The sequence below is a fragment of the Saccostrea echinata genome, unplaced genomic scaffold, assembly GCF_033153115.1.
Source record: "Saccostrea echinata isolate AGI-Se365-2 ecotype Australia unplaced genomic scaffold, CSIRO_AGI_Sech_v1 ptg000033l, whole genome shotgun sequence".
Classification (NCBI taxonomy): domain Eukaryota; kingdom Metazoa; phylum Mollusca; class Bivalvia; order Ostreida; family Ostreidae; genus Saccostrea; species Saccostrea echinata.
The window spans coordinates 26,205,072-26,263,456 of NW_026889782.1; the positions used below are offsets into that span (position 1 = coordinate 26,205,072).

Sequence of the window (58,385 nt, forward strand, 5' to 3'; positions counted from 1 at the left end):
TTGTATAGACGAAATTTTGTATAGGACTTTGTCCGTTCCATTTCTTTAGAACAGCTTAACATATGAAAGTTAACTCTGTCAGATATCATAGATAATGACTTGTAGATGTCACCATGAACATTTTTTCCGTCGTCATTACTTCCGGTCGTCACAGAAAGTGGATTAAAAAATCGATTTTTTCAATTTCTTCGTCTTTCTAACTTCTTTTTTCAGTAATATTCATAGGGTACGTAAAGTCCCCTCTTTGAAGCTTTTACGTATTACCAGTTTCTTGATAGGATTAAGAAGGAATTTAATATCTTTAAATACTTTAGAAATTCCGTAAACGTAGGACCAACGTTTCTTAAACACTTCGAAATATTGACTTTTTCCCGGTATATATTGTTTGCGGGGACTGCTCAGAGCTCATTCACGTAGGAGAAGGTGTAGAGGTAACACCTACCTGGTGATTGGGATAGGCCAGAAAAACCTTCCTGTTGCCATGGAAACGAGTTTATATTAAATAAAACTGGTTGTATATGATATATATCATGTGTGTGCATTTTATCTGCCCCATTGTCATCTTTACAGACCCCCCCCCCCTTCTCTTTTATTGTAATGAATGCAAATTTCGCTTTTATGTTTTGGATTCTAAATAAAATGACCTTGACCTTCATATCACAAGCAACTCTTCTTGAAGTTTTCAAAATGATAAGGCTTCATTCTTTGTACAAAATAAAGGGCATTTACATGTTTATGTTCAAGACCCCCCCCCCCCCTCGAAGTAGCCAGGTGGAATAGGCAGATATAAAATATACAACTTATAAGGAACTTCTTAAGAGGTTCATTAATAAAATTCAGTTCCCCTGATGTGATTTGATATTTTGCTACCATTCATTCTTCTTCTGTTTTGTCTATAGAATTTATAATTATTTTATTTAGAATTAATTTATCTTTGGAAAGTAGTGATTGTCAGCTGCATTCATTAGCCGTCTTCTTGTATATCTATTACTTGCATATTAATAATTTCATTAAATAATATTTAAAAGTATTAAAACTTCATTTCTATTAAATTTTATTCATTTGTAAATCCTTGGATCCGCTCCTACAGGTGCGCGAAAGCCTCATCACTACTGTAAACAAATTATTCATCACGCCGAAAATGTTCATGATTCCGCTAAACTAAGAAAGTTTACACATAGTTTATCATCTCATAAACAACCATCAGCCCTGTCCAACGCAGAAATGCTCGAATTGAAGGGGAAAATTCAGGAATTGTTTTGCGTCAGCCATGTTTTGACGTGAACCTTATACGGCTTTCTGTTATTAAGTTCTTCCGTTTCAGACGGAAGACCTTATAGTGATTCTACTGTTTCTTCTTTTTCTTTTTAAGGTCTTCCGTTTCAGACGGAAGACCTTATAGTGATTCTACTGTTTCTTCTTTTTAAGGTCTTCCGTTTCAGTCCGAAGACCTTATAGTGATTCTACTGTTTTTTTCTTTTTATTATTAAGGTCTTCCGTTTCAGACGGAAGACCTTATAGTGATTCTACTGTTTCTTTTTATTATTATTTTTTTTTTCCCCTTTTCTTGTCGGAGCGATTTCTCAGAGATGGCTGGACGGATTTTCTTGAAATTTTCAGGAATGATAGAGAATGAAAATACCCCCAGGCGTTTTTTTCATTTTTTCAAAATTCACTTCCGGTCGTCAGATATCTCCGATTTCCGTCTTTTTAAAAAATATTTTGTCCCAGTCATATCTCAAAAACGGTAAGAGATTAAGACACCAAACTCTAATGGTTAATAGATCTTGAGGAGTAGGCAAAACCATTTGGGATAAGAGCGTCAGCCGTCACTTCCGGTTGTCACAGGAAGTGATAATAGAAATCGAAAATTTCAACTTTTCTTTTTTGAATCTTTTTTTGCATCACGTTATTGCATTTCATTTGTAGTTTTGAAATATGTCAGTCCCACCGGAAACAAAAACGACAACTTCCGGTTATAAGAGAAAAACTACATAATTTGGGTATTTTTCTTTCCCATAAATATTTTTTATAGATGACGTATTTGAACTGATTTTTACTTATGTTATTAGGACTGCAAATGTCTAGAGTAACGTCAAAAATCTTTGTAAAATTCACTTCCGGTCGCGCGTTTAGGTGTCCGTAAAATGAGAAATTTTCGGAGTGAGACCTCAGAAACGGTAAGAGATTTTGACACCAAACTTTTATGAGTAATAGACCTTGAGGAGTAGACAAAATCATTTGGGTTAAGAGCGTCAATCGTCACTTCCGGTCGTCACAGGAAGTGATCAAAGAAATCGAAAATTTCAACTATTCTCTTTTGGAATAAGACTTGCATCATATAATTGTATCTTTTTCACAGTTTTGATATGTGTTGGTTCCACCCGAAACAAAAAAACAACAACTTCCGGTTATAAGAGAAAAACTACATTATAGGGTTTTTGGATTTTCCCATACATATCGCTTATATATAGAGTTCTTTAAATGATTTTTATATATGTTATTGAGACTGCAGATGTCTAAATTGACGTCAAACATCTTAGTATAATTCACTTCCGGTTGCGTATTTTCCTGCCCTCAAATTGAGATTTTATTCACCTAATTGCTCAGCACCAGTAAACGACTGAAGTCTAAAACTTTCAGGACTGATAGTCAGTCACCAGTTTTTCTACATCATGTGAAAATCGTACGTTGCCGTCAGTTTCCGTCGTGACCGGAAGCGATGCAAAAAAAGTGAATTTTCCAAGTTTTGTTTTCTTTTTACAGAAATGTTTGGCTAATGCAGATGTTAGATAGACTAAAACCATGCAAATCATTTTCACTGGGAGTGCCGGCCTAAAAACCGGACGTTGTTTCAAACATGAGTAGTTTTTCATGGAAACTTTTAGGGATGATCAGTTGTGAATAATTTAGGTGTAGAATGAACATTTTATTTGTTTGGAGTAATTTCAGTCTTGATGAAGTAAAAAAAAAAACATAGAAAGTAAATTTATTTCCGGGATTTTCTCATGACCTTGACCTTTGATCTTAACCTTTGATCTTGACCTTGAACTTCGATGACCTTGACTTTTGACCAAAAGGTCAGAATCAATAATAAATTTACTCCTCTTTCTCCCCTCCCCTTCCCCAAAAAAATCAAAAAAAAAAAAATCAGATTAATATCAGCCTAGAATATTTCTCTAGAACTCATACAACACCTCGAATCGACATAAAATTTCGGGGTTTTGCAGAAGATACCTGAAAGAAAGTTTCCTGAAAATTTGACAGTGAATCTCTGAAGTATATAGAAATTATGAATGTTAACGGCAAACACTACATCTTTTTTTCGTATCTGAAATTTAGGTGCTGATGAACATAAAAATTAATTAAAGCTTTTCTCGCTTATTTCTTCAGTTGTTATGAATAGCACTCGATTCTCTTGATATGATATGATATTTTAACACCAAGCATTCTTGCTTTCTCTAGTATGTGGAATTTATTTCAATTTTATTTAGAATTAATATTAATCGAATGAATGTCGAAAACAGCGATTTTTTCCCAGCAAATAAATTTTCACTCTCTCATTGGCACATTTTTCTTTCTAAAATGCATATCTGAAATTTTGATTCATGCTACTTACATTTAATTCAATCCACACAGAGATGCTTACCTATTATTTCAGGATATTCAGTCACATCCGAACCCGATCCGACATTTTCATATATTTGTAAACAAAGTCTCGACACTGCAGTTCTAATGCATCATAGGCTCTGAATGATTAATTCAATGCATTCCAAATATAGACCAACTCAAATAATTTTTTAAGCCGACAATCTGCATTTGCATTATACACCAATCGTGTTTCTCAATCTATTCAATACTGATCACTACATTCCATAACAAACAAAAGAACACGTGCTTTTATTCCTATTTATTCTTAAACAATTAATTTACTACCTCCATCTTCATCGGAATACGTGGTCTAGTGGTTAGCGCACAGGTCTTATAACCCGAAGGTTTTGAGTTCGATCCATGCTGGGAGAACTTTTTTTTTTTTTTTTTTTTTTTTGCATTTTCTGCTTTTTTTTCAGAACAGTTGACAAAAGAATCAAGAAAACGGAAGACCTGTTATTGCCTAGGCAATAAGTATCTAGTTATTATTATTATTATTATTTTTTTCCTTTTCTATTTTTCACGATTTCTCAGAGATGGCTGGACGGATTTTCTTGAAATTTTCAGGGATAATAGAGAATAAAAATACCTACAAACGTATCTTTGATTTTTTTCAAAATTCACTTCCGGTCGTCAGATATGTCCGATTTCCGTTTTTTTCAGAAATATTTTGTCCGAGTCATATCTCAGAAACGGTAAGATATTAAGACACCAAACTTACAGGAGTAATAGATCTTGAGGAGTAGGCAAATCCATTTGGGTTAAGAGCGTCAGTCGTCACTTCCGGTCGTCACAGGAAGTGATCAAAGAAATCGAAAATTTCAACTTTTCTTTTTTGAATTTTTTTTTGCATCACATTATTGCATCTTATTTGTAGTTTCGAAATATGTTGGTCCCACCGGAAACAAAAACGTCAACTTCCGGCTATAAGCGAAAACTGCATAATTTGAGTATTTTACTTTCCCATAAATATTTTTTATAGACAATGTATTTGAACTGATTTTTGAATATGTTATCAAGACTGCAAATGTCTAGAGTAACGTCAAATATCTTTGTAAAATTCACTTCCGGTCGCGCGTTTAAATGTCCACAAAATGAGAACTTGTCTCAGTGATATCTCAGAAACAGTAAGAGATTTAGACACCAAACTTATAGGAGTATTAGACCTTGAGGAGTAGACAAAACCATTTGGGTTAAGAGCGTCAGTCGTCACTTCCGGTCGTCACAGGAAGTGATCAAAGAAATCAAAAATTTCAACTTTTCTCTTTTGGAATAAGACTTGCATCATATAATTGTATCTTTTTCACAGTTACGATATGTGTTGGTCCCACTGGAAACAAAAAACGACAACTTCCGGTTATAAGAGAAAAACTACATAATAGGGTATTTAATTTTCCCCAACATATCGCCTATAGATAGAGTTCTTTAAATGATTTTTATGTATGTTATTGAGACTACAGATGTCTAGAGTGATGTGAAATATCTTAGTAAAACTCACTTCCGGTCGCGTGTTTTCTTGTCCTCAAAATGAAAAGTTATTTCAGCGAGATCTCGGAAACGGCATGAAAGTAAGACACCAAACTTATAGGAGTAATACAACTTGGTGAGAAGGCAAACCACATAGGGTTAAAAGCGTCAGTCGTCACTTCCGGTGATCACAGGAAGTGATCGAAGAAATCAAAAATTTCAACTTTTCTTTTTTAAAATTAAAACTTTCATCACTTTATTGCTTCCCTTTCGCTGTTTTGAAATATGTTAGTTTCCACCGGGAAAAAAACTTTAAACTTCCGGTTTTAAGAGATAAACTACTTTATTTCGTGGTTTAACTTTCTCATAAATATCACTTATAGATAAGTATTTGAAATGTTTTTTACATATGCTGTAGATACTGCAAAAGTCAAGAGAAAATTCAGAGATTTTTATTCAGTTCACTTCCGGTCGTGTGTTTTCCTGTCTTCACAATTAGAATTTGTTCTCACAATTGTTCGGCAACAGTAAAAGACTGAAGTCTAAAATTTTGAGTCAGTCATCAGTTCATTTGCTTCGTGTAAAAATCGTGTGTCGTCATAACTTCCGGTCGTGACAGGAAACGAAGCAAAAAAGTATTTTTTAACTTATTTTGTTTCTACATAAGTTATAGGCTAATACCGACGTTGGAAAAGACATGTTCATGCAAACAGGAAGTCGTATAACGGAAGACCTTCTCATTACTAGTAATGAGTTTCTAGTTATTATTATTATTATTATTATTATTATTATTATTTTTTAGACAAATTTTGTGCACGCAATATCTTGAGAACTATTCAGTAGTTTTTCAGCAAACTTTCAGGGATAATGCAATATAAAATGCCATTGTTACATTTGAAAGAGTTTTGGAGAAATTCGCTTCCGGTTCCAAGTTATGGGCATTTTTCTGATTTTAAAATGAAATTTTATCCACGCGAGATCTAAAGAATGGCTAAAGATATGAACTGGAGACTTGTTGGAGAACATAGAACATGACTTTTAGATATGCGGGTTTGCCTTTTCGTGCGTCGTGAGTACTTCCGGTCGCTACCGGAAGCGAATTAAAAAAATCAATTTTTTCAACTTTTACGTTTTTCAATATTTTTCTTTGATTTTAAGAGGGGTAATAGGGACTTTTATCCTAATGTTTAAAATATAATTTGTTTTTAAAACTATCCACCAGAAGATATTTTAAAAATAGATTTTTTAGACAAATCTTGTGCACGCAATATCTCGAGAATTATTCAGTGGTTTTTCATCAAACTTTCAGGGATAATGCGCTATAAAATGCCATTGTTACATTTGTAAGAATTTTGGAGAAATTCGCTTCCGGTTCCAAGTTATGGACATTTTTCTGATTTTGAAATGAAATTTTATCCTCGCGAGATCTACAGAACGGCTAAAGATATGAACTGGAGAATTGTTAGAGAGCATAGAACATGACTTCTAGATGTGCGGGTTTGCCTTTTTGTGCGTCGTGAGTACTTCCGGTCGCTACCGGAAGCGAATTAAAAAAGTCAATTTTTTTCAACTTTTACGTTTTTCAATATTTTTCTTTGATTTTAGTAGGGTAATATTTCTTTATAGATGCAATTTACTGAACATAATAGGAATCAGATTCCTTGATCGTCATATGGCGAGACTTGTATTGTTGCGAAACCTTCCAGTCTTTTCATTAATGTGTTACTAATTGGAATAGTCCACTTTGGGGGTAAAGAGGAATATAAAATGTGTAAGAAAACAGCGCTGTCTTTATATTACTTGCGCGTATACGATTTGTTGTATGTACAGTGTGATAAATAAACATTCTTAGGCTCGAAAATCAGGCTATAGCAACATATTTTTTTTAAAATTTCATTGAAGCTATCACGTTCACTTATTCAATTGAAGACACATTTCAAAGAAAAGGTGCGAAGATTTACTCGTGACGTCTGGCGCGAAATAATGTATCTTGACCCGTCTTTCACAAATGGTCTGATGTAGTAGTGTAGAAGGACAGAAAAAGATTACACGGACATGTCTGTATTTGGAATTGCATAGAATAGAAAGTTGAATGCATTAAGAATAAAGGAAGTAAACACAATAGTTTTTTAGCTTTTATCTCTAACAGATTATTTTCTCTGCCATCAGCTATTGTTAAAGTAACAAATTCGATGTAAATCTACTAGCACTTGCACAAAATTTAGCTGGCTAGTTTTCATCCTATAATTCCGCACTATAAGAAAAAAAAATAACCTGCCTGACACTCGTTACTTCAGGGAATGAGTGCAAGGTAAACATCGATGATGGCTGGTACATTGCGCTAGTGTAGTGGTTTCAATATTAAAGAACAAGGTTCACTTAGGGTCTTTTTTGGCCCTGTGAATTTCAGAAAAACTGAAACTGCTTGGTTTTAGTTGACAATGCATTAAATATCATTTAGACCTTTGATGACTGCGTATCTATAAAAAATAACGTAATTTTCTGGCTAGCCTATGCATTAAGACGTCATGAAATGCGTCATTTTCATCGTATCCTGAAAATTTCTACAAAACAGCCAATTTTCAAAGCTATTTTTCGATATTTAATATAGGACGTAACCTCTGATCTTAAATATGCAACTTTTAAATGATAGAACTATTTCTGAGGATTACAAAAACTGTTTTATTTTTTAGATCAGAGGATGCGCTCATATTATTTCTCTTCTTTCTTTTTTGAACTAAAACTTGCATCACTTTATTGCATCTCTTTCGCTGTTTTGAAATATGTTAGATTCCACCGGAAATAAAACGTCAACTTCCGGTCTATTTCTCGGCAACAGTAAACGACTGAAGTCTAAAACTTTCAGGACTGATAGTCAGTCATCAGTTTATTGAATCGTGACAAAATCTTGTATCGCCGTTACTTCCGGTCGTGACAGGAAGTGATGCAAAAAAGGGAATGGTTAATGGTTAGCACGTTGGATTTTCAGGCTGACGACCAGGGTTAAATCTCCAGAGTGTCTGAATTTCTTTTATCACTTTTTCAGCTTGAGTTTTCCTTTTTTCAGAATCGGACGGAAGACCTCCCATTGCTCGCAATGAGTTTCTAGTTATTATTATTATTCTTCTTTTTTTTCTACTTTCTTCTCCGGTACTTTTTTGTCCGGGAGTGTTCTCATAGAACCACTCGTCCGATTGACATGAAACCTTTTTAGGGTTAATAGGCATGTTGTGTAGGTGTTCGAAACGAAGGTCATTTTGCGCGCACATGCATGCACGTGCGCGCGCGTGCAATGGGTGAAATGACTGATATACTTGATGAAGCCGTAACTTTTATATTTTTTTATGAATTGCTTTGAAACTCAAAATATAAAGATATATTAGTAGTCTAGACAAGATAACATGGTCAAATTAGCGTGAACTCACGCGCATGCACGTGCGCTCTTCTCTGATTGGCTGATACAAAAATCTCAGTAATTTCCTTGTTTTTTGACAAAATACTTTGAAATTTAGAATATTAGTATATATTATAAGGTGCTACAACATGTTATATAGGAAATTTCTTGAAAACACGCGCATGCAGGTGTGCTGCAATCTGATTGGTTGAAACTTTAAATGTCTATAACTCCCTTGGTTTTCAACAAAACAGGATGAAATTTACGACATGGATAGGCACATAGAGCTCCTACATTATAATACTATCAACATTGAATGCTAGGCCATGCATGCGCGTATGCTGAATTCTGATTGGCTAATACTTAAAGGGTTACATCTCTCTTATTTTTCAATTAGATTCTTTAATATTTAACACAAATGTATGTATTGTGAGACACTATTAAGAAAATAAATGTGAAAAATGTAGAAAACATATGCAAGCACATGCGCTGAAATTTGATTGGCTAATACCCATATGGCTCTATCGGAGTAGTTTTCCAATGAAATACCCTTAAAAATAAAGCGTCCATCTATATTACAAAAGTATTGTCTAATTTATTGAAGCTTGTAGGGAATGGGGCATCATAAGGGATTGGGAAGCCGTTTGGGGAACATCTGTAACGGTTCCCGTTACAATTAGCACTAGTTTCTTTTCTTATAAGAAAAAAAGGCATCTAGGATAGATGAGATAAAAATGGATGTGGTTATTTTTGGTATATAAGAAGATGGGTGAACATGACGAGCGAAAAGCCTACAGTGTTACAAACATGAAAGTGAAAAATTAAATCTTAATTATATCATAATTTTCCTTGATATTTCATCTAACTTTAAAATATACTTTATGTAAAATCTCTAAAATTTGCAAAACTTCCTCAAATATTAGAATCATTTGCCTATGAAATATTACAAACACACTAAAGCGGGCAAAAAGAGTCATTTTCTCATACTATAACACGAATTTTCGACGTGAGTGGGTCTTCGCTCCACTTTTTTGAAAGTTAATCCTCACAGTTTGCATAAAAATATACATATTTTGGTTACCAAAAATATTGAGCAGAGACCCACTATGCCTTAAAAATATACTTTTATGACATAACAATAACATCTTTCCGAGAAATACTTAAGTCCGTTAAGTCAAGGGTCATATCACAAACATGATTTAAATGCCACTCTTTGTCAAGACTTGTGTTGTCGAGTGGTTAGCGTAGTAGTCTCCAAAGAAAATGATACTCAGGATTTTATTGCTGGGTTTGAACCCCACGAATACCACATTATATTTTTAATAAAAGAATAAATTTTGCCGAGAAAATTTTCCTCAGAAAAATTTTGTTTATCATAATTTCATAGATTTTAGAATGGGAACTTTACTCTTAATACTAAATTTACAAATTGAACATGATTTTTATATATCCGAAGCTATAGGCTTTCTGTACACTATGTTCGCCCATCTCCTTTAGGTCTTAATTTAGTTGTAAATGATTTAAAAACAAAATTAATAATACAGAAGAAATTTTGCACTTTCTTTGGTGTAAAAAAATCTTTTTTTTTTTCAAATACGTTATAAATCTTTATAAATTTTTATCACTGTATAGAACATTGTAAAACATTGAATGGAAAATATATATTTTTTAATAAAACCAACCCTAGCTTTTAGTCTAGATTCATCCTGCAAAAAAAAAAACCTTTTCTTAATATCTACCGATTTATGCGCTTGTTTTTAACTTACCTTTATCCAAAAATTCTTCTATATACTGTATTTATTTCTTTCTATCATGTTTCAGCTGTTCCTACAGACTGTAAGGACTTTCTAGAAATCGGCTATAGTAATTCAGGTATCTATGAAATCTTTCCTTATGGGAACAGCTCCCGCCCTGTCAAGGTTTACTGTGATATGGACACATTGGATGGAGGATGGACGGTAATTAGTTCATTTATTAAGCTTCAAACTTGGTTAATTTCATGTAAAGTTTAATTTCTCGGGGAGATCTGTAGGAGACTATAAATATTCACTTTCTGAGTCAGTCTTCATTTCATGTTTTTCTTACAAATGATCTTTATAATAACAATTCAATAAAAATGTTTCTTTCTTAGGCCATTCAAAAACGAGTCGATGGATCCGTCAGCTTTGACAGGAATTGGGCAGAATATAAGAATGGTTTTGGTGAACCGGAACAGGAAGTATGGATAGGTAAAAATAAATAAGATTGAAATCGGATCTTTGATAGGTAATTCGTTGCTTTACGTCCCTTCGACGATTTTTCACTATAATGGGAAGTTAATCGGTTTACTGATTTTAATTTTAAAATCCGGCAGGAGGAGGAATAAAAAAGTTTCAAAAGCTTAAGTAATAAAAATTAAGAAGTTGATTTGAGTTCAATTTTTAATTATCAATTTATTTGACATTTAAATACCCCCCCCCTTTTTCAATGCATTCCTGTATGCTGCCTGCTTCCAAGCAGTGATGTATGAATCGCAAATTGGCCGGATAATTAAAAACTTTGATGCCAGCACAGTGAGGTGATCGTCGGTGGGTTTAGAAAGAACGCAAAAAAAGCAAATGGTGTATTTTTCTGAATTACACCTACAAAAGTCGTTTTAAATGTATTAGTAATATTATATCTTAAAAAAATTAAATATTCTTTTGGTCTGACTTCTATCGTCAAATATTGTATAAACTGCTATAAATTTCTTTTGCATACGAGTAGTAAGTGATTTCAATTGGAGTTCACAGTAACGGCATGGCTTTTTTATGTTCCTGGACAATATCGCCTATAGTCTGTCCATGATTCGATTAAACGATTGCAGTGAATGAATTTGATGGTTCGAGATTTTAGAGTAGAATATTAAAATTAATGTCACAATCTCATCCCTCTATCATTCCATGTGCTTCTAGTAATCAACGACTAAAAAGGTGCGCTTAAACTGTTATGCTTACGATGCAGAAATAAACGTCTCTGTGACGTCGGTGTTTAAGAATTAGGTACGTCGATCCCTACTTCCTTTTTGGGTGGACCCTGAGGTCCACGTAGAAAATATATAAACGGTCTTAAACCGGATGCCATGGGCTTACGTCAGGCTACGCATGCGCGAGATTGCTAGAGAGTTCGCCTCTAAGACAACTTGCCCTTAGAGCAATTCGCCCCTTTCGAATTAGAATATGTCAATCATTGTCGAACCTCGCTCTAAAATTTGTACATCGTATTTATGTATTCTTTGGCGTTACCAACATCCGAATTTTTCATTTATACATACATCCGTATACACAAACTAAATTCTCAGGTACAAGCATTTTAAGTAAGTAGGTAGAACAACTTTTATAGATAGCTTAACAGCTTGAACATGTTTAAAAACTTAATTCAACTACTAGGTTTTAAAGATAGTCTTTGCCATGTTTACCGGCATTAGTTTTGTGCATCAAGGTTCGCAAAATAATTTGATAGACAGCAATCCAAATATAGCTTGATAAAGGCCTGTAGCAACGTTTTCCCATGTGCGGGAGAGGGAGAAACATCAAAAAAAAAATTCTGCGTAATACAGATCTGTGCTACACGTGTATCATCTATCTTTCCAGTGATAGAATCTTCCGTGTAAATCTAGTACAGATGTCAAGTCCCAGCCGTTATGCATACATGTATCGAAATAGACCGATTTTTTTTAATGACAAAACTATCATAGGCACTCCCCAGCTTAATTGTTAAAAAAATATTACCACTTATACGAGCCTGGTCTCGGATAAGTGAGTTTATTTCAGTAACCCTAGTAATATTTATCTATTCCGTATAAGTTACGTACATTCGGATAAATATAGATTTTCACCCTTGGTCACTAGCTATCATTCCGGATAATTGAGGTCCATTCGTATATAGTCTAATAGTAAGTTCTCTTCTACCTCCTTTCTCAAAGAATCGATTAAACGGTAAGGTCATGGAAAATTTTTGGGAGTTAAATTGTGGCAATGTTTTAAATTTTTTATATCAAATAAGTTTGATTTTTAGTATAACTATTGAGGTTTGTAGTTTCAAAGCAAATTAGACGTATCGATGGCGAAGTTTGACTTTGGATTTGACCTGATTGGACTTTTTCGTAAATTGAATTGATTTTACGCGACATTGTAATGTGTGAGTTACAGATAAAAGGAATAAATTAAGATCAGTTTGGGGGTCAAAGGATTGTTTAGCTTGAGTTATTATTTTTAGGAGTGAAATGTTAAACTTCGAGTCCATTATAGCTATAACGGGGGGGGGGGGGGGTAATTTCATAAAACACGGAATATTCTAAGAAGCCGGGCTTATTAGACGGATTTTAGTTTGTTTTCTACATAGATTTATCGTGCTTGAAGGAGGTTTATTGATTCGCATTTTACAAAATGTAATCGTCGTTAAATCGGAGAAAGCATTCAAGAGTTTGTGCACTTTCACTTTTTGAAGTAATCAAAGTACTGTATGTACTGAGAGGAGATTTATTAAGTTGTAGTAGTGTTATGCTCTATTTGCAGACTTGTAACGTTTCATTTGTTTATTGGTCTTTTGAAAAAGTATGGAAGAGTACTGTTTGTTATCTTTTCCAATTTTTTATTTTTTTTTTTCATGTTATCCTGGCATTTACATAGAACATGTTACCAAGAAAACAAAAAGGTCTAAGGTTTTACAGGTGATATTGTATGAACTGATTTTCCTATTACATAATGGGAGGGGAGTTAATTTGTATATTATGTTACACAACATATGGGAACTCATGTGGTCCACATGGTCAATTACTGCATAAAAATCCAACTAATGAAAGCAAAATCACAGTTTAATGAAATAGGATGAAAACATTTCTTATTAATTTTGCAAGCATTTGTCTCACAGTGAGCAGTCAAACCGTAGCAAAGCTGTGGAAATGTATTCTTCATATGCTTTAGAATAGGTATGCAAATTTGCAGGGTTCAGGCACAAGCAAGGAGCGAATGATATTGGTACAAAAGGCAGTAAGTACAATAAAAAACCTTAAGTAAGTGATAGTGATTACAGATATATGTTACCATGATTAATTATTTTCACCTACATTACCAAAAACAGGTCAACATTTTTAATTTTTTTTTTAAGACAGCTTTATCAGTGAGTCAACAGCTGCAGTGGGAACAAGATTCCTTTCCATCAAAGCATGACCTTATCACTTCCCCAGTAATTCATTAGAACAGTAATTAAAGATTTGCAAAAAAGAAAAAGTAGGAAATGTTGCAGTTGTACTACAACTAGATATAAAAGTGGAATTGGCAAATGATATATTTATCTTAATCCAGCTACAATTAATTGCAACTATTAGATTACATAATGAGGGAAAGTATAATTTGGTTAAGCGGTCTTTGTGTGTGTGTGGGGGGGGGGGCATATTTCAAGTTAACTGGTAATTTTTTAAGTAGATGGTCAAAATCAAATTGGTTCCTCATCTCCTTCGGATCGATTGAGTTCTGATATTTAGTTAAGCTATTAGAGCACTGTGATAGGCAGATTAACAAAGTGATTGGTCAGGAGTCTCACTCGGATAAGCAGCACACACCACTTGCTCCGTATGTTGTTTATCAGGCTTTATTTGAATGGATAGTCTGCTAACGCGTGCAACGAGACGGGGAAACAAAGCTTGTCGAATAATCATTTAAATATAAATTACCGTATATATGAATCAACAATTATCTAAAGATTTAATAGGTTGATATGAAATTGCAATATTGAATATCAAATAGTATATTGAATTTTCTAGTATATAAGAAAGGTCAAAACCAAGGAGTTAATACTGTGTTGTCAAAACAATATTGATCCATTTATTTAAGGTACACTACGATATTCAATTTTAAGCTAATCTGGTAAGGGATATCCAAGATATGTCCAGAAGTATGCCTTATCAAGTAAACCAGTTTTGTCCAGCGCACATACCCGTGGACAAAGAGTTGCAACATACTCAAGATTATGTTTTCTCGGATATTTTATGGTGCTTGTTTATTTTATTACGCACCTATGTCAGTGTCTAATGGGGATTTAAGCCTTGAGACTAATTTTATCATTCTGTTTAATTATTACCAAATACATGTATAATTGTGTGTAATACACAATGGTCCACGCTTATACCTAAATTTCCCAGAGATAAAACTACTCTCTCGTAGACATTTTTTTGAATACTCAGAACGTTTAGTTTCGCAATTACCTCGAATTATATAACTTAATGCCTTTGTTTTGCGATAAAGTCAAGAAAGTTATAAATCTCCCTTCATTTTCGGGGCATAACATATTGTTTACATATATTGTTTACGCTAGCGACATTGGAATGATACGAACAATAAGTATGCCGAATGTACAATGTAATGCCGATGGTTGCACATCAGAAAGCAAGTCAAAGTATTCGGAGTTTTTAGATTTCCAAAATAACGTTTATCAGAAAGAAATGATTAAACTTATTATTAGAATAGTCTACTTAGAGGGAAATATCCACAAAAATTTTACACAAGAGAGCTAGCATTTTAATTTCAGCAGCGTGGTGCACCGAACATTTAGCAAGATATTTCATCAAGGCTTCTTTCTTATATGTCCCTTAAAAATCTGCAGTGATTAATCTCATAGTGTAGTCAATAGCTATAGCTCATTGTCCTCAGCTATTAATCAACGTATCCTACCTTCAACGCAAAAGAGTTTCATTACGTTAAGTAATAGCGATATAAAGTATTCTTTCTTTTGTTTAAAATAGGTTAAAGTACCCCTATGGCATGAGGTTATATAAAGCTAAAATTAGTCGTACTTTAAAACACTTAATAGGTGATGATTAAATTAATAAGCCTTGGTAGTTATTGGTAATTAAAAAAAAAAAGTTAACGGTTGGAATGCAGGCATATAAGGCGTTTATCATTTTTCAGGGAAACTGAGAGCAGGTTGAGTCAGTATTGGATACTGTTTATCATGCCGATATGTTTTTTTTTTGGAGAATACAAAATTTAAATCCCATTCACTACAATGAGGGAGCAACCGCTTAAGCACATTTGCCATCAAGATGCAACAGGGGAGGTTATTTTAGCTTTGAAAAGCTGGCTATAAAATGCACATGTTTATGCATCCATTAAGTAGTTGTTACAAGGCTCACATATTTTTACTTTCTTTCATTCCAATGATTTATTTTTTTTGAATTTTGCTATGGATTATAATTGTTTGATAAATTGCGAAGAGGGAATTCGATTTATGCAGCTGGGGAAATGAGAAGGGGGGGGGGTTAAGGACACATATAATTTTAAAAGTATTCTAAAAGTTGAGAGGTGACGTAAATTTCTCGATTTTGTTCAATATGGGTCTGATACACTCCAAACTTTTTAGTACACCTATAACCAATACTTGCAAGGATAATTTAATTTTTTTATAAAAACCATAAAAATGCGTAACAGGAGTAACAGACTAGTAGGTAAGTAAGACGATTAAAGAAACCAACGGGACGGGAAATACAGTGCAGGTAAGGATCCACAATTTTAGATTAAACGGGGAGTTGTTTTATACTCGCAAGTCCATAATTGCATTTCAACACATTTGTTAAAATAATTATAACGGAATGGGTGAATGACCGTTGGCGATTTAAATTCATATTTTGTTTTAATGCATTGAATAGTAAATTGACTAATAAGTCACTTGTTTTATAACTTGTATTGGTGAATGAGCAGGCCCTGGTCGACGGTGACCATTTGCGTTGAGGTACTGCCGCTGTCACCATGGTTCTTGGCACCCCCATTGGTGGCGGTTGCAGTTCCATGTTTACTCGTGGTAGACACGAGTGTTCATGGCCCTTGCAAGTGGCGTATTCCGTCGCACCTCAACGCAACTGGAGGAGTGCAACACATATTCTTACGCTCATTCCATTGTTTATCCTATTGCACATGTAAATTGAAATTCAGGATTTGAATTTGTGCATTGGCTTGTAATTGACAAGCAGTTGACTTGATTGATATTGAATTGATTGATTGATTGAATTTGATTGATTGATTGATTGAACTTGATTGATAATTGAATTGGTGACGTTCATGCACTTGTGACCTACCCAGTGCATGATCCGCCCGATTTGGGTCGTCACATTTGTTGTATTGATTGTTGATTGTGGGGCAGCCCTGTGGTAGCCCCAGCAAATTGATCACCGCGGCCAGAAGCGCCAAATTAAACAAGCAAAATAATATCTGTTGTTTGTTTGATTAATAGGGAATCTGCAATAATACCACTTATACGAGCCTGGTCTCGGATAAGTGAGTTTATTTCAGTAACCCTAGTAATATTTATCTATTCCGTATAAGTTACGTACATTCGGATAAATATAGATTTTCACCCTTAGTCACTAGCTATCATTCCGGATAATTGAGGTCCATTCGTATATAGTCTAATAGTAAGTTCTCTTCTACCTCCTTTCTCAAAGAATCGATTAAACGGTAAGGTCATGGAAAATTTTTGGGAGTTAAATTGTGGCAATGTTTTAAATTTTACCCACCCACCCTCCTCTTGTTTTTAGAACAAATACTGCTGCTTTTTGTTATGTCATTGTAGCTGAAGACTGCCTGCTTCGTCCAGCTTCCACAAAAGCCTATGTCGCGGTGGTGGATTATGTGTGTTCGCATATTCCGTAAGGACAGCTTGCTTGGTCCAGCACCTGCATCAGCCTACGTGGCGATGGTGAATTTTGTGTGTTTGCGTATTCCGTAAATACAGCCTGATTGATCCAGCGTCCACATCAGCCTATGTGAAGGTGGTGAAATCTGTGTGTTTGCGTATTCCGTGATGACTGCCTGCTGGGTACAGCGTCCACTTCAACCGATGTCGCGGTGGTAATTCTGTGTGTTTGCGTATTCCGTCGCACCTCAACGCAACTGGAGGAGTGCAACACATATTCTTACGCTCATTCCATTGTTTATCCTATTGCACATGTAAATTGAAATTCAGGATTTGAATTTGTGCATTGGCTTGTAATTGACAAGCAGTTGACTTGATTGATTGATTGAATTTGATTGATTGATTGATTGAACTTGATTGATGATTGAATTGGTGACGTTCATGCACTTGTGACCTACCCAGTGCATGATCCGCCCGATTTGGGTCGTCACATTTGTTGTATTGATTGTTGATTGTGGGGCAGCCCTGTGGTAGCCCCAGCAAATTGATCACCGCGGCCAGAAGCGCCAAATTAAACAAGCAAAATAATATCTGTTGTTTGTTTGATTAATAGGGAATCTGCAATAAATATCTACTATACTATAAACATAACTATAGGCCATACAATCGGGGATAAAATTTAGCAATATTGCTATGAAAGCACAGTCACTCAAAGTAGGTAGATCAATGTATAAACTGTTAACGAAAGGTTTAATAACCTGTGCCAATTTTCAGAGTAACCAATGAACTCGTCCATAGATGCATTGAAGGTCGTTGTAACAAGAATAGATATGGGTTACATTCGACTTTTAATTTACTCCAATTTTCATTAGAAAAAAAACTGCGCATGTTATGAAACTGATGTATAGTTCTTTATGTCCGTAGCAAATACTGTCCCCAGTCTAAGCGTCACTAGCAAACAGTGCACACACCTGTGCTTGCAAGACCAAATAGCCTAGGTCTACACTCGTGCGATGAGATGTCAATCGCATCTTCTCAGACCTTTCTGGTGAGCTCGGAAAAACACTTTGTTTTGTCTAAAAGTTACGATTGCAGGTAATTACACAAAAAATTGATCGAGTTAATCTAGCATCGCTTTAGATAACTCGAGACCCTCTATAGTGCTCCAGTACAGGGTCGGATCCAGCAGTTTTTGAAAGGGGGGTCTAGGTCTCACCGCTGGCACTTAAATCCAAACCCGTAGCAACGGCTTTCAAAGGGGGCAACCTCCAAAAATAGTTGACAGGCCACAAAAAAATTAAATAAATAAATTAAATAAAAATAACAACCTGTACACACACTGTAAAATCCTATTTCGGGGGGGGGGGGGGGGGGGGCTTCGTCTAACTTTTTTGATTTCTTTTAAATGTTTAATTTTTCCGTATTTTGAACCTTCTCGTTACAAAAAGTGCGGGGGAGCTTCCAATGCAGATCAAAACTCATATATTAAAATTATAACAAAAGATTTTTTAAAGAAAAAGTGAGCCCCTCTCCCCCACATTCTGCGGGGACAATTTGAATCTTTCTCTTCTTTGATTAAAATATCCCCATAATATAAGGAGATAAATATTCTCTTATGCATACTCCCTTTCATGACTTTTTATGCATACTTTTTAAAGTTGGTTACTTTAGAAGATGGTTCAAAAATGGCGTAGCCGTACGTTCGCCGGAATCTTCCGATGATATCAAAGTGAAATCTTTCATGTTACGTGTGGGTGGTAGAGGCCCGGGGCCGGGGTTGTGAAGGTACACGGAGGGAAGCCATAAGCAAAACTCTATCTAGAGAGCAGAAAGGGCAGAGATTGAAGTACTTATTTTATTGAAAATACTAGACGTAAAAATATCTATATTACAGGAAAAAAACACACTCTCTCTCTTCCTCTTTCTGCAAAAATAAAGGGGGTTCCAAGACCCGGAACCCCCTCCCTCTCCCCCCGGATCTGCCAATAGAGTTAAAATTCAACCATTACGATAACTGCACGCTTAAGCCTGTTTTAATTCTGTTATTAATTTTAAAGGCTACATTACAATTGTGATGGATACCTAGATCAACATTTCATATTCATATCATTTCAAGGTCATGATTTTTTTTATCGTTACAGCCTAATTAAGCAGACTTAAATAACGACGAAAATTACAAGATACATGTAAAAAAAAAATAGTTACACCTTTGTTAAATCACTAAATCTAGAAATTTTCTTTGAATTTCGTTTAGAAACACATGCATATGGTTCACGTATTGCAGTCCTTTTTTAAAGGACAGCAACTTGTTTATTTATTATCTTAAAAGGGGTTCAGGGAAACAACGTTTTATATCATGCTAATCTTAGAGGAATATCAGTCATTAGCGTTAATTACGCTTTGATTGAATTCACGGGGAAAATGCACTTCATTTGTTGGCATGAACTGTTCAGTGGTTTATTCAATTTCTACACATTTTTTTATTTCTACCGACACCTTAATTTAAGGTGGAATTTTAAGTAAAATGTTCACACAAGTTAAATAATAGCTGAGGAAAAGTGTAATGTTCCACTTTTTATTCTGTGACATTAATAAAACCAGGGATTTGATACTTCAGGTTTCCTTGAAAGCCAAACTTGTATTCATTAACTACATAATTCAGTTAAAAATATAGTATTTATACTATATCATAAAAGAAAGACAAGTGAGATTTGATCATCATTTTAGATGAAAGAACCAAAGCTAAATAAGTCTGCCATAGTGACATTTAACCGCAATAAATATTAATATATAATCGATCGTCATTCGGAATAAAATAACCCATGGATTTCTGATTAGGTCGATGATCGGAAAAACAGTTTTACTTAAGTATAAATTAAATATGAGATAGCCTCAAACTCTTTAGTGATGTTTATTTTTTTTTTTTAATTGAAACAAAATTTTATTTTGCTGTGCACTTATCTTTTCTTTTTTTGGTTACAGGGAATGACGTAATCCATCAGTTGACAAAGGGAAATAGCTCCTCCCTGTATGTTTCCATCACACTAGAGAATGGTACAACACTGTACGAGTTGTACGAACAGTTTTCTGTTTCGGATGAAGCAGAGAAATATAAACTTTTTCTGGCGGGAAATGCTACAGGAACCTTAGGTACCTGATACGTATTTATCAATACAAGGGACACAATGGATGTGAATAAATGAGTTAATAGATAATAGTTGATAAATGTTTACGAACTGTGCAATTAACCTACAAAATCAAGATTACTCTATTTATAGCTACTGTAAATCCCTAATATTTCGCAACAACTTTATTTTCACGAGATAGTTCCTTTTATTTATAGGCGAGACAAAATTTCGGTTATTTTCTATATAGTATTTAATGAAAAAATACATGCGAGCAGATCAATTTCGCGTATTTACGCGAAAATAATATCCCCGCAAATAAATGTTATTTACAGTATTGCGAAACTATTTTTAAAAAACTTCTAAGGAACATATTTTAAAGGAGCACACGGCGGGTTTGACTGGTTCGGCAGGGGATGCTCATTCCTCCATGGCACTTGATCCCACCTCCGATGCTTTGGAGGTCAGTGTTTGCCCTGCTCCCGATTTGTATTGTTTTAGTGGACTTTGAGCTTGAATACTGTTTGTTATCTCCATGTTTCATTTTACCTGTTCAAAAATTGGATTCCTGAGTTATCACACGCACTAAGAGTACTGGTCTTGAATTGCATTCATTAGCTTTCAATAGAGTGAAGGAGTCAATTATTCGACTACTGTCTGTCGTGAAGGTTCTGCATGGCTAAGCATCTGTACACATAATGATTATTGTTTTTTTAAACTCTATTTTTAAGCTTTATCTAAACTCAGGTTCGGCTTTGACTTCCTACATTTAAGTTTAATCTTTCGTTGCCCCACCCTACCCTCGAGGTTCATGATTCGAATTAACTTGTATCTACACTGCCTGAGGATGCTTTTTTGGATGGAAGTCTTTGCTGTTATTGAGGAGATTTTTCCTATGTATTCCTATGTAAAACTGAACATCAATCGTGGTATTATCCACCTAGAGGTCATGTATTGAACAAACGTGAGTCTAGCCTTCCTTTGAATTCTTCCATTTAAATAAGATAAAGCATAGTTCTGTTATTCTTGAGAAAAAATATTGATATGACCAATTATGACTTAAGATTTTTAGAGATTTTTCTCATATATACATGTATTTCTATTTATAACTTTGATCCCCTGTTTTGGCCCAACCCTACCCCGGGGTTATGATATAGAAAAAATGAATCCTCACTACCTGAGGATGCTTCTGTATTTAAATATAACAAATCATGGTTTTGCTGTTCTTGAGAAGATAAAAAAAAATTTCCATATATTTTTATGATAAAATTGATTCCCTACTGTGGATCCACTTTACCCTGGAGGTCATTATAAGAACAAATATGAATCTATACTATATAATAAAGCTTTCACATAAGATTCATCTTTTCTGGTATAGTGGTTCTTGAGAAGATTTTAAAAAGATTCCATTCATTTTGCACTAATTCTTAATTATCTCCATTTGAAAGAGGGCAAGGTCCTCAACTTGAACAAGCTTGAATATCCTTTGAGACAAAAACAGAAATACATGTAATCTGAAATAATTTATGTAAATTCTTTAATTCTACAGGAGATAGGATGTTAAATACTGGGGAAGCTGCCCGTGATCTGTCAGGGATGCCCTTCAGTGCCCCGGACACAGATAACGACAACAGTGGAGGGAGCTGTGCTGCCGACCTGAGCGGGGGCTGGTGGTTTAACAACTGTCACTCCGCGTACCTTAACGGTCCCTGGGCCCCGGCGTACTGGGGGTATCCCTGGTACCCCACGGTTGATTATGGAACGTCTATAAGAGGAACAATGATGCTTATCAAACATCACTAGGTACAGCAATTATTATTGAAAGATCTCCCTTATAACGATATCTCGATTATAAAAAAAAAATAGCACTCTGTACAGGTGCGTGTTACTCATATGAAAAATTTATGGCTTTTTAAATACTTTCTGAGGGATAGACGTTATAGGTATTTTTACCGGTTGTTTTTGGGTTGTTTTTTTTTAGATGATGATTTAAACAATTGCGAAAGCGTGGATTGACGATTCAATAGATATATAAAAGCACATCCCATTGATGAAACATTTCTGTCGTTTCACAGCTCTGTTAAGGCTGCATAAAGGGGGCAGGACCTAAATTATACGGGAAATGTTTACTGTGACATCACACAAAAATAGCAATTCCTCAGAACAACAGAAAATTAAATAATTTGCGATTTTAAACTGCATAAGAGTAATGAACTACATCAAAACTTACCACTATATTCATTTTTTGTCGCTAGTTAAATCCCACACAGCAAGATATAAACAAATCACTGATCGCAAAGCACTTGTCGACATGACGTCAACATGGTAAAATCTGACGCATTCTATGTGTAGTGAGAGGCGGATCAAGTATTTTTTTTTCACAGTGAAGATTGCATGCTATTACTAAACAGAATGTTATTTGTAAATGTTAGGTAGACCATCAATACAAATATGAAACCCTTCTTTAGTGCAATAATTTTAATACTATCGAGAGAATGTATTGAATTAATTCTAACGTGCTTTTTATACAGGAATTGCATGTTTCACGCCAAGTGCTTCATTAAATCGCTTTTTTGCAAGGGCATACACCTAATATATATTGTCCATTTTTTAAATATACATAACAGAAACATTCATTAACTTGAAAAATGCTGCTGCTTTCCTGAAATCGAGAACATTACATAATAAATACATAAAATACTTGGTAAAGGTCACACATATTTTCACTAGAGGTAAATAACTTGAAATTTATACTAATAAAATGCGAATTCTATTTAAAGCAGTAGCAGTTTCCATAAACTACAAGATATGTAGAAACAATTTTTGACTTAAATTTTTAATTTTAACTAGGGTATGCCCTTATGATATTGAAATATGTTCATGACCTACATACAGTACACATTACATACATTCATCACGTGAATCTCCAATAACGTGACCAAACCAAATTCAATACAGAGAAGGGTATAAAATGTTATTTCAATTAATATTAAAATAATTTGATAATATAGAAGCTTTACAAAAATAAATTCCTTGTGAATCCAATGAAAGGAGCGAGGGGAAGACCATCAAAAAGTGATGACAAGTTGGAGAATCGGGTTTTGGACGTTATCCGGGAAAAACGACGTTTAATTGTTCCTGAAGTCGGTGACATGATCGGAGTAAGGAAACCAATGATTCAAATTCTGTTCCAATTCGTTTACTGTTGTTAAATATGCATGCGTTGGCATGTAGGTTTAATTGGTGTTGCATGACATGATTGTCTATTTCAAAGACGATATTATTGTAATGTGTAAGCCTTATAATAAACAAAAGCACAAATACTTTATTTGTCATATTGATTTGTATATGCAAAGTAATTAATTGACATGGTTACCATGTTTGATTTTGACAAGTAGATATGAGTTAAATATTTTTTATTATGTTCTGATTCACCAGTTCAATCGAACATAAATTATTTATAAAATGAAACTCTAAACACTTTTATATAGGATGAGCTCGCATGCGCGAGTGCAACAGACGTCGACGATAAAGAAAGCATTGATGATATAAGAAACATAATTTTATTAAAACGTATATGACCCCACCCCTGGATATCAAGACCCTAGGTTATCCGATTATCAGGTTCTGAAAATCAGCCTTGAATAATTGAAAATTATCACAAAAAATGTCTGAATTCTCAAAGTGATGTGTATTCACCCACGGTTATTCTTTAAACTTCATAATGAGAGTTAGTCATATTATAAAGGAAAATTAATAAATCTAGAATAACTTAGCAGGAAATGCAAATAAAAATACCTAATATCCAAATAAAAATTTATCAACAAATATATCTAGGATAAAAAAAATTAAATTAGAGGTTTCCAAGCATTTGAAGAAAACTGCATGATTTTTGTACTTCTAGGGTACTTAAATTTCTTCTTTTTGCCGCAAGTTTATTATAATGCATAGTTTATAAAGTATTTCGTATCATTGCAAAATTTCATAAATCACTTATATATTTATTTCAAACTTATATGGATTGGTATCTAAGACTAAGATTAAGGAAATTCTACTGTTTCGTTAAATATGTTCAAAGAACTTTCAATTACATTAAGATACAAGAAATGCAAATTGTTGCATAAAAAGATTGCAATTTCAAGCTTCCTTTAGAGACTTTCAGTTTCTGAATTTTAAAAAAAATATATTAAAGAGTTATCCTACCTGGCTGAGAAGGGGAAACAAAATTCCTATTTTCTCTTTAACATAACGTTTTCAGCTGAACACAAGCGCCTTCTACACAGTTTTTGATCAGTTAATCATACACATCAGCATTTGCAGTTTTGATAGCACCCCAATTAGAAGACTATAAAGACTAAAATGACTTAAAATTTTGCAAACATTCAGGAAGAAGTCCGTCTCTAAAGATATCTGAAAAAAAAAAAACTTTCGATCAAAAAGATTTCAATATCAGATTGCGATTTAAAACTACTTTATTATTCCCAAAACACCTTCTAAACACTTAGAATCCCACAGAGCTTGTGCCTATAAAAAGCACTATTACAATTTAGTCTCATATGCAGAATAATCAAGACAATGCTATATTAGTAGTTAATCAATTAAATATAAACACATACGTACAGTAATTTCGCTCTGGAAAAGGCTTTGTCTGCATAAGACAACACCTCACCACCTTCACCAAGATAATTACAGATCTTGCAACTGTAAAGGGGTTTATTTGAATGTATAAGATCCCAGACCATGCCAACGTAATCAAGATATTTGCAGATCTTGAATAGGCCATGTGTCAGATATGTCAGATCCCACCAGCTTCATTAAAGTACTGACAAATCTCGAAAAGGGCATTGTCTGCATAATACTACATCTCGGACCTTTCCAGCTTCATCAAGATACATACAAATCTTGAAAAGGACTTTGTCTAAATATACATTCAAAAATGCACCTGGACAACATTACTAACATCTGAAATACTACAACAGAAAATAAAAGTTCTATTATTAAAAATTTTGATTCATTTTCATCAAGATTTATGCTCAGAAACTGTAGAACTCTAGAACTGTTCGAACCATATCATGAAATACAAATGCATTTAATTGTTTCCAATGAACGCATCTCTCTAAATAAAATACATGTGTCTCGTAACTATTAATAAAGAAAGCATATTTTATTTTCAAGACCACACAAGGGGTAGGTATGTCCTGTAACTCAGAATCATATTCACGCATGAATGAACATAGGATCCGAGGGAGCATTCCCGGGGCAAGGCTCAACTTTGACGCTTGTCCGATTGCCCGTGTCCGACTAAGTGAATCTCCAGACACTCTTGCCCCGATCAAACAAGTAAACGTTTCGTACAATATTGAATATTCTGAAAATAATTTTAAAAATAACAAAATTCATTTTATACTTTGATATTTTTTTTCAAAATTGCAAATCAAATATGCTAGTGTTCAGTTACACCTCAACCAATATTGCCTATGGAAAGGATGTGATCGACACTATGCTTCAGACACTGTTTCTCTATTTAAGATAACTAATACATGTAGTTTTGTTTCCTTGAATAGAAAAATCTTTATAATTATTATTATAATTGATCATAATTATAATTATACGTCCATGTACTTCATTCTTGAGAGTTGTACAATTTCTTTTAATCTCTGTTCAGAGTTCAACAGATAAACAACGAATTCGGACAAGTTACATTTGTTGGCAACTTGTTTGATAGACAAGTGGATATTGTATTTACTGTGTGAGCCCTGTCTACAGGGACTGCTAGGTTTCTTTAAAGATCAGTCCAAAAGCAGTACCTTAGCAATGCCGGAGCAGGTCTATGGTAGTCCGCGGGCAATCTCATTGCAATCCTAACTTTCGGGAAAGCAGTCGAGGATCAGTTCCTGGAACTGCTTCAGTGTCGTATTAGGTCTTTCTTGTATGAAATATATGGAGATAACGAACAGTATTCAAGCTCAAAAGTCCATTAAACAATACAAAATAGGAGCAGAGCAAACACGGACCTCCAAACATCAGAGGTGGGATCAGGTGCCATGGAGGAGTGAGCATCCCCTGCCGACCGGTCACACCCGCCGTGTGCTCCTTGTCATGATCGGGAAATAACGGAAAAAATCCGTCGACAATTCAGTGTGTAAATAATGGCCTAACAATTAGTATGAAAAACGTCAGTCAGCATTTGACTCAATGATAAATTGTATTTGCTGACAAGGTCATTGTATCGACTATAGAACTTACGAAATGATGACTTTAAACGAGACAGCTGATATTCTTGTTTCATCAACTTATTTGTCAATAATTTACCTCGTTTTAGAAATTGTTCATACGTAGAGCATGCTCTTGCGTATCGAATCACTTGAGAGATATATACCCCGTATGCAGGTGATGAAGGTATATTGCTGCATAAGTAAGGGAAGTTGACGATTGAAAAGTTAAAGTCATCACGTTTATCATAAAGCTTGGTTGTTAGATTACCATTAACGTCTTTTTCAAGTAAAATATCCAAATATGAAACAGATGTGTCGGACTCTGTGGTATCTTTTATCTCAAGTTCACCAGGAACTGAACTTTCTCCAAAGCAATAATTTAATTCTTTACTTATGGTTACCTATGTACAATAAATAAAATAATCAGGATTTGTTCTTTACAAATACCTTTCTCATAATCAATATATATTTAAATTAGTTTGATTACCAAAATATTCACATCAAAATATTTTTAGGTATATATACAAATTGATTTACTGAAGGACTACATCAGATTTATCTACATCTGAATATACTGCAGACAGATAATTCAATATGTTAACATTTAAAAGTAAAATATTCTGTTTTCCACTTTATAACACAATATTATGGAAAACATATCTTAAGGCATAAAAAGGTAAAAACTTACATTTTCAGGAACTGTCTTAGGTCTTCAAATAAATTTTAAATCAGCAGCTTAAACTGTATGTCTTACACCATGAAATCTTGAGCTAAATCTGAATAAAACTCAGTACCCCACAAAGACCAAACTTTCAACCAATGAAATCTATCCATTTCAGATATGTGTGTGGTCATGTAAAAGTATATGTACAGGTGTGGATCCAAAGGGGGTGTATAGCTATGTCACTAAATACCCATGTTAGTAAAGAATGAACAGAATGAAACTTTAATAGAAAACTTATCATTTATGCATTTATAACATATGTAATAGTTTATTTAGTTTATTTAATTTATATTTAATATTTATTTCATTTAAAATCATTTCAACTTTTATTATTTTTAATTAAAGTACCTCTACTACACTAACAGACATACATTTTTCAATATTGTGTTTCATTTTCATATAACTTAGTAACCAATACGGAAAAAAGGGCAAAAAGGGACAACAAATTACATGTACTAACAAACCACTGTGATTTGAAAGTAGTTTAATAGTATAGCAAATCACATGCAAATGAGCTAACAAACTACTATAACAAACCATGAACAAACCACATCAACAAACTACTAACAAACCACATCAACAAACTTCTACCAAACCACTTCAACAAACTACTACCAAAACAAAACAAACTACATGTACTAACAAACCACTCAAAGAAACTACTGACAAATCATCTCAACAAACTACTAACAAACCATTCTAACAAACTACTAATAAATCACTGGTAACGAATTATTATTCTTTTGAGACCGATCACTATTCGTTATTATCAACATCCCCCCCCCCCCCCCAGTGAACACCAGACTAATGGTTTTCATTGTAGTCAAACCAGACAGGACTCTAGTGCAATCCGAACCTATGATAAAAATATTTAAAAATATTACAGAATGTGTGGCTGATCTTTTGTGATTTTAATGATTCACTACAAATCGAAGAAGCAATGGTAAATCCAGCTTTTTCGTTATTCTAATGAATATGAATACATGATTTCATTTTAAGTAAAGGAATTATGAATCATAAGCTAATTTTAGTATATATGTATGAAACGAACAAAACAAAACAGTTTAGGAGAATCAGGTGTGACTGTGAATCATATTCTTTTAGAATGTACTGATTTTTCGCCTATTCGAAATAGACTTTTTAAAAATGCACGAACGATGTATGAACTTTTTACAAATGTTACTGTTGGAATAATTTTATAATACTTACATGAAACTGATTTGTACAGTAAAATTTAGAAGTCAACAATTTTAGCATTTTTGTTGAGAAATACTTGGAGAAATATATATTTTGATTGTTTAGATATTTCAGATTTTTAAGTCCGTCGGATGGGACGTAAAATGGTGCCCCGTGTCAAGGATTACAACCCCTTTGGCACGCAAAAGATCGTTTCTCTGGTGTTCGAAAAAGAGTAGGCTCATTGGGGGCCGCCAGAGAAACCCAAACCTTTCAAAAACCGATTTAACTGATTATACCGCCGAAATATGGCTGAAAGATTGCCGACTCGGCGTTAAACAATATTTAATCAATCAATCAATCATTGCACCCGGCATAGGATTGAGTTATCAAATGACCACAGTGTGTCACTGAAAAGGGGATTCGATGGTCTTCATAAAGGCATCTCTTTTCACTATAAAAAGTAAGCAATATTTTTTGTAATATCTTTGATATTGCAAGATTTCCTTTAAAAAGCAGAAGCTTTGTATAGGAGAACACAATATAAAATATATTTAGATGAGATTAAAATCATCGTTTGATCACCCATGGAGAAACTGTCTAGACAGAAAACACATTGTCATTTAAATGATTAAAGCTTTAACATATAGATCTAATTCGTTACTTCACCGAGAGCTACATGTAAGAATCCCTCCAGACACGAAAGAAATGCAAAAGATGAACCTTCATTTTATGATCAAAATAGAGTTACTGAACATGTTCATAAACGACTAAAAACAGAATCTAAAAGCATATACCAACTTCCCCAATAACTTAAGCACCTGCAAAATAACATTAAGTTTCTCAACTGGAACGTGCTTAGAACCAAGTAGTGAAAATTTTCAACTAAGAGGGATAGATTTTACTAATATATATTGTGTTGGATTGAGTTTAGAAGATGAGTTTTCCATTTGATCTGTTCCTACACCTTAATGATATGAATCTTCTTCTTACATTTATTTCTTTAATCTAGTCCACCTTCTAATTTGTGTTATAACATGAAAATAAAAGTGAATTAACTTGATGACATTGTGAAATGTTAAGATTTTGTACTTTGATTTTGAAGACCTTTTGCTTGGAGTTCGCTCGATTTCCTTTTGGATTGACCCCAAGTGCAACCTGGGCTAATGCAGAACGAACACCGTTAGCGAATCCTCATTGCGGAAGCGGATCTTGAAGTAAAAACTGTCAACTTATTTCATAGAATTGAAAAATAACGCCTTTTCAAATGCAAAATCTTGACATTTTACCATACCATCTAAACAAATTCACTTTTACTTTTATGCAAAAAATGTAAAAGTTGGACCAGACAAAAAAAAGAAAAAAAATAGATTCAGATAATATTGATGGAGAATAGAACAGAGATTTAATCCACCAATAAGAATTAGTAAAGTGTATCCCTCTTGATTTTTTTTTTTGTATTAAACAAAAGCTTAGAAATAAAATCCTAGATATACATGCAATTATGCATTATTCCTGAATGGGCACCAATTTTGAAAATTAAATGCTCCATTAATTATTACATGATTTATTTTTTCTTTTCTCTGAAGATAACATATTTTTTAAAATGATGTCATCGTCTTTTTTGGAAATGTTCAGAAACTCTTCTTAGATCATGACATGTCGATTCATAATTTGCTTTTTGTGTCTTGCTGGATTTTCAGCTCTCAGCAAAGTAATGTTTTTGATCTTTGTTGTTATATCTTTAATCATATAAATTAAAAATAATTTCTATCTGATCAGATTCTCCATAGATGATCAAACGACGAATTTAATCTCATCTTCATTTCTTCTAAACTGCATTCCCTTATACAAATTGCTGCTGTTTTCAAGGTGATATTAGTATATCAAAGCTGTTTTTAAAAAAAATATTGCAAACTTTCAACAGTTTGTTTTCACTAAAAATTGTCTCAAGATTATTCCAATTAATCCAAACATAACAAGGAGCAAACGGTAGCCGTGATTGAAGGACAGAGAATGCTTATTCCTCCATGACACCTGATGAAACTCTGTTTACGTATGTCCGTGTTGACTTTGTTCATAATTTGTATTGTTTAATTGGACTTTTGAGCATGATCGCTATAATTTATATTCACATTTCACAATTAGTCTTTAAATGAAACACATTTGTCTGACTCTGGTGTGTCTTTTATTTTGAGTTCAGTGGGCAATATCGAATCAGTGTTATGAATAAGAATAAATATTGTTAGTTTATGAAATTGGTCAATATATCTAAATGACTTTTTTTCATTTTTACCTGAGCTTTTTTTCATGCTTTATGATTTCATCATTCATACAATGGTCCAATAAGCTTCCAAATAAGAATATTGAATCGATATTCGATCGATAGTCTTATACATAATTTCTACAAGTAACCAATCACAGATATGATAAGAAAAATACATTAAACTAACAAGCCTCTTTTATAATACATTAAAGATTTAAATTTGTACCTTTCTGCTGAAAGATCACATTAGCAACTTGTAAAACGAACGCTGTTGTTTCCTATAGAGGCAAACTACAATATGCACAGTCTGTTGGTCGCCATTTTAAATTTTTTCTTCTTTATGGTTTCTAAAGCTACCTTTATTTCCACAATATATACAGCAAAACTAGAATTAGATAATAAGAAGTCAAATAACGAAATTTTAGGAGAATACGAAGCTCGTTCGTTCTGTGTGTGTTCAGAAATATGTCGAAAGAATGGTTGTTTCTTTGGATACAATAGTAAACTGAAGAAGTGTCGTACCCACAAGAAGATGTTCACGTCTAATATGTCCGAGGAGACCGGTTGGAAATACTATTCTGATGACTGTACGTATTACATCCATTTTTATCTTTTTACAAAGATCACTCAAAACATTACACGCGCTTGCAGGTTAATGATTTTTATCAATGTTCACCATGCATGTGTATTTTACAGAAAAGCTTCAGAAGAGCTATTTTGTTATATTTTATTATAATTTACTTTTTTTGTCCTAAATTTTTATGAAAATGGAAAGCTTTTCTTTGTTCTTTATTCTTTTTATAATTATTCAAGGGGTGACATATGAATTTATATTAATTCAAGTTTTAATTGAAAAGGTTTACAAATATATGAAAATATTGACCTTTCAGATTTTTTTCTGAAATAATGACAAATTCTCAATATTCAAAGCTGTATACTTCATATGGTCTGTAAACGTTAGGATGGAGAGAACTTGAAACACTGAAATGTTAGTCAATTCTCAGAATTGACAAAAATACATTGCGTAGTAGAAAAGATAAAGGGTGTCTGACGACACAAAAATTCGTCGGGCCTTCACATAATTTCACATAATTTCACATAATTTCGCTGAAGTCATAATGAACTTGCTTATAGTGTCTCCATTGGCACATACACTGCTGCGTACTTCAATTCATATATCAATTGCGAAAACAAATTCATAACACCACAGTGGCCAGTTTTTGTCCGTTCATTTCAATAATTTTCTAAACTAAGATAATCTACACCTTTCATAATCTGTATTCTTCATAAGAAGCACTTTCTGAATGCTGCATAGGAAATTTTAATAAATATTTCATTGAATAATATTTCTCTTCACGGTGAAACAATTTTACATAATATTTGGAGGCACAATTCCAACAATGTCAAATAGTGGTTCGTGGCTTTTGTGAAAAAAATGTCACAAGAAAATTCAAATACTAGTTCCTGCGGTAAGTGATAAACATTTCTCGTGTTAAATACTGTATTTTTAAATCTAGGTATTCATCTGGCTCATTTTAAAATTCTTTAAGAATTCGGAGAAAATCCATTTGAAGTCAATAATCATACCGAGATTAATATGTCACTAACTTACACACAGATAAATAACGGTCTTCACATAGGACGTTTTGCACCTGACTTTAAAAGTTTACGATAATGTTATCTGATCTTAAACGTGCCCTGTCCCCCACATCACTCGAAATCTTTCATTGATCTTCTAGTAACAAGTATAAATCAGTATCAGAAACATATGCATGTGCTGGTTTATATCGTGAAAATTTCTTTTTTTTTCTTCTGCACAAGACTCACATTTCAGAAAATTTATATCAACATTTTATGAAATAACATTGGCATTTTAAGGTCACATTTCTCAATAATACATAATTTTCCCCAAGATATTGTCATTGAAGTATTGCTACTTAAACACGTTTCCTCACAAAAAAATATAGTTCCTTACCAGCCATTTTTGCAAGATAGCAGAGGATGTTGTTACTAGATAACCCTATCGGTAATCACTAACATTGGCAATATCACAATTTTTGGTGTTTATTTTTACTTCGACATTTTGAAACAGTTTAGAAATCTTCAGATAATGACAATTATGATTAATTTTGTTGTATATTACAAAGAAATACAAAACAGATATTAGAGCAACGTGTCGTCTTACCTTAATACTCTTTATGAAATTAAAAAGAAAATAGCAAAGAAAGTGTATGGGAACACTATAAGTATTACAGATACAAGAATTACTAAATACTAAGTGTATGAGGCGAATCTTTGAAGGGGAATCTCGTTTGCTTTAGCGGACACACGACGCATACAGTGTGGTTAAAACAAAATAGACTATAAACGAAAACAAAGCGAACCCTTTGGAACCTCTTTTGGGAATTACTGTGGTCTTCATTTTTCTCAGGATCAGTTTTGTAATCATGAGCCTCCTTAGATAGGAAATAGAAAATGTTCTATGTATATATTTTTCCATCAAATAAATGTATATAACAATATACCTCAAAGATAAGCTTGTGAAAACAAGCCTTTCATTGTGGATCACAACCTAACGTTATCTTTTTATCCCGATTTTATCTTTCAAATAGAGTGCTTCCTCTACCAAATACCTGCATATCCACCTTACGTCTACCTGTTTATCTACCTGTACGTCTATCTGTATATCCACCTGTACGTCTACCTGTATATTCACCTGTAAGTCTATCTGTATATCCATCTGTACGTCTATCTGTATACTCACCCGTACCTCTATCTGTATATCCACCTGTACGTCTAAATGTATATCATTCTGTACGTCTTTTTGTATGTTCACCTGTACGTCTAACTGTATCTTCACCTGTAAGTCTACCTGTATATTCACCTGTAGGTCTATTTGTTTATCCACCTGTACGTCTATCTGTAAATCCACCTGTACGTCTAGATGTATATCCACCTTTACGTCTAACTGTATATCCACCTGTACATCTAGATGTATATCCACCTGTACATCTAGATGTATATCCACCTTTACGTCTAACTGTATATCCACCTGTACATCTAGATGTATATCCACCTGTACATCTAGATGTATATCCACCTGTACATCTAGATGTATATCCACCTGTACATCTAGATGTATATCCACCTGTACGTCTATCTGTATATCCACCTGTACGTCTATCTGTATATCCACCTGTACATCTAGATGTATATCCACCTGTACATCTAGATGTATATCCTTCTGTACGTCTTTTTGTATATTCACCTCTACGTCTAACCGCATATCCACCTGTAGGTCTATCTGTATATCCACCTGTACGTCTATCTGTATATCCACATGTACGTCTATCTGTATATTCACCTGTACGTCTATTTGTATATCCACCATCACGTCTACCTGTGTATCTACCTGTACGTCTACTTGTATATCCACCTGTACGTCCATCAGTATATCCACCTGTACGTTTACCTGTTTATCCACCTGTACGTCTATGTGTGATCTAACTGTAATCATACAAAATTGACACTACCTTAAGAAATCCAAATTAAATTCTTGTTCTCCCGTTTCAGCTCTTTCTTCAGATTGTAAAGACCTTCCTGAAAATTGTGCCACTAATTCTGGTGTGTATATATGTCTTTAATACCCATATTTCTTCTCACATAAAACCTTCCATATGTTTAAAACTGCAATTTCTGTATATTTCTTTTCCTGTGTAAGGTATTTCTATAGATTGCAAGGACCTTCGTAATAATGGTCACACTAAATCAGCAGTGTACGACATTTATCCCTCTGGGGCAAGCTCTCGTCCTGTCAAAGTTTACTGTGACATGGAAACAATGGACGGGGGATGGACGGTATCTAACCTTTTTATAATTTTTTTTTCTTCACTTTTTTACTTTATAAAAATCTTGATTCTGTTGTTTACCATATTAGTAGGAGACTTTATAACATTTATATTCTGATTTTTTGTCGGCTACACACATCATAGACTTATTATTTAATAGTAATTAAATGATATATCTTTGCAAAGGCAATCCAAAAAAGAGTGAACGGATCTGAGAGCTTTGACAGGAATTGGACAGAATATAAGAATGGTTTTGGTACACCGGAACAGGATATCTGGATCGGTAAAGATAAATTTTATATCAAAATTATACAGTTGATCTAGTCTAAAATATCAAATATTTCTGATGATTACATTATTTACGTATGATGAAGTCGACTTGTGACTATACGGGCCTGGTCGGGTATTGATTGACAGAGGCATAGGTTAACAAAACCATAACGGGTCCTTTAGTGACTAGTAAACAGGAATCCAAATTCAGTAATTGCTTTTTAAATACTGTATAGGGGATTAATTTCACGGGTTGTAATTTTCACGTTTTTCTCTCCTCGGACACGATCGCGGTTTGTTGAATTCGCGGAATCGGTATATAATAAAAGTAACCTACTTTGTCTTTATTCGTGTAATCCATAGTATAGCTAGAACGACATTTATCAGCGTTATGTATTCACTTCACGAACAGGGTAGGTTTATATAAAATTATTAAATTTAGTAGTTAATTGATGATTAATCAAAACAAGTGCCGTTATTAAACTTTTTTGACTATAAACGTCAAATGACTTTCCTATATGCTTTTACGATGAGTACATGTGTACACATCTTTCCGAAGGTATAACACATTGCAGCGGGGGAAAAAAAACACTGGACGCTAATAAATATATTAATGTTGGTAGACATATTAATATCCTTCCATATCTTCACCAAGATCGATAGTTATCCGAATGATATTTTTTTAAACCAAAATTTCCATAAAAACTAACACGCATAATGCTATATTGCAGGGAACAAATACACGTGGTAACGTTAAGCACGGGTAGTCAAAACCCATGTCCCATGTGTTTTGATTGATGAAACATGCATCTATTAAAACAACTGTTGAACAATAAAAACAGGTTATTAGCTGCTTATTTGAATTAAAGTAAAGCGTGATAATTAAGATAATTGAATGACAAGTACGCGTACGTATACTACTCGTAATTACTGAAATGAATGACCATGTATTGTACGTATATATACATGTACCTATCGTAGTCTATTCTAAAATTTCCAAATAAAACATCGAGGTTTAATATTTAAAACTTATTCACTGTTTCTTGAATTCACGGATTAATTAACACAGTGAATATAGCGAATATTAACACCGCGAGTTATTTTCCCCCTATACAGTAATCAAATTAATAAACATTTTAAAATATATAAATTGATAATTTAAATGATAAAGGAGTTCATTCGTTTAGATACTGACGTCTGCCATGTTTATGTTTACAACAGCACTGGCTTTAAAACGGGCAAGTTGATTGGTTGACTAAAATGTTAGCAAATACAGTTGGTCAAGTTGGTAGTCCTTAATAACTCCTTCCCTCAAACTGTGTATTGAACTTACTCTACAGTACTAGTCAGTAAATATTGTGTTGACCAATCAAAGATACTCTAATTTCATGAACAAACTATTTTTTTCGGGGATATTCATTTTAAACAAAGTGATTTCTTTGCTATACATCTTTAAATTGATTTTGAATATACCTTAATATAGGAAATGACCTTATCCACCGGCTTACAGAGAAAAAGAAGTCATCCCTCTTGGTTTCCATCACTCTAGTGAATGGTACAAGACTATTCGAATTGTACGACCAGTTTTCTGTGTCGGATGAAGCAGAGAAGTATAAAATTTTTCTGGCGGGAAATGCTACTGGAACCTTAGGTTTGTGACAAACAAAACGGTGAACCTTACAAATGAGAGAGAGTGAGAGAAAAATCATAGCATCTCAAATATTCATCATAACACAGTGAATTTGTGTGTTAAATGCTGTCTCATGTCAGTTGATTATGGCATGAAAATGTTTGCAATATATGAAATGATAAATTTCAATAGTATAGGACCTATATAAACATATTTATATGACCTTTAATACACAATGAAACATACCGAATTAAAGAAAAATCCCATAACTTTGCTTTATTACAGTAATGATTAATTTTCCCACTTTATGTTCTTCTAATGAGTTCAGAGTCCGTGTCTTTGTTTTTATTTCGTTTCTTAGGTGACAGCATGCTTAACACCGGGTTAAACGGCAAAAATTTATCTGGGATGTACTTCAGTACGCCCAAGACGGATAACGACAAGAGTGGAGGATTCTGTGCCGGAAGTGTAGGAGCACGAGGAGGGTGGTGGTTTAACGATTGTCACTACGCCTTCCTTAACGGTAACTGGGCCTCAGTGATGTGGACACTACCTTGGTATCCTACAATTACGTCTGCATTATCTATTAAGGAAACGATGATGATGATCAAGCGACACTAGGTACCTCATTCATACTTAAGAGCCTATTTTATATAAATCTGATACAGGCGGGAAAAATATCTACAAGGGGTGTCCCAACGTTTCAAAGATGACTGTATTTTCTTAATAAGTGGCGCAACTTTAAAAAAGTTCACCTAGAACAAAAATATTCTTAGTTTGTGCAAATACAACCTATATGTTGGCAGACATGTTTCCCAAAATTTATTTTTAGGTCATTGTTTTTATACAATTATCAATTTACCTTAACAATGCAGAGGGCTCACGGATGGTGTGACCGACCGCTCTACAGAGGGTTATTATACCTCCTGAACACCTGATCCAAAATTTGGCGTTTCCAAAGGCCCGTGTTATGGCCTCTTAACGATTCGTATTCTGTAATAAAATGAAGAGATTTAATACTGTTCATTATCTTCGACTTTTACACGCCTATTCAATAGGACTTAGATTGGAATGTGTCATGAAAATATTCAAAACAAACATGAGTAGAAAGTGTTCCTTAACATTTCTAGTTACACTGCTTATAAAATTTGGAAAAAGCAGACTGTATAAATTACCAGCATATCCTGTACTGGTGAAGCATATTTACAACAGTGAACTTAAACTTACCATTTCTCAGTGGTTCTGTTATTTTTAAAAATGTTTTATTCATATTTTCGGGTGGGGGGAGGGGGGGTATACAGGAAAAAATCGAAAGAAAACGTGTCATCCTGAATATCTAGCTCCAAACAAACTAAACCTGATACATGTGGAAAAATTTGCTTGTGTAAGGAAAACTTTCTTAGATGAAGACAAATAATAACTGGAGGAGATGGGAAAAAATCCCTGTTCGATTAAAAAAAGACTGCAAATTGAAAAATAACTCGTTTAAAGTTGAGGTCTACTCGCGGGAAAACGGAAGCCCGATTTAATCGTTTTATTGTTTTAAAAGGTTAATATAGCATTTAAAAAATGTAAATAACGTCTGCAGAAATGTTGGAGGGGGTGTATAAAGATAAATGAGGGTATTTTATGCAAGAATTGAAATCAAACAGTATAGCAGAAGATTTAAACGATTTAAGACACAAGCGCGAAGTGGAACATGTCGGATGCCGGTTATTTCAGATGCAGTGTATATTTTTGCCCATTTGACAGGAGGTACATTGTACAACCTGAATAGAGAAATACCGACATCTTACGAACGAACGTAACTCGCCCTAACTTCCCGTATCTCGGTAGTTTTCCAGGGACCAGTTATTGCATCTAGTTTAAAATAAATAAATCTGAAAAATTAAGAATATGTGTATAATAGAACGGACAGTATTTTAATCACTTTGTAAATGATAATTTCACCTGTCTAATTTTCTGTAATCACGTACAATGTAATTAAAGCGGACAAATAGAAGAAAATACGCCAAAATACCCATGACGGGTTAAGAAACACATTTGCCATGCGTCAGTGGTTATACGTACATATACAGTGTGCGCTGTGTTCATGTGGGGAAAGCTACGTTTTATAGCATGGATGAAATCTAAACTCATTCCCTGTATAAATCCATGCAAAGGCAACAAGTTACTAGGTGATGCGCTTATATAGTGTCTTTTATTTAAAAGTGTACATTTATGTGTTTGTAAAAGAGAGAGAGAGAGAGAGAGTGCGCACAATGGACAATAATTGTTGTAATGAATTATACAATGTAGCATTGTTTTCTAACATTTCAGAAATCAACCATTAAAAATCAGAAAATATAGTTGGCACTTCGGAAAACGTAATATTTTTAAAGTGGTCGCGCGTATAGATGTTTGTGTAGTTTGGGAGGGAGAGGGGGTCGAATCTCAACTAATCGAATTAAATGTCCATTTCCATTGCATTTAAGTAAATACATGGAATACTAAGATCCATATACTACAATCCTTATTAAAGTAGAATGGGGCAATGCATGAATATGCAATTTTTTTTCCATATCGTATCTAGTAAAAGAAAACGTAACTTCATAAAGAAAGAAGGGTAGGTTTTTCTTTATGTGAAATATCACTTCAAAGAAATAAACGAGCATTCATATGATAGACAGTATCTTCTTGTATGATGTAATCTTCACTTAATTTATCTTTCGGCTGCCTTTCATGATATATGTTATATCTGTATAGATATGTGGATTATAAAAGCTGCAAATTATAGGTAGGGTTACAGACGTAGCTTCGTGTTTTAAAGGGGGGGGGGGGGGCAGCCAGAGAAAAAAAATCAACTTACCTGAAAAAACCTGACAAACAAAAAAAAAACCTTCTTTCTTTACCAATTTTTTCATACATCACTACATTAGCCTAATTTGACTGTACTGCAACAAGGGGTGGGGGGGGGGGGGGGCAACAAGCCTTTCAATGAACATTTCCACATTTCCAACAGAAAAAAGTGATGTGTGAAAAAGGTGGGGGCAGGCCCTACTGATGCTACATGTCTGAGGGTGGTGTATATTTATTAAATTTTCTTTGTACTCAATGTTCTATTATGTCATTGTTTGTTAAGCATGCATTATTCGTCAGAATATAAAATTACAAGATACACTGTATACGTGAAGGGTAGCTTTTGACCCCGCACTCAGAGTAATTTCGACCGAAGCTCTAAAGTACAGAAATAAAAAAATATAGTCGAATTTATAACTTGCGTCACCTCGAAGAAAAAGATCATAGATTGATTCTAGTATACTGACAAAAAGATACTGTAGTTCTCAAAATGTGAATAATTTAAATAACATCAAGTGCATGACGCTGATTCACTGAGTTGTCAATGCATGCTTCAAATACACCTGCTCACATGGGCAAATAAACAAAACAGACGAGTTTTCACTCATGTGTAGAAGTAATTTTTACTGATATTTTTTTAAATTTTTTAATACAGTCATGAATTCTTTCTAGTAAAAGTAATATTGCTGCAGATTTATTTATTATTCATTCGTCGAATTATAAACATATAATTTTCGTTTTTAAAAGTGGGACAGGTTGTAGGAGCCAGAGAAAAAAATCAACTTACAAGAGAAAATCTGACAAGCAAACAAAAAACAACAAACAAAACAACAAAACAAAAACAAAAAAAATGGGTGGGTGGGGGTTTAAACTCAAAAACCCTTTTTAATGGGGGGGGGGGGTTCCAACTTTTTTCGGAACAAAATATTCTTCATACATTATCTTTAAAAAAAAATTGGGTCGGAAGATATGTAATAAATTTTCTTCCAGAAAATTTCAACATTCTTATTGATGAAGAAAGAAAGTTCAGGAGAAAAAATTATCGTTTCCTCAGGTTAAACAAGTTTTGAGTCGGGTCATTTTTAGCCAGTCGTTGAGGGCAACGAAACAATTTTTTAAAGATGGTTTAACCTAATTTGGATGATACCACATGTCTGGAAATTACTCACCGAAGCAGCATTCATGTGGACAGGGGTTACTAAGGCCAATTTCTGTTTAGCTGATTTGCATTGCATTTTAATTTGTAAAAAAAAAAAAAAAAAAACCTGAATATTTTGAATGAAATGAGCATGAGTTTCAGTTGCAAAAACGTTCTCATATATGTCACATCAGGAATGACTATTGATAAATTTTCTACACAGATATTGTCAGAGGTGATAATTCCATGTAATGGCTAAGAAAACTATCAAAATAAAATAAAACTCGGCTTCAATATACATGTACATGTATTATAGCCATATCATAAATCCATGGGAAAATTTTTCGGTTGGTAAGGCTTCTTAGATACATTCGATCCTTCGACGTAATTTTGCTCCAGTCATGCCCCCTAACCCCCTTTCAGCTCCTTGATTTTTTTAAATTAAATATTTCGGGTTTCCAACGTTTTGGCATGAGCATTTCTTAAGAGACATAAATTGTTTAAATGCGCATCTGGTGCATCAAAATTGGCACCGTATATGATTTACATGTGCAGTTTAGCCAGTAGCATGAACAAAAAGGCCATTGTTTTATGGGTTTTTTTTAAACTCTCCCTCGCCCTCTTTTTTCGTAAGACAGAATCTTTGACTTCATGCTTCAAAATGAGACATTTTCCGTTCACATGTGTATTTCCCTTTTCGGAACCTCAATGTCCATTGAAATGTATTGTAGCGTCACGGTAGCGACAACGACAAGTAGTAATTTTGAGGTATCCTGCGGGGATTTTATCTTTTGAAATCGCAATAACATTGAAGAATTCAATAATGCAAATGTAAATACAATGAACGATCCCCTTTTTGGTTACGTTCGTTCGTAAGATGTCGGTATTTCTCTAATATTTCTGATACGTCTTTGGAGAAAACATGGCAATACACTAAAATAAGAATTTGCAGTAATATGATTAAATAATATTTTTCGTTTATTGCACTCATTTGTCCACAATCGGTATGTGCAGGTGGGATTTTCCTTCTTCGTTTGTATCGATACATTTTTCAATACATACGAATGATTGTACCATGTTATATAAGAATAAGAGTCCACACCGGCTACTAATGAGATATTTGGATTCCTAAACATAATGTCTGCTTGAAAGACATTGTATCTCTTCCTTATTATCTTTTGTTAGTAGTAATAAAGATTCAGGGAAGTCAGTTCAGTAGTGATGGACATGTCAGTATATATATAGTTTGAATGAAATTTTTTGTATGTGTTTAGGGAAGAAATGTTTAATGTCAATTGTAATTGTTTTTTAAAAAGAATATTTCACTTTTTTCGCTGATGTAAAACTATTTTTGTCAACATAAAGCCTTGAGCTATAACCTGCGAGGGGAGTACCTATTTGTTTTTACCCCATATCTCGATAAAAATGCAGATGACCAATGCACTTTTTATGCCTAACACCTACTTTAAGCATCAGTTGCAATAAATCAAGACAAAAAATTCAGGGTAAACATATTAATCATTCTAACAGAGCTTTATTTGAGTTTTGAGCTTTGTTAATTTATTAGCAAATGAAATAAATTCTTCGATATTTTATTAGTTTTAACTAGTACTTAAGCTTGAAATTATTCAAAATAACCATTATTCTTTTGATGTATTTTAAAAAGAATTTATTAGCCATGTGCATTGACATAAATTATAGAACGTCTTTATTTATTGTTACAAGTGGGTACATGAGTGTTTCAAACCCTAGTACATAAGGTATTTCTTAATGTATATCTGGACAAAAATTGCACTGTTAACACATAAACTCTGCTAGAAGGGACTTACCTTAAAGTCGGTATTTCGTACATTCTATTTTCGTTATAATGACCTTCTTAGCAAAAATAACCTATCATTTGATCGTATTTTGGCTGACTTGTTTCATACCATTTGTTAGCTCTTTCTTTTTATAATTACTTTAACTACCGAATGTTCTGTCTACCTGATAAATACATAGGGCTCACGGCGGGTGAGACTGGTCAACAGGGGATGCTTACTCCTCCTTGGCACCTGATCCCACCTCTGGAATTTCCAGACATCCGTGTTTGGTGCCCTCTTCACAAAATTGTATTGTTTATAGACTTTTTTTTTAGATCGACCACTGTTCGTTATCTTCACCTTTTTCAGATAGAGAGAGAGAGAGAGAGAGAGAGATGTTTTTTTTTTTAAAACTACAATTTTTTTTATAATATCACAAGAATTCGAGAATTCTTTGACAAGCAATTAATATACATGATTTATTATTATTATTTTTATTATTGTTATTCATGAACCATTTAAAAAGATATGATTTGTTTTATGTTTATAGGTAACAACAGTTGGAGTTTTTCTGTCTTTCTGATGGATAGGCACCATGCATTTAAACTTTCATAATGTCCCAGTGTACAAATTTCTCAACTCGACAAATAATAATACCAAAAAAAAAGTTCAATTATAATTCAAAAACACATTACATGTATACCGACTAAATGATGTTTTCTAATAAAAGAATACCTTGTCCATCTGCATTGTTTTCTATTCATTTTGATTTTGAATGAATATTTTTTTTAAATGAACTGTCGGCGATGCTTGTTAGCTTTTATTTTCCCTAAAGTTTTGGGAGTTTAAATACTATTGTTACCTTTCTGTGTTAAGTCAATTCTGCAAAGATATATTACACGTAGTTGTAAAAAAAGTTTTTTGTTTGTTTATTGTTTAACGTCCCTCTCGAGAATTTTTCACTTATTTGGAGACGCCACCACATGGATGGAGAGCTGCAAATTTTTACCTATACTCGGCACTCAGGAGCATTGAGCAGTGAGGCATTTTTTTCGTGCCAGCACCTACTGGGACACGGGACCTCATATACGCACTCATCCGAAGGACCCGTCTCTACGTTCCACAGTGGGATTCGAACCCGCGACGTAAGGATCAACTCCTTACTCCGCGACTCTAGAGCGAACGCTCTAACCACTGCGCCACGCTGGCGACTGTAAATAAAGTTAACAAGCATTCTGAGAGGTTTGCTTTATCAATACTAGTCCCCTACCTGCAAGTGTTATCTGGTTCACATTAAAAATTGAAAAAAAAGAAAGAAAAAAGAAAGAAAAGAAAAAGAAAAATCATTGAAGCGGAACATAATGCAACCTTGATCATATTTACATAACTCTATTTATCCAGGTATATTCACATACCAAAAATCAGCTCAAAATCTACAAGCGTTTAGAAAGAAACTTGCGGAAAACGAAGTGGGAAAGACTGACAGACCGAGGACAGACAGACAGACGAGGAGAAAATCTATAGTCCCCTCCGGTTTCAACGGTAGGGGATCAAAAACAGGAGCTGTAACTATATGGAAAAATATAGTACACACCCGAATTAGTCTGAACATTCTCACGAAAATCCTTGCAATCAACAGGAAGAACTGAAACAGAGATAAAATAACTCACATCTGTATTCATATCTTCTCCATGACACCTGTTCCCGTCTTTGATGTTTTTGGAGGGTCGTGTTTGCACTGCTCCCGGTTTGCATTGTTTAATATGGACTATGAGCTTGAATACTGTTCGTTATCTCCATATTTCATCTGAAAGATATGAGCAGCTTTACATGAAACCATTATGATATATACAATTAATATATAATAACATAATATACAATGAATATAAAACTGTATTTGCAAAATTAATCTGCATTGATGGGAATGATTGGAGTAGAAAATTTCTCAAATTTTATGGACAGTACATTGTTTTTGGTGTTTTTTTTTTGTTTTTTTTTTGTTTTGTTTTGTTTTTTTTTTTTTTTTGTTTTTTTTTTTTTTGAATTATAATCTATCTTTAAGTCGAATGTTTACCTGACGTTTTTTTTAAAAAAGGAAATTTCATAATGCTGCATTGTTCCTAGACTGCTCCATTTACCAGATCAAGACGTACGAAGGGCTCAAGGCAGGCATCACCTGTCGAAAGTGCATGCTTGCTCCGAGTATGAAATATAAGGAGATAACGAACAGTATTCAAGCTCAAAAGTCCATTAAACAATACAAAATAATAGCAGAGCAAACACGGACCTCTAAACATCAGAGGTGGGATCAGGTGCCATGGAGGAGTGAGCATCCCCTGCCGACTGGTCACACCCGCCGTGTGCTCCTTGTCATGATCGGGAAATAACGGAAAAATTCGTCGACAATTCAGTGTGTAAATAATGGCCTAACAATTAGTATGAAAAATGTCAGTCAGCATTTGACTCAATGATAAATTGTATTTGCTGACAAGGTCATTGTATCGACCATAGAGCTTACGAAATGATGACTTTAAACGAGACAGCTGATATTCTTGTTTCATCAACTTGTTTGTCAATAAATTACCTCGTTTTAGAAATTGTACATACGTAGAGCATGCTCTTGCGCATCGAATCAACTGAAAGATATATACCCCGTATGCAGGTGATGAAGGTATATTGCTGCATAAGTAAGGGAAGTTGACGATTGAAAAGTTAAATTCATCACGTTTATCATTAAGTTTGGTTGTTAGATTACCATTAACGTCTTCTTCAAGTAAAATATCCAAATATGAAACAAATGTGTCAGACTCTGTGACTCTTTTATCTCAAGCTCACCAGGATATATCGTATCGACATACACATGTGACTTAAGACTAGGTATAGGCATTTCTATGCAAATGAGCTTATAAAAACGCATAAGAGGTACATTTATTATTCAGAGAAAGTTCTGATTTATTTTCTTATGCATACTTAGTACCCACGATATGTTATAAACAGTACAAATTATGACGTCACTGATCTTACCTACTGGAGGTAATAAACACATCAACAAAACAGCTTCGGCGCAAGGGATTACCCTATTTATTTTTACATAAAAATTTGTATAATGCTAAGAAGAATATTCTATTGATTAATAAAACTGCTACACAAATCCTAGGCATTCTCTCATTTGATCGGAATTTGAGGAAACTTATACCGGACTGTACATTTTTACCGTTATTCAACTTAAAACTTTACTATAAGAAATTATACAACTGAGATGTTGATATTTGTGCAGCAATACCAGCAAACTTTGGAATATTTTGCATATAAATATACCTTGTTTCAGTTAAATAAAATAGAGCATGCCCTTGCGCCGAAGCATTTTTGTTGATGTCCTTTATAATCTTATGTAGTAAAAAACAATGACGTCATAATATGACGTCATAATATGTACTGGCTATCTCATGTCATGGGTACCAAGTTTGTATTAGACAATAAATCTGAACTTTCTCTGTATAATAGATAAAGTCCTTAAGCATTTTAAGTAGTTTATTTGCATAGAAATGCCTATACCTAGCCTTAACTCACCTGCGTAAGAATGGAAATAGCCATTGTTAATTGACAATACATCTTCGATATATCTAAATTACGAGTTGAAGGCCACAGCAAGTGTTTTTTTCTTTTCACGTACAAGATTTTGGACAAATTCTGCTTCATATGAATACAAAAAAGGTCTGCTAATAACGGGGCGCAATTGGTACCCATCGGAATTCCAATAGATTGTTGAAAGACCTGGTCTCCAAAAACCACATAGATATTGTCAATCAGAAACTCAAGCATGTTTTTAATGTCAACTTCAGAGTACTTATTTGTATAATCAGAATGTTCTTTAACAAAATAATTTTGCAAATGACTAATGACAAGGTAAGTATATTTACGAGTTCCATTTTTATTGAAAAAGCAGCTGTAAATTATATAAAAAAGCCTGGACTTTAATTTTTTACCGTTCACGGTAGCTCAGTCGGTAGAGCGCTCGCTCCGTGATCGGGAGGTCGTGAGTTCGAATCTCGGCCGCGACAGACCTAAGTCGATAAAAAATAGGTAGCAACTGTTCCTTCGCCATGCGCTCGGCACTTTGAAGTGAAAGTTGCGGGTCCTTCGGATGAGACCTTAAAAACCGAGGCCCCGTGTCACGGCAGGCGTTGGCACGATAAAGATCCCTCACTGCTCAATGGCCCTGAGTGCCGAGTAAAGGTCAAAATTTGAAGCCCTTCACCGTTATATGGTGACGTCTCTATATGAGTGAAAAATTCTCGAATGGGACGTAAAACAATATACAATCAATCAATCAATTTATCGTGGGGAATGGTTTTGTATAAAGTAAAAAAGTCGTAAGTTTTTAAGCTGTTGATTTTGGTAAAATCTTGTGATTTCAAATTTTCCAAAAGTTCCTTGGAATTTTAAGTATCCACATCTGATTTACACCACTTCTCAAATATATTGTTGAACAATACTCTTGAAGTTTCTCCTTCACCACTATTAATATATTAGTGAGGAGTGAAGAAAGAGGCTTGGTTGAGCATTTACTGGAACCCGCTATGTATATTTGTTTGTAAGGATTTTTATGAAGTTTCGGAATATAAATATGGTAAATCAAATTCATTTTGGTTGTTTGGAATATTAAAAATATTCAAAACTGACATATGATTTTGAAGAATTTCTTCCTTAGAAAGGGAACTATGAGTATAAGTTGGATTACCACTTGTAGAATTAAATCCAAGTTCCTCTAAAATACATTTAATATAATGAGCCTTACAAACAAAGACAATGTTGTTACCTGCTTTGTCAGCAGGGACCAGTACGTACTGATCATGTTATCTATCTAATTCTTTTTTCACTTCTGGATTATTGTATACAGAAGGAAAGATGGTTCTCATATTGCCCTTCAATCTTCTAATGCGTGATTTTAACATACATCTGATACATTTAATCCATTCTGACAAAGTGTCAAGGTCTTCTTTTTCATGTCTGGCCCATCGCCTGGCGTAGTCCTCTACAGAATCCATAATATTTATGAAATTCCTACGCCAGTATAAGGATCGGGGTTCCCTAAAGAACAAGGTTCACTTAGGGCCTTTTTTGGCCTTGTGAATTTCTGAAAAACTGAAACTGCTTAGTTTTAGTTGACAATACATTAAATTTCATTTAGACATTTGGCGATTGCGAATCTACCAAAAATGACGTAATTTTCCGGCTAGTCAGTGTATTATGACGTCATGAAATTCGTCATTTTCCTCATATCCTGAACAATTCTACAAAAACAGACATTCTTTAAAACTATCTTCGATATTTAATGTAGAGCGCAATCTCTGATCTAAAATATGCAATTATTTACTGATAGAACCGTTTCTTGGGATTACAAAACATGTTTTATTTTTTTAGATCAGAGGATGCGCTCATATTATTTTTCTTCTCTGAAAGTACTTAAATACACCTGTTTTCCTTAAAATTCAAGAACATTGCAATTCCATAAAGCTTGTTTTCCAAGACCTGGACTTTAAGGAGAAAAAAATTAATAGGAAATGAAAGCACTAACTCTCTACTTTATCTTGATGTTTAAAATGGAACATAAGGTGTTAGTCAATAAATTGGTATATCTACAGGGCCATTTTGTGCATAAAGTGAACCTAGCCCTTTAGGACCTTCTAAAATTAGTGATCTAAGGTCCTCATTATTAACTATATTTACGTCACCAGTTATAACGTGTCCAACAGGACTTTAGTTATAGAGCGAAGAAGAACATGAACACGATGAGGGATTATGTATCTGATCCCAAGTCCAATGTTTTCAGAAGTCATTAATAAAGAATGTAAACTACAAGTTTGGACATACTGTTTCCCTTTTATAAGAGTTTAAGGACAGCAAAAAAATATTAAAGCATGATGAATTAGAAAATGTCAGTTAAAAAATGTGGAAAAGAAGTTCCTGAGACCAAAAAGTGCCTCAGAAGCTACTCTCTGAAAAAAAAAAATGCATAATAAACATTAATAAAAATCTTTGACCTTCAACAATTGCCTAATACTCATAATGGTTTTGGTGAAAAAAAAGTTAAAATGGAACATATGGAGAAAAGATGTGCATTATATTAAAGAGATTACTTCCAGGCGCTTTACTTCTTATTAATATTCATTAGATCTTGCATAAACTCGAAACATCCATTTTCTAAAATTTTGATATTATAACCTGCATGTCCGGTTGATTTTGTTTTTTCTTCAATCTTCCGTCATAGATATGTGGGTTTAATTTTGTTGTTATAGTTGTGGAAAATAACGATACAGGCTTTAATCACAAGTAGATTAGGTTGCTGCAAGAAATTGCCTTTTTCAAATTAAAACAGAAAAATGAAGTAACTCTTAACGAATTGATTGATTGGCTGATTAATTGATTGTTTACGTCCCGTTCAAGAATTTTTCACTCTTATAGAGACATCACCATATACCGGTGAAGGGCTTCAAATTTAGACCTTTACTCGGCACTCAGGGCCATTGAGCACTGAGGGTTCTTTATCGTCTAAGCGCCCACGTTGACACAGGACCTCTGTTTTTAAAGTCTCTTCCGAAAGACCAGCAACTTTCACTTCAAAGAGCCGAGCGCTTGGCGAAGGAACAATTGCTACCTATTTTTTGCGACTTAGGTCAGTTACGGCCGTGATTCGAGCACATGACCTTCCGATCACGAAGCGAGCGCTCTAAGGACTGAGCTACCGTGACGGCCTTCATGAATTGATAAATCATCCGTATTTCATAAAAATAGGCTTTGTCCAATTAAGTAAATCTACAGACTCATTTGTCCGATTGACAAATAAAAGTGCCCTTTTATACAAATCTATTACAGATCCATAGAAGTATTAAATAAAACAAAATAAACTTATAAACGAAGCTATGCTGCCCAACATCAACAGAAATAGGATGATCAGCGATCAACAAAAGGATAAGTCTAGTACTCTGAATCAAATTTAAAGTAGAATCATTTACCTACTTGTAATTGCGTCCTTAGTCACTAACACCAAGAACTTAAAACTAAACAAAATAATAGTGCTTGAGCACTATTAACCTCTCTTGGTCTTTCAAGAACATTCAATGTACAAAGATAAGATATTTTGGTCTCATTTTTATATATCCATTATCTAGTCTATCAGACCATTAAAAACTAAGAAAGTCCTTTTTGTATTATATATCATAAAAATTTGTGATCCTTATTTAAAAGTTTGATCTTCTATTGTGGCCCCTCCTTACTTTCGCATCTTCGCTAGCCAGGTGTTTCTGATCCGCTACTCTTCTCACAAACCCTTGGCTTATAATACTGTCCAAAGGCGGGAATGTTTACGTCACGTGATCTCGAATCTTACCATATACCCACAGATTGCGTCATCGACAGAAATAAAAGGCAAATTTAAATATTAATTTTTTTAGAGAATAATTAACAAGAAGATATCGAGTGATGTTTACTTTTTATTTAGGGTAGAAATCTACATCTGTAATATAGGTTCCAGGTCACATTTTTTGCACATCAACTTAAGATTGGATGACACCATAACTATTTATAGAACGACATGTTATCTTACGGATCGTTGTTTACTTGTTTGTTTTTTTTTTTCATTCCCAGGACTAAAGAGTCAAGATATATCCCGAACTCAGGCATCGTCATTTACAAAAAAAAAATTGCTGATTGGTGGTCGAACTATATATATCAATCAACTCCAATCACAACTCGAGAAAAAAATCCCAACTTTTGACAGCACCTTAGGCCAAGGGATCATGAGAAGAGAAGCGGATCAGAAACCCTTGGTTAGCGAAGATTTACCTCCGGGGGTCATAATTTGAACAAACTTGAATCTACATTACCTCAGGATACCTCCATATTAATATGGACCAATCATGGCTTTGCTGTTCTTGAGAAGCTTTTTAAAGATCTTTCCTATATAAGTAACTAAGTAAATGGTTTATTATAGTGACATGTGTTATGTATAATTACAACAACTGTCAATAAATATACATATAATAGGAATTTAAACACCCGTCCCATCGGGCCTATATGTCACTTTTAACAATATAACATTCAATAAGAATACTGTGATATTACGCATTGCGTTTATTATAAATAATAGACTGTCTGTAAGTATATGCTGAGTATATGAATTTTCCGATTTGTCTTGGGAAATTTACTAAACGAAATTTGATTTTGTCTAAATCTGACATATTGATGTCAAATGAAGTTTAAATCCAATACTGGTAAAAAAGATTGATCTAAAATTTGAATATGATGTTCAATGAAGCAAAAAGTGGCATTCATCTTCTACACTATTGGAAGAACATAGAGTACAGAGTTTATCAGATAAAGCCTCCCCCTTACATGTATACCGTCCTGTTTCTATTCTTATAGGTAACACACTACATCTAAATTGAGCAAGTATAGAACGATGACACTTTGGAATATCCATTGTTACATATTTCTCAGTTAGAAAATCAATCTTTACCGCTCGATAGGTTCTAAGTTTTGGGACGTTTTGAAGATCTTCATTCCAGGCATTTAAAAAATTTCCTACGAAGTTTTTCTTCCACTATGGTTAAGTTACAGACCATGTGATTTTGGAAATAAAAAGACATATCAAGAGATTCAAATAGGAGTTTGACTATATGCGACCAATTTCTGTTGTTTGTTAAAGATTGTTCCAGGTCCCACAAGAAATTTTTTTTCGTAAGTCCGTCGTCCGGCATTGTAACAAGTCGATTCCAGAGACGTATAATATTCACCTGATGACGATAAAATGAAGGGAACCAACTTCTCCTTGAATAGCTAATATTGGTGTAAATCGATGCACACCAAGAAACTACCGCAACGCACGATGTTGTACAGATTCAATATTATGATGTTTATCGTAACCCCGTACTCCACTGCAGTAGTCCAAAATTGGTGCGACTCCGCTCAGATACATTTTCTCATATGTTTTGAATCCTATTGATTTATTCTTATGTATTTTGGATATAACAGCCCCTAGTGCGCGTCCATCCGATTTTGCAAGATTTTCGCTATTGTTCCTAAATGTGGAAAATTCATCAAACAATACACCAAGATGCTTATAAGATGATGAATAATCAATACGATCTTCTCCTTAGGTGAATACATGGTCAATTCTTTTTCGCTGTTTTTTACTGAAGTTTACTACTTTAGATTTGGTAGAGTTTATTACACAATCTCCACTTCTTACACCAGTTAGATACAACATTAAGCATTGCGTCCATGTCAGCCTCATTCTGCGCAATCAACGCTATATCATCTGCGTATAGAAGGACGTTCAATTTGTTGGCACCGAATTCAATTCCATTGTTTAAGTTTTTTTACTTGTACATCGAGATCGTTGATGAACAAGGCGAACAGCGTTGGGGAGAGATTATTTCCCTGTCTAACTCCCGACGTACATCCAGACCAGTCGGTGTAATAGCTACCCAAACGAACGCAAGACTCGGTACTCCGATACAAAGACTTCACCGCTTGGTAGAAATGCCCATCCACTCCATTTTTAAGTAAACCGTATTCTATCAACTCTCTATCTACCATATCGAATGCTTTTTTATATCAGTGAAAGTAACCAAATCTTTTTTGTGTTTTCTTTCATAAAAACGAATTCACTTATCCAAAGCATTTTGTGATTCTTTGTACCTTTGTCTATGTGTTTGTTTTAACCAATTTTTTGTTGGGTCACACTTTAAAAACTTTTTTTTTCCATTTCTCGCATGTGCCTCCATAATTCCGTAAGTTCGTCATTCCAATGCGGACGGAGACGTTTCCTCGCATATTTTGAACAGTCGTATATAGGAATTTTCTCCGACATCTCAGGAGTCAAAATATCTCGGAATTCTCTATATAAATTGTCCACTTGGTTTTGAGTCTCATGACACCGTTTTATCTGTCCGATTAAAGAGTTTATAGCTGTAAGTACAGTCGGTGACCTCATGAGGTCAGTAGGTATTCGTCTAAAACTAAATCGTGTTTTGCTTTGTCCAATGCGTTCATTTCCAGACGTTAATTCTGAATACACTTTTAAATCAAAAAGTAATGCGTTATGGTCCGGAACTTTACTCCTTTCTCCCAAAAAGTTAATAAGATTGTATTTTTCGACTACGTCATTGCACTTCATAATTTGAAAATTCTAACAGTGAGAAGTTTTCATGAGGAATGCAGATGTAGTCTACAACTGAGTGTCCACGGGTTGAATATATAAGACGTACATTCCTTCGACTCGTCACCAAAACGACCATTCAAAATACAACATCGACTATCGTTTAAGAATTCTAAAAGTGATTTACCATGTTGATTTTAAGTTTTATCAATACATGTAGATAGACGAGAAGGAATCTTATCGAAACAGTCATTAATTTCTTGAGTATTTCCAATACGAGCATTCAAATCCCCACTTAAAACAATAGCATCAACTTCACAGTGCAGATATACTTGTGTCAAAGGATGCGAGAAAAAAGATGTGGCGTCGCGAACCCAGGGCGAGTTCTCAGGAGGAAAATACAAGGAATACACAATGAATATTTCACACCCAATATACCCTCGTATGATTGGTCAATTATTTCAACATTGTAAGCTTTGTATAAGCTGGATTTAGTTAAAATGCCGACACCACCCGATCCCTTCGGGGCATGGATATGAGTTTCTGTACGATTAAAATCTATCCATGTATATCCATAGTCTTTCAAGTCAATCACATCTTTATCTAATAAGTGAGCTTCATTCAGACTAATAATATCACAGTTTAAATGTTTTATTATTTCAGATCTAAGTGCATTATTAGCCTGAGTCAACCCACACACATTCAAATGTCTAATACGTAGAGTGTCGATGGGTCGGGAATTTCTCTAATCGTGCTCCTACATATCTGTGTAAAATTTTGATCATCTAATGTGTGAATAAATCTATACAATCTGAGGATTTTTCCGTATAAATATGTCTAACTATGGCTTTGTTGTTCTTGTGAAGAAGAATTTTAAAGATTTTTTTTATCTATTCCTTTGTTTACATTAAATCGCCTACCGTTGCCCGGCCTCAACCCAGGGGATCATGATGTGAACAAAACTGAATTTACACATTGTAATGAAGCTTCACATAAGCTTCATCATTTCAAGCCGTGGTTATTGAGAAAAAGATTATTAAAGATACTATTTATTTTTCACCAACTTTTAATTATCTTCCCTTTAAAGAGGGCGTGATCTTTCATTTGAACTGAAATCCACTTTCCAAGGGATGCGTTGTGGCAAGTTTGTTTGAAATTGGCCCGGTGGTTCTTGAGGGTAAGTCGAAATTGTGAAATACTTACAGACGACACACGACAGACGCCGAACATCCTTCGATCAGAAAACCTCACTCAAGTCTTCGGCTCAGGTGAGCTATAAAGTATAATTTTTCGCTGAGAAAAACCTCTGCCATAGACTATAAAATATATATTCACTTCATATTTATATAAACGCTGTAGGACATCGTCTCATGACTTGCCAGTTTTTTTAAAAATTAAAGTTGAGGAAATTATTTTCCCACATAAGTGTACATCTAATGACGTAGTAAATATACTTAAACAGCTGTGCGACTTTTATTTTGTTTTCATTTATATATTTTTTTAATTGCAACATACTACTTTAAAAAGTTATACAATTTTTACAATGTATACCTATTTTGGTACTGACAAGTTATTCCTTAATTCTTATATAAATTAAATGTAACACTTAGGATAATACTGAGTGAAATGCCACCTTATTTTTTTTATGGTGTGTATGTTTTATTTCTTCCAAAAAAAATCCTTCTGATCATCAAATTGTATCAGTCAAATCAAGTCGTTCTTAGCTTGATGTTATTACAAAGAACACTCAGAGATTACTAATCAGACTAATGGAAAGACGACTCATCATCATTAAGAAAGCTTTTGATGTTATATATTAAAATCATGACAGAAAGACATTTCTATGATCTTGAAGTAATTCCATCAAAAGATAAAACCATTATATGATTCCTATGTAAAGAATTAAAACCTTCAAAAGTTGTTTTTTTTTTTTTTTTTTTTTTTTTGTTTGTTTGTTTGTTTGTTTGTTTGTTTGTTTGTTTTTGCGTATAATGAAAACAAAAAGAGAAGAATCAAATTACACAAAACTGAAAAAATGCGACCGAACATAATTAAAATCAGCGGAAAAAAGTAAGAGTCCAAAACAAATTGTGTGCCTAAAAGCGTATATTTTCCCCCAGAAAACCGCAACAAGTATAGCGTCTGAAAAGAGCGCTATTATTAAAACAAAAGAATCTAACTTCAGCTAAATCCGTTGTCATCGAGGCGATAAATAGGATCATATTTGTTTTAAAACAATAATATCCTCGAGGTTCTCAGGCAACAATAATGTACTTTGAAATCTATTTCAAACTGCGATGATTATGAAATAGAAACTAATATTGCAAATACAATTTTACAAACACAGAAAGAGCTTATCGCAAAATTGACCCCTTGTTTAGAAATTAAAGTTCGATAACTCGCATCTAAATTGAATTAATTGGATTTTTGTCAATATAAAGCTATCTGCGCCAAAAATTGCATCTTTTTCGTCAGAAAGTTCTCCTTATTCTTTTAGAATAAAAACCTATATATTAATGCAATATAACTACATCCTAATCTTTAAAATAGTTTATTTGCTCAAAGCCCAGTGGACACACAGAGAAAAGATTAACAGTTTTCTGTTTACACATTGATGTTTTATTATGAAATTAGTTCGCCTAGCACTCAACGAGATTAATCACTCCGCTATATTCACACAGAAAAAATCATACTAATGTATACCAAGGAAGTTTTACCCAAGAAAACTAAGGATTGAAATGGAAGCATATACTTATCTTCTAATCATGTAATGGATCAATACTTTTTAATGATATTTCTTCATTTATGATGCTAAGGGTAGAATGGTTTTTAATGCACAAAATCAATATTTCAGCAATAGTAATACAGGGCATGTAAAATGTAACCAATCACTTTTCTTCAATATATTTAGGTCTTTCCACCTTTCTGTGGAAAGACCTATTGATTTTCTTCTGTTTATTATTATTATAATTATTATTATTATTAGGTCTTTCCACCTTTCTGTGGAAAGACCTATTGATTTTCTTCTGTTTATTATTAGGTCTTTCCACCTTTCTGTGGAAAGACCTATTGATTTTCTTCTGTTTATTATTATTCTTATTATTCTTATTAGGTCTTTCCACCTTTCTGTGGAAAGACCTCTTGAAATGCTTATGTTTATTATTATTATTATTTTTCCGTTACCGCCTTTTGAACCGAAAGACTTTTCGAAGAACTTTATAGTTCATGATACTCGACATCAAAAGTTATTTCGAAAAACTACCCAACGAGTATGACCTATGACCCCTTTCGGAGTTCTTGCCCTTTGAACGAAAAACCTTGTTATCGCTACTCCTTCGAAATCATAAACCGCAGAGGTTCGAAACCATTACCAATGTTTTCGACTACTTGAGAGGACTTTTCAATCTTTTCATTGCGAAATGATTTGTCGAGCCCTTTAATAAGTTATCGCCCCTGAGATTTTTTGATGTTTACGAATAATGAAAAATTTTCTTAACGATAAGTCGTAAAGAAATAGGACCAACTGCATAAGATTTTTTGACCTTATACCTTGAAGTTAAGGTCAAGGTCAAAGGTCAAGGTCATTCAAAATATAAGAAAATTAGCTCTTTTTGTAGCTCTTTTGTCTTTCAACATATACTACATATCTTTGCATATGGAATTTCTCCTTCTAAAACTATTTTAAAGATTTCATTCTTGTCCCCCAAGCTTGACCCATTCAAAAGTTGTCACCCCTTTCCCAATAAAACCTTGTTATCGCTACTCCTCCGAAACCGTAAAGCGTAGAGATTCCAAACCTTCATCAGTGTCTTCGACTCATTTAGTACACTCTTCAATCTATACAGTGCGAAAGGGTTCTTCGGCCCCTTCTATGAGTTACTGTCCCTGAAAGTTTTCGCTGCTTACATTTAATGAACTTTTTTTCAAAGGGTCTAACCTAGAGACATGGAACCAACTGCATCGGCATATTTGATCTTTGACCTTGAAATATAGGTCAGGGTCAAAGGTCAAGGTCTTTTAAAAACATAAGAAATCCCTTATATATGTGTAAAATGTAGCAATTCACCAAATGACCTTGACCTTTGACATTGACATTGGGTCAAATGGAAAAGTTAAGACATGCATCCAGCTCCAGTATCAGGTAAAAACACAGAAACTAAAGATTTCTTGTTTTTTTTGTTTTTTTTTTTTTTGTTTTTTTTTTTTTTTTTTTGTAATGACCTTGACCTTTGACCCTTGACCCAAAGGTCACAATCAGGCTTAAGGATGTGGAAGTAGTTACAATTCTTAGTTTAAAAGAGGAATATAATAAATAATTAACCTCCCCCCCCCCCCTTCTTAAAAAAAAAAAAAAAAAAAAAATCACATCAACAACAACGTAGAATATTTCTGGAAAATTCCAACCAGACCTCGGATCGACACCATATTTGGTACAAATGTAGTATAGACCTCAGAAAAACTTTCTGGAGAGTTTTACGGTGAGTCTTATAAGTTTATAGAAGTCATAAAGTTTCACAGCAAAAACTACAAGTTCTGTTGTGTTTGAAATTAAAGTGCAGGTGAACGAAGAAATGATCTAAACCTTTTATCGGCTATTTCTTCAGATGTCGTTAGTAGCATTAGATTCTCCTGATATGATACGACATTTTAATACCAAGTATTCTCTCTTTCTTTTACATTTGGAATTTATTTGATTTTCATTTAGAATTAATCAGTTTCCAGAAATAGCGATTTTCGGTAGATTAAAAACAAGTCTCGCTTTCATTGTCGTGTTTCCCTTCTAAAAATGCATGTTGGGAATTTAATTTGGGCTACACATATTTAATTAAACCCAAAGAAATGCTTATTTAAATGTTTCATATTTATTTCAGGATATTCAGTCAGAAATGTTAAAATCCGAACCCGATCTTTATGCTTACAACGAAGCTATTTACAAAAAATCAGCATGCTCACAATATCGATGAATCAGGCTACAGTCCATTAATACATTTTCATTAGGGAACAGTGTTAACGTTTTCTCACGCAGCCCGTCCCTTATTATTTTGTATACTGCTTGCAAATTCAGGAACTATTTCCTTTTACGGAACTTCTTTCTTCCCCTACCGATTCTAAAAATACGCTTGCATTTCTTCTATAGTCTTAAACAATTAACTTACGTATGTTATCGGAATGCGTGGCCGAATGGTTAGCGCACCTGCCTTTCAACTCAAGGGTTTTGAGTTCGATCCCAGCTGGAGGAGCATTTTTTTTTTTTTTTTTTTTTTTTTTTTTTTTTTTTTGCATTTTTCTCCTTTTTTTCAACCCAAATGACATGGAAACACTTAAAAAGGTGGAAAGGCCTCTAATTGTTCTCTGAACAATTAGTCTCCTAGTTAGGTCTTTCCACCTTTCTGTGGAAAGACCTCTTGAAATGCTTATGTTTATTATTATTATTATTTTTCCGTTACCGCCTTTTGAACCGAAAGACTTTTCGAAGAACTTTATAGTTCATGATACTCGACATCAAAAGTTATTTCGAAAAACTACCCAACGAGTATGACCTATGACCCCTTTCGGAGTTCTTGCCCTTTGAATGAAAAACCTTGTTATCGCTACTCCTTCGAAATCATAAACCGCAGAGGTTCGAAACCATTACCAATGTTTTCGACTACTTGAGAGGACTTTTCAATCTTTTCATTGCGAAATGATTTGTCGAGCCCTTTAATAAGTTATCGCCCCTGAGATTTTTTGATGTTTACGAATAATGAAAAATTTTCTTAACGATAAGTCGTAAAGAAATAGGACCAACTGCATAAGATTCTTTGACCTTATACCTTGAAGTTAAGGTCAAGGTCAAAGGTCAAGGTCATTCAAAATATAAGAAAATTAGCTCTTTTTATAGCTCTTTTGTCTTTCAACATATACTACATATCTTTGCATATGGAATTTCTCCTTCTAAAACTATTTTAAAGATTTCATTCTTGTCCCCCAAGCTTGACCCATTCAAAAGTTGTCACCCCTTTCGCAATAAAACCTTGTTATCGCTACTCCTCCGAA

At 33.9% G+C, this 58,385-nt stretch overlaps 3 protein-coding genes across 3 annotated transcripts; 2 read left to right on the forward strand and 1 right to left on the reverse strand.

Moving 5' to 3' along the window:
- Positions 1 to 10,443: 10,443 nt before the first annotated feature.
- Positions 10,444 to 22,086, forward strand: LOC133198329 (ficolin-1-like). Its single transcript, XM_061334434.1, has 4 exons — positions 10,444 to 10,470; positions 10,644 to 10,740; positions 20,141 to 20,308; positions 21,833 to 22,086. The coding sequence occupies exons 1-4, from the start codon at positions 10,444 to 10,446 to the stop codon at positions 22,084 to 22,086; spliced, it is 546 nt and encodes a 181-aa protein (XP_061190418.1).
- Positions 22,087 to 33,242: 11,156 nt separating this feature from the next.
- LOC133198330 (uncharacterized) lies at positions 33,243 to 34,112 on the reverse strand. Its single transcript, XM_061334435.1, has one exon. It carries the CDS (start codon positions 34,110 to 34,112, stop codon positions 33,243 to 33,245), a length of 870 nt encoding a protein of 289 aa, XP_061190419.1.
- A 46-nt stretch (positions 34,113 to 34,158) lies between these two features.
- LOC133198331 (ficolin-1-like) lies at positions 34,159 to 37,033 on the forward strand. Its single transcript, XM_061334436.1, has 5 exons — positions 34,159 to 34,162; positions 34,398 to 34,522; positions 34,699 to 34,795; positions 36,266 to 36,433; positions 36,774 to 37,033. Exons 1-5 carry the CDS (start codon positions 34,159 to 34,161, stop codon positions 37,031 to 37,033), a joined length of 654 nt encoding a protein of 217 aa, XP_061190420.1.
- Positions 37,034 to 58,385: the final 21,352 nt, after the last annotated feature.

Bases quoted from the DNA above. Each gene is read 5' to 3' on its own strand.
- LOC133198329 (XM_061334434.1), top strand. From the start codon at position 10,444: ATGGACACATTGGATGGAGGATGGACG. The intron at 10,741-20,140 runs GTAAAAATAAAT...TTTTGGTTACAG, and splicing joins GGAACAGGAAGTATGGATAG to GGAATGACGTAATCCATCAG. The intron at 20,309-21,832 runs GTACCTGATACG...TTAATTCTACAG, and splicing joins AAATGCTACAGGAACCTTAG to GAGATAGGATGTTAAATACT.
- LOC133198330 (XM_061334435.1), bottom strand. From the start codon at position 34,112: ATGGACGTACAGGTGGATATACAAGTAGACGTACAGGTAGATACACAG.
- LOC133198331 (XM_061334436.1), top strand. The intron at 34,523-34,698 runs GTATCTAACCTT...ATCTTTGCAAAG, and splicing joins CAATGGACGGGGGATGGACG to GCAATCCAAAAAAGAGTGAA. The intron at 34,796-36,265 runs GTAAAGATAAAT...ACCTTAATATAG, and splicing joins GGAACAGGATATCTGGATCG to GAAATGACCTTATCCACCGG.